Source organism: Medicago sativa, chromosome 4, assembly GCF_051527215.1.
Source record: "Medicago sativa cultivar Bolivia chromosome 4, Bolivia_mono, whole genome shotgun sequence".
Lineage (NCBI taxonomy): Eukaryota > Viridiplantae > Streptophyta > Magnoliopsida > Fabales > Fabaceae > Medicago > Medicago sativa.
The window spans coordinates 101003438-101068690 of NC_140752.1; the positions used below are offsets into that span (position 1 = coordinate 101003438).

At 33.3% G+C, this 65253-nt stretch overlaps 7 protein-coding genes and 2 long non-coding RNA genes across 14 annotated transcripts; 4 read left to right on the forward strand and 5 right to left on the reverse strand.

Moving 5' to 3' along the window:
* Positions 1-1407: 1407 nt before the first annotated feature.
* LOC146934783 (putative GPI-anchored protein At4g28100) lies at positions 1408-3806 on the reverse strand. The gene is made up of 2 exons (XM_085706706.1): positions 3082-3806; positions 1408-1874 (listed from the first exon to the last, which is right to left on the reverse strand). The coding sequence occupies exons 1-2, from the start codon at positions 3748-3750 to the stop codon at positions 1548-1550; spliced, it is 996 nt and encodes a 331-aa protein (XP_085562832.1). The 5' UTR covers positions 3751-3806; the 3' UTR covers positions 1408-1547.
* A 7765-nt stretch (positions 3807-11571) lies between these two features.
* LOC146934784 (Glutaredoxin family protein) lies at positions 11572-12650 on the reverse strand. The gene has a single exon (XM_085706707.1). It carries the CDS (start codon positions 12527-12529, stop codon positions 11705-11707), a length of 825 nt encoding a protein of 274 aa, XP_085562833.1. The 5' UTR covers positions 12530-12650; the 3' UTR covers positions 11572-11704.
* A 404-nt stretch (positions 12651-13054) lies between these two features.
* Positions 13055-15815, reverse strand: LOC146934785 (uncharacterized). Its single transcript, XR_015007875.1, has 4 exons — positions 15675-15815; positions 15371-15583; positions 14658-14789; positions 13055-13352 (listed from the first exon to the last, which is right to left on the reverse strand). It is a non-coding gene; the product is annotated as an uncharacterized LOC146934785 (long non-coding RNA).
* A 3176-nt stretch (positions 15816-18991) lies between these two features.
* On the forward strand, positions 18992-26390 carry LOC146934786 (pentatricopeptide repeat-containing protein At4g02750-like). 2 transcript variants are annotated; one of them, XM_085706731.1, is made up of 6 exons: positions 19010-20609; positions 20775-20876; positions 22948-22997; positions 24066-24174; positions 24569-25371; positions 25722-26390. In XM_085706731.1, the coding sequence occupies exons 1-6, from the start codon at positions 19251-19253 to the stop codon at positions 25882-25884; spliced, it is 2586 nt and encodes an 861-aa protein (XP_085562857.1). In that variant the 5' UTR covers positions 19010-19250; the 3' UTR covers positions 25885-26390. The 2 variants fall into 2 exon arrangements, with proteins under 2 accessions (XP_085562856.1, XP_085562857.1); XM_085706730.1 differs by lacking the exons at positions 20775-20876; positions 22948-22997; positions 24066-24174 and having other exon boundaries at positions 18992-20609; positions 24569-26390.
* A 96-nt stretch (positions 26391-26486) lies between these two features.
* On the forward strand, positions 26487-32217 carry LOC146934787 (uncharacterized). Its single transcript, XM_085707944.1, has 7 exons — positions 26487-27820; positions 30035-30106; positions 30484-30573; positions 30824-30876; positions 31124-31229; positions 31811-31906; positions 32086-32217. Exons 1-7 carry the CDS (start codon positions 27644-27646, stop codon positions 32215-32217), a joined length of 726 nt encoding a protein of 241 aa, XP_085564070.1. The 5' UTR covers positions 26487-27643.
* Positions 32218-32644: 427 nt separating this feature from the next.
* Positions 32645-33675, forward strand: LOC146934788 (uncharacterized). Its single transcript, XR_015007881.1, has 3 exons — positions 32645-32712; positions 32837-32909; positions 33416-33675. It is a non-coding gene; the product is annotated as an uncharacterized LOC146934788 (long non-coding RNA).
* Positions 33676-35428: 1753 nt separating this feature from the next.
* Positions 35429-42058, forward strand: LOC146934789 (Tetratricopeptide repeat (TPR)-like superfamily protein). The gene is made up of 3 exons (XM_085706732.1): positions 35429-37026; positions 37878-38877; positions 40677-42058. Exons 1-2 carry the CDS (start codon positions 35548-35550, stop codon positions 38682-38684), a joined length of 2286 nt encoding a protein of 761 aa, XP_085562858.1. The 5' UTR covers positions 35429-35547; the 3' UTR covers positions 38685-38877; positions 40677-42058.
* A 218-nt stretch (positions 42059-42276) lies between these two features.
* On the reverse strand, positions 42277-47078 carry ATMPK8 (Protein kinase superfamily protein). 2 transcript variants are annotated; one of them, XM_085706734.1, is made up of 11 exons: positions 46696-47078; positions 46201-46609; positions 45994-46121; positions 45800-45859; positions 45544-45693; positions 45156-45311; positions 44915-45052; positions 44754-44827; positions 43989-44093; positions 43490-43715; positions 42277-42560 (listed from the first exon to the last, which is right to left on the reverse strand). In XM_085706734.1, the coding sequence occupies exons 1-11, from the start codon at positions 46978-46980 to the stop codon at positions 42489-42491; spliced, it is 1803 nt and encodes a 600-aa protein (XP_085562860.1). In that variant the 5' UTR covers positions 46981-47078; the 3' UTR covers positions 42277-42488. The 2 variants fall into 2 exon arrangements, with proteins under 2 accessions (XP_085562860.1, XP_085562859.1); XM_085706733.1 differs by having other exon boundaries at positions 42277-42563.
* Positions 47079-58708: 11630 nt separating this feature from the next.
* Positions 58709-63383, reverse strand: LOC146934791 (mitogen-activated protein kinase 9-like). 4 transcript variants are annotated; one of them, XM_085706739.1, is made up of 11 exons: positions 63161-63370; positions 62663-63073; positions 62456-62583; positions 62245-62304; positions 61977-62126; positions 61628-61783; positions 61394-61531; positions 61231-61304; positions 60534-60635; positions 60032-60261; positions 58709-58902 (listed from the first exon to the last, which is right to left on the reverse strand). In XM_085706739.1, the coding sequence occupies exons 2-11, from the start codon at positions 63033-63035 to the stop codon at positions 58880-58882; spliced, it is 1434 nt and encodes a 477-aa protein (XP_085562865.1). In that variant the 5' UTR covers positions 63036-63073; positions 63161-63370; the 3' UTR covers positions 58709-58879. The 4 variants fall into 4 exon arrangements, with proteins under 4 accessions (XP_085562865.1, XP_085562864.1, XP_085562862.1 ...); XM_085706738.1 differs by having other exon boundaries at positions 58709-58905; XM_085706736.1 differs by lacking the exon at positions 58709-58902 and adding an exon at positions 59270-59865 and having other exon boundaries at positions 63161-63383.
* Between the last annotated feature and the right edge of the window lie 1870 nt (positions 63384-65253).

The window sequence follows — 65253 nt, forward strand, 5'->3', positions numbered from 1 at the left end:
CAATTATTGCTTGCATTACTTACTTTGTCTCTAATTATTTGTAATTTGGATCGTTTACGTGTCATTAAGTGTGTTTAAATGATTACGGGTCATTACCGGCGAATTTGTGTAATTTGGACCGTTTGGATCGTTATGTGTGATTATGTGATTGTGAAAAAAAACGATGTTTTGGTGTAATTTTGATGCACCAAGTCGTATTATCCAATAATATTGTTAAACTGACGTAATTAGGTTCAATTACGAGCATTTTAGGGTTTGGACCCAAACTGCATTCAATGCACATCAGTACAGCATTTAATGCTGTACTGATATATCAGTAGTGCGTGAGTTAACTCGCGCAAGTGTAATACTATGCGTGAGTTAACTCACGCAGTTTTTTTTTCATACATGCCTATGCGTGAGTTAACTCACGCAGAGTTTTACACTTGCGCATCTTAACTTACGCAACGTTACTTAACTAACGCATAGTATTACACTTGCGTTAGTTAACATGCGCGGGGGCAAAATTGGCATGGCTGCAGGGTGCGAGCAAAACGTGCTGGGTGGAGAGCAAAATTCGTATATCAATAGTTCATATTTCAACCAAGAGCGAAGACTCATTTTGGTCTCTTACAATTTTCTTGTAACTCAATTTAATCCCGACAAACAATAATAGATAAACTTGCCCATGACATTTTCATACTTGAGACAAATTAATCTATGTTAAATCGAGTCAAGACGATTTTGTTTATGTATAATTTAATAGATTTTTCTCAGAGATAAAATTGGACCACGAATTTTTTTAGAAATCAAAATGAATCTTTGATCTTCAACTAATTAAAGTGAATTATGAAATGCCCATAGCCTTAAACACAACATAAATGGTAAGTATAACTTGCACCGAAAAGGACAACATTTTCATTTTAATCCGATTGTTCCCCTTAGCCTTGCCATGTTTTAATTTCATGTTGAACTTGTGATACGTTCTTGTCATTGGTAAATTCAGATAGGGAAGCACACTGAGTTGACAAAAGAATATATGAGCATTCTGGTGAAGAAGTTAACTTACGCCATAAATGATAACTCACCCGTGAAGCACACAACTGTCTCAAATATAATCACAACACAACTGGTTAAAGTACATCCAATTTTTTTGTCCCACCAAAACAATGCACTAGTCGCTATAAGCACATGGCAGTGGAGGTCCACCAAAATAAAAAAAATATAAAACTTTAACATTCCAATCTAATACCGACATTAATTTGATTTGAGTAAAACTAAACTCAGATCATCTAAGTAAAGTCTTAGATTCAAGTCTCATTGATGAAAAAACATGATTAAAATGAGAGATTCTATTAAAGGTGATCAACCAGATTCTGCGATAGACTAATAATTGACAACGCTAGTAGATACTTCACATCAATAATATGCTTAAAAAACATCTCAACCCAATTTCAATTAATAACTAAAAAAATTACACTCCTAGTAGCTAGGCACCAAAGCTAATATTCAAATATACAAATGCCAAGATAGGAGATGAATCTTTTTGTTCCCATTTGAGTTTTGAGTTAAGTGGATAATAGAATGAAATGCATAGCTAGTAGAAATAACAAAGAAGTAAAGATTGGTGCTTTGAGGTTGATTGATGAAGATTGATCATACATTTCAGAAGAATCAACAGCAAGAGGCATTCCATCACTATTAAGAGTGCATGATTGTGGGTCAGATCCATCAGGGCTCAACATCAAAGCACGAAGAACCCAAGTAACCGTGTGAATGTAAGCTGTCCTATTCTTAGCAAGAAGCCATGTTAATCCCATTAGTCCACAATCTTTGTTATGGATCTTGGTTGTTCTATCTCCTAGTTTGCTTGAATTTGAAGTCTTCTTTCTAAGCTGTATGTATACAAGTAAGTACATTATTTCAATTAGATAGATAATAATCAAACAGAAACAGCACATACTTTTGGCATAATAAATAGGTTTGGTGTAACATCCATTCATTGAAAAATAGTCAAAGCTGAACATCAAGAATAAATACTTACAAAAGAAGGCATGCAGGAGAATTAAATTTCAACCTACTAATTATTTGGCTTTAAAAAATGTTGTCTTAGAAAATAGATGGGAATCGGGATTGTAAAGATTTAATAGCAGAACATTATGGTATGCTATAATTAATTTATTTTTTCTGAAGCAACGCATTAGAAAATATCTTCAAATGCAACAAACAAACAAACAACAACTGAAGTCCAACATTTTTAATAATAATTTTCAGATTCTGAAACAATGCATGAAATTTATACACAAGCGACAGCATTTTTGTAAATTGCAAACTAGTATAAATCAGAAACAGGAACGATAAATCCAAATGTGGCTACAGATTTTGTCATCTAATTCCAATTACTGAGTTAAGTAGGAAATGTGAATTAGATGCGTAATCAGATCTCACTTTTAATTTACTTATTAGCAGTCAATTTCCAAACCATCATTAGTGATTGTGGCATGTTTGGAACCACGGTGAATTTGACACGGTGATTTTGTTGAAGCTCACAAGCATAACTTTTGTCGAAATCAAGGTGGTTCACTGTAATTTCGACAAAATCACGGTCAATCCAAACATATACAGAGCCGCCTTAAAATTTATTATGATGTCTGATTGTCTTCTGCATTTAAGATACGAAACTGTTGTCTTAAGCAACAGCTTGTCTTGCACATGGGAATTGGGATACTATTTAAGCCATCTAATTTTGTGATGCAAATCTTTCTTTGAAAGTTAACAAAATAGAGAAAAAAAATTTAGGGGAGGACTACTACAAGTACAAACACAAATGGCTTCACACAACTTCTATCAATCTAGTGACATTGCATGTTTTGATCTGCTATAGGCACACATCAAATTAATTTTTTTGAAGACCTTGATTTGAAGACATTCATTTTACTATGGTCTATTTCAGTAATACAACTAATGGTTAAAACTAACTGACAGCAAATACTATCCCTCCAAAGTAAAGAAAGGTTAAAAGATAACTCCCCCAATTACCAAGCATGATGTAAGTACATAAGAATGGTAAAAAGAGCAAAACACATTTAACATAAAACTAACCGAATAGAGGCTATGCAAGCACTTAGAGCAACCTCCTAGACCAGGAAATCCATTGACATGATTGCTGCTACTCAAACAATTTCTCTCCAATCTCTTCACACTTTCATCCCCAACAAGATTTCCATTATGATTAAGTTTAAATGATTCAGAACAGCTCAAAGGATGAAGCCTAATACCACAATAGCAATAAACTACATCACAAGTCTCATTAGGTTGAAAAAGTTCAATCCCTCTAACTTTCAAAGCCTTTCCTAAATCACTCTCACATGTTTCAGAATCATCTGGTAACAGAGGCATATCATAGGATGTAGTGTGTCCATGTTCAAATCCACCAAGAGCAGTGGCAGAGTAAGCAGAATATAGCCACGCAGCTAGAGCAGGACAACATCTGCTACGGTGGAGTTCATCATCAGCAGCACCATGTTTGTTAGATTTAGAACTGCATGCGTTTTTGATTCCATTGAAGTGTTCATCTGAGAGACTTAAAGGGCATCTTGCAACATTAGCTTGTTCAGGAAAGGCAGGGATTGTTCCTTGTGAAGATGGATTTGGTGTGAGTGGTTGAACTGTTGCTGCATCAGGTATAGGGATAGGTAGAGAGTGAGACAGATAGCAAGGAATGAACAAGATCAGAATAAGGGTATTGAAACATGGTAGTGTCAGTGTCATGATGTATAATAAGAGAGAAGAGTGTGAGTGAAGTGAATGTGAATGTGAATGTGAATGAGGTTTTCTTCAATGAAAAAAAAAGAAGAGATATGGGTGTGGTAGTCCCCTGTGTTGGGACAGAACTCACAAGCAAGGGAAAGGGAAAGGGAAAATAAAGGTGGTGTGGGGTTATGCAAAGTTTGGCAGCATGCTATGATATGCTTATGCTATGCTACTTCCACTGTAAATCAAAGTTACTACAGCATTTATTAGTAGTAATTAGTTGTGTGGAAGAGAAGAATTTGATTGAGATTGATGATGCTATGTTTTCAGAATTTTTTACTGTGGAAGTTTATGTTCTTTATCCCTTTTTCTTGTCACTTTTCAGACCTCCCATATTTATTGCTATCTCACATATTTTAACCGTCACCAGGAGCAAGTCAACAATTTTTACTACAATATAGCTTATCAACTAGGGTTCATTGATAGGTTACCAAGTTGGTTAGGTTACGTGGATTACATCACTCATAAATAAGCATCTTCGATATATTATTTTCTCATTCTTTATCGATCTATATTCATTTGATATGAATCTCTATGAATAAATTTTCTTATGAATATTCATATGTGTTCTTTTTTATTGATCATTACGATCTTTATCCTTAAATGAAGGGGTGATAAAATAAGAAATTACTTAGATTGAATAGATTGTCATAAGCATCAAATTTGTTTTCCTTTTTTTTTTCCTTTGCTTACCGGAAAATGTATGTTAACAAAACCACTTGATAACCTGCCGGATCAACTAAGTTAAGCAATTCCATTGAAATTTGAGAATATGTCTATTATATACATAATCCTAATGTAACATGAAAATGATCGTGAAAATTTAGTAGCTATGTCCTTGCTAATTTAATCATGAAAATGTAACATGAAATCCGGAAAAATTTCCAATATCCATGAAATTAACTGTGATGTTTAGATTCAATGGCTCAGTTTACAAAGCAGATTATTAGTTTAGTACTCCCTCCGTCCCATATTACTTGACCTATTTAGAATATTTGCACTATTCATGTACCATGCTTTGACTCTATTTTTCTACTAATATATAAAAACAAAATATAGCATATAAGATGTTGTTAGATTCGTCTCGATTAATATTTTCAAAATATCAAATTTTCGTAATTTTTTCTACTAGATTATTAAAGAAATTTAAGTTTAAAATTGTGCATTGGCATACGTGACAGAGTCAACTAGGTCAAGTAATATGGGACGGAGGGAGTAATCTTTAATTCTAAAGTTCCAATTTAGTATAATAACATTATTAGCCTGCTCTCTAATATTTTATGCATTTGAGCGTCTCTGATGCATAATTGTGTCCCACCCACAACCCCGTAAATAAAATATATTTGAAAAGTAAAAACATATTCAAAGTAGTGCAACAAGAGCAGAATATGGCAACATATAGGTGAACATTAAAGTGTAAAAAGATAGTGTTGTAACAAGAAAGAAATAAAAAATAAAGTTATGAAGAAATAAAAAATAGAGCAAAAAAAATCACCAGCAGCAAATTTTAACGAGAAGAGTGTATTTTTGACAGTTTTAAACAACGGATTAAGATGATAAAATCCATTTCACCCTTTCATGTTGAATGAGTAGAAATGTAGCTTTTCTCCTCTATAATATAGTCACTATTTCCAATCCTAATCCCAATTGGTGCCCGGCCAAAAGGAGGCAAATGAAAAAGCCAGCTGTTTCCAATGTCATTTGATCGGTAGTACTCCCTCCAGTCCTTATTATAAAAAACAATTGACTTTTTTGGTTCATAGAATAATTAATGTATCTTGTTATAAATATAAACTAGATACATCACTTACACAATGAACCTAAAAAGTCAACTTTTTCTTATAATAAGGACCGGAGGGAGTATATGATAATATATCCAACACCCATGATGGCTAGCCTTAAGCTTTTTGTTTTTTTCTTTGGTTCATGTTTTTGTACAACAAAAAAGTGTAACGGTGAATGGTAATTGAGGTAAGAGATAGTTTATAAACAACATTCATACTTCTCTAAATTATTTAGCAGTCTTTAGAAAAATAGAAAATTGTAAAAGCTTACATAAGACACAAAGCGAACGATGGTGACTTGGAGGTCAGAACATTAGCGTGTTAAATAATGATGCAACTTACGCAAGATTAAAACAACGAGGTCTTATACAAAACTCGAGGCAGATAATACCTCACAAACACGGTGTTAGCCTTGGGCTTTGAGGTCGAAACATTGGCACATCATATAAGGATCAGGCCTATTGGCACTCGAGGCTGATAGACCCTCTAGCCCCTTAGCCTCGATTGGGGGCTAGTGTTTTGGTATATGTCCAAAAGTCTCGCATTATATGAAAAACTAAGTTCAAGGTAGTTTATAAACAACACCAACATCCTTTAAAACTGCTGATGCGCCTTTTACAAAGGACAAAGCCGATAGGGACTAATATGTGTATTGAACTAATATTATTAATTTTGACTAATTCATAAAATTCAAAAACCATTTTAATTGAACTCGTCAATTTCATGAAACTTATGTTAATTGATTCAATATCAAAATGACATAAGAGATGGGATAAAATATAACAAACCGCTGATGATATTTAGACATTATTTTTTTTTTTAGACACCCAAGACTTCTATTTATCACATTCAAAAATATGGTTAATTCTAAGTGGTTAATGCAATTCATAGTTAAAATTGTGTTAGTTCAACACAACTTCACTATTTTTCAACTTGGTCTAAATAAGTCATGTATGCAACCGAATTAACTATAAATTTATATTTGATTAATTAGATGTATGCATTGTAGGGAAAATTAATATTCATGAAACATTTTTTAGGAGTAAATCTTCAAATTAGTTCCTGTCTTTGTATCAAATTCTCAAATTGGTCTTTGACTTTATTAATAACTCAAAATGGTCTCTGTCTTTGTCAAACGTTTCTCAGATTGATCCCTGACTCTATTAGTTGTCTTGTATTTTGAGCGTTATTGACTCAATGTCTTTTGGATATTATTTAGTGGTTAATGACATAATGTTTTTTGGATCTTATTTGGTATGTTAATGACTTAAAATACAAAACAATTAACAGAGTCAGGGACCAATCTGAGAAATGTTTGACAAAGACAGAGACTATTTTGAGTTATTAATAGAGTCACGGACCAATTTGAGAATTTGGTACAAACACAAGGACCATTTGGTGATTTACTCCATTTTTTATACAAAAATATATTCATTTGTTTGTTGGAGAATGCTAACCATTGCCCTTGAGGCATTGGTTAAAGTATTAAAATAAGTAAGTTTGTATCGAAAAATGGTGTAATTATTGCTTAGAAAAAGTAAAGACTTGTATTTTCAAGAAAAAGTTTCTATTAATGGAATCATTAACCATTGTCCTTAAGACACTGGTTAACAAGACCCTTGTTTTTTTTACATTCGCGTTGGTTTTGAGCTCCGAGCTGTTTGTTGGAGGAGTGGCACGCCTTGCAGTCTAATAAAGCTGCTTAGAAGACTTATGGTAGCAAAAGGCTGACTCTATTTCGATTATTATGAAACTTTAATTTCAATGAATAACCTGTTAGTGTATGAGCACGATACTTTTTCTTTTATATTAAAGTTACTTTTCTTTTCGGGTCCAAATTTGGGGAGGGGGTATCGTGTAATAGTTTCAGCATCTTCTCATAAAAAATAAAATCTTTTAATTTTCAGAGCTTTGAAGTTACTACTTCTGAAAGGAAGATGTTGTTGTTACAAAATAATACACGAATCTTGCACATTGAGTATGGCGTTTCACCTCATATGAAATCCGGTAAATATCGTATTTTGACGGGTTATTTTATCATCTTTTTTTCATAATGCTTAAATAGCACGGTTCTTTTTATAAAGGTAAGTAAATGCTAACATGTACCTTTAAAACATAGGTTAAGGAAACTTGTAAAAATATTGTTTTAAAAGTTGCACATTTAATTTATTAAAAGTTTTTTTTTCTTCAGAAACAATACAAAATTTCTACTTTCAATAGACTCTTCAACATTTGTCCTTAGCATGTTATTGTTTTAAATTATATTTGTAGATTTCTGGAGAATTAAAAGATAGAAATATAAATTCATATGTTTGTTATAAGTTTATTATTTTTATTAATAATGTTTATGAACAATTTTTGAGAAAGGTTTATTCACAAAAGAGTGGGGGGAAAATTCTCATAAGTTAAGAGCAAATTTTATCTTTTTCTTGGTATCTAAGAATAAACTGTCATTCATACATATATTCGAAGGAAATTTATTCTCATCAACAATCTAATAAATTTTAAGAAAACATCGTATTACGCCACAAGTTATCACTTGTTATTTTTCAGAAACCAAAGAACCGAGGCTGTTCAAAGGTTTCTCTGGACACATCAAACAAAATGATGCCAATTTTGAAATCTATTGCAGCTGCCAGCTCCTCCACCACGATGATAAGAAACATCAAGTATGATAAAAGTCTTTTCGATGTAATGTAATGTATAGCTCTTTCATGGATATACTTGTTTGGATCATCAGAAGTGGTTATGTCCCTCTCAGACAACTCATACCATTCTTTGGAGCAATTTTGTTTGTTGTCTTGCAAACCAAAAATAATAATAATAATAATATTGATGATTAACTTTTATGACGCTATTGAAGCCAGCAGCAGCTGAAGAAGAAATGGTCCAATTTCTAATTAGTGCTAAATTTAGATATACTCGATCGATACTCCTGTAACATCATCTAACTAAACTAGTGCACATAATTCAAGAGAGTTCAGTGTACCAGAAACATGATACCAATTTTACTCAAAGACTTCCCTTTACCTTTTTCTTACTTTTCAATCATATACTAATTGAAAAATGGTACTAGCTGAATAATTTTCTTGAGACTAAAACACATACCATATATACCTACTTTGGTTGTTAGCATAATTAATTATTTGATCCAATAAAGAGTTCTTAAGAGCACCTTAGAAGGGGGCGAGGGAAACATTACATTCTACTCTTTTGACAACTCATTTTTCTCAATTCGTCCTTAAAGTGACTGTTCTGATAGGCATCAATTCATTTTCCATTACTGTCATTCCACCATTCTTTGGAACAACTTGTACTGGACTTACCCAAGCACCGTCAAAGATACAATGGATCATATACCAGCTTCTAATATTTTTAAAGGTTTTAAATACAGGAACGTTACCGCGATATCGGCCGTTACAAAACAGTATAGGCCATCACCGTTACCGTTATTTGCCGTTTTAACGCTGAGAAGAAAAATCACACTGAAACGCCGTTACGTAACGCCGTTACAGCCTCGAAACACCGTTACGACCGCAAAACTCGCCGTTACAGCCGCGAAACCCACCGTTACAACCGCGAAACATAGTTACGGATGCAAAAACTTCATCTGTTTCTTTTCTTTAGCTTCATTATTCAATTTTCATTGCCTCCTCTTCAATCTTCATGGTCTCCTCTAACTAATTTCACTCTCACTCTTAATTTGGGTGTTGTTCTGTAAATTTGTATCAGAGATGAGATGAGATTTTAGAGGGGAAAAAATGGGACTTTAAGTTGAGTTGATTGTGTCTTTGTGTGGAATCTGTGTATGAGAGTTTGGACCTTACAGATAAAATATTCATTTTGTGTCAATATGTGACTGTTTTCTTCTGTTTTGTGAGAAAGAAGTGAGAAAGAAGAAGGTGAGGTGAGAGGAATTGGGCGTAGTTGGGTTAGGTGAGGGAATCCCAAACTAATGAATGTCACTAACTTATTGACTTTTAACAAGATTTGTGGTTTTGTGCAACATTGTGATTAATTCACACCGCGACGACCGCAATATGTACGCAACGTCCGTGACGGTCCGAAACCGTGAAAACCTTAACGCGACCGTGACCGCAACCGTTACCGTTATTTAAAACCCATTTTTTACTACTTTTCTAACCAATTCTTTCATTGTGATTTTTATGCATGCATGATGAATACAGTAAGATAAGATGGACTTATAACCTTCAGATCAAAAAGAGACAAACATATTCCTTCCTTTCTTGTTCCTCTTCAAAACTTCAATTATCCTTTGTTCTTCATGGTATGACAAAGAACTTGTAATGATGACTGATTTATTTTTCACTTCTTCTAGATTGACATATTTTAAATGCGGAGATAACACTTTCGTGCTGCATCCTCTTGTTTAGGCTATTTTTTCAATTCTTCAACATTTTCTTCCTTTGTTGTCAATCCTTTTTTCAAGCATCAAGCTATGAAGCATCAGTCATTTTCTTCTTTTCTAGTTGAACTCCATGATGATTGCATAAGAGCCTTTTCTAAAGGAGTTGTTTGTTGCAATTGATCCTTTCATTGAAACATACTCCATTATCTTCATAATGCTTCAAATAAATTGAAACCAATTTCTTCATCCTCTAATCTCGTCTTCGTTTTGCAATCATCCATGTCAATCATCATTCGAGCAGTCTTCATAAATGGTCTTCTCAATATGAGAGGGGCACCATCATCTTCCTTTATGTCCATTACAACAAAACCAACTGGGAAGAGGAATTTGTCGACATTCACCAAAATGTCTTTTGCTGTTCTAGCTGGGAGTTTGATAGATTTATCAGCCATTGGTAATGACATTTTGGTATCTGTCATATCTACGTTTGAGTAAACAGATAAAGGAATAAGACTTAACTTTTTTATAAACTTACTTCAATGTCTTTTGTCACTAGGTGAAATGCAATTGACTCCTCTTTTTCTTTTTAAGTTTATAAAAAAGGGGGAGAATATCTTCCGACTTTTATATTCTGAAACTAACTATGTCATACATCATGACATCTTTTGGAAAATCATAAGCATGATTTCTTTTTAGAAACATTGACATAATAAAAAAATTACTGATGTAAATTATGAACGCAAGTAATCATTCATCAATGAAATTATGATGTATAAACAAAATTCAAGTATTATAAAAAGACACACAATTCAAGTTTTTCTGTTCTGTTTTGTGATTTTTGTTATAAGTGTTATTATATCTTTCAACGCATACGATTGTTATTTTAAATAGAAAGCATTCTTAGAGTTCAACTCTTGGCTCAAAGTGTACTCGGAAGGAAGGAAGGAAGTACTTATCCAAAAACTTGGAACCAAGAGCTAAACACTAAGGAGGGTAGAGAGAAGGATGCAGAAGCATATTATGCATAGCCTGCACATTCCTGCTTGTGTTTTAATTAGATGTTGAAGAAGCCCCGTAAAATGTTGTTTTTTTCAAGTTGTAGGTACCAAAAGCATTGTATGAATAAGCAATCTGATCCAAAAAGTGAATAAAATGATATTACAATGATGATTACATAAACAACTCTAGACTACTTAGCAAGAATACTAATCATTATTAACTCATGAGTGATATTGATGTATGTTTCACTTCATATGACCAAACAGAAGTTTCCTTCAAGATCACCACCAGTCTTCATTTATCAACATTCAAATAGCACTTTACCATGTGGCAGAAGGAGAGTCATCAGGAATGGCAGTGTATATATATAAACCACACTCCTGGTCCTGGATTGTCTCTGTGGAGGATCAACAAGATTATAGTTAACCAACCCCCATTCAAGTTCAACAATGAAGAAGCTGTGATGATGAACATAAATTGGATTTTTCTCCACAAAGGAAACCATAATAATCCTGACACACAAATCTCCAAATTTGTCCCATTAGGCAATAGTAAACGTCATCTGCTAAATTATGTGTTCATTCATGGTTATTCAAAGTTTGATTAGTTGCAAGTTACAAAAGGACAAGGAGGAAATGTGACATTCAACATTCAAATTAAAGACTACTAACAGTAAGATGTAGTGAACGTACATAAAGAGCTGGTGAATTGAGATTGATTACTACAAGTGCTGCAAGTGAGTGACATAAAAGCTAACTATCTAACTACAAAGTGGGCACAGAACTAACCCATTTTCATTACAATCACTACACTTAACAACAACAGTGTTCCCCTGTTTCTGTTTACTCACCATCTTACAGCTTCCGTTACATCGAAAACAAGGCAAGAATCTCATATCACCGCAACCCTCACAAACACCTCCACCAACAGCTTTTCTTGGCAAACCCTGAAGAACCTCTCCCAACAAACCCTCTTCCACAACCTTCAACATCTCTTCAGCACCGCCAATATAGTATCCCTTCACAAACACTCTCGGCGGAACCACCGTCTTCTCTTTCAGAAGCTCCCTCAGTTCCTCTTTAAACCCACTATCCATCGAAACGTCACGCTCGCAGATTTGTACACCAAATGCATCAAAAGCAGCTCTCACCGCATTGCATGCCTCAAATGTCCTCCGAACACCTCTCAACGTTGTTGTATAGATCACCACTTTCTTCTCTCCGTTCGGGGGACATATCCTCTCAAACCGATCCGAAAGAGACGAACCGGGTTTTTTCAAAGCAGGGTTTAGGTTTAGGTCTGGGTCGGTGTTTTCTTTGTTGGATGGTTTTGGAAGAAGGGGAGAGAAGCGGAAGCTTTCGGTGTCGAGGCCTTCCATGAGTTCCCAAGAGTTAATGATTTCAGGTGGTTCGGAGCGGAGGGGTTTGAGAGTGAAACGAGAAGGTGGTGGAGGAGTGGGTGGATCGAGGGTGTTGAGAAGGCCGTAAGTGGTGGAAGTTAAAGAGACGATATGGTGGCCGACACCGAGTGCTGAGGTGCCGAACTCGTCTTCATGGTTCAACAGATGTGAAGACACGCAACCCATGTTTCTGAAGTTTTGAAATTTGAATTTAGGATGAAACTGTGAAAGAGAAAGAGAAGAAGACAAAAGACAAAAACAAAAGAGTGAGTTTAACTTGATTTGGTTTGGTTTGGTGGGTGGGTGGGGTTTAATTATGACTTACTACTACTCTATTTTAAATGAAAAAACTACAAGGTTCTTGCTGACTCACCACGTGAACCTTTCTCTTCAATTTTTTTCCCGCTCCCAACCTCATACTTCACTTATTATTACTCCGACCCGTGCGACGCACGGGTCTTTTAAAATTACAAACTGTAGTATATTTTGAACAATCGCTATTTAATTTTTTTTAATGAGAATAGATTTCTTTTAATGATGAAGGAATATAGTTTGTTATTAACATATGAAACTATATCATATTTTTTGTATTAACCATCTGGTTCGAAGAAAAAAGGAGATATGTTAATCTGGAGTTCAGTCGAAAAGTAAGAAAAGTTTGACCAAAAATTGTCCTCCTAAAATCAAATTCAAGTTCTATTGAACAATTCATTATTTATGGAATTCATTAACCATTCAAACCCAATTGTTTGATTTATGAAACATTATCATATGACATTTATGATTGCTATGAGAATAGAAAATATAGAGGTGGAAGACAATACATTAGAAGAATCGTCTTTAAAAAAAAGATTGATGGAGAGCATCAAGATCCATTCACTATGCTCGTTTACAACACAATCTCAAACATATGTGTTCCACCATCATCGATTGGTGTGACCTATATTCCCTTTTCTCTTCTCTTTTCACTTGACTTGGTTGATGGAGTAATCACAGCTTTCAAACAATCCTGTACAAAACGATAAAATTAAAATTAAAACAAACTTTGAATTTCCTTTGTGTGTGAGATGGACACAAACTTACATCATAGCCTAAAAGCAAAGTTGGATTATTGTAGAACCATTAAATATTCGGTAAAGCACCCAATATACCAACATAACATTGATTTCAAATAAGAAAAGAATACACCAAGTCGATCAATATCATAGTTGATTCTTAGAACCTCCTAACAATATGAATATTAATTGATACCACAACATATAGGAACAGATAAACAAAATATTAAGCACTAAACAGAACAAACAAAACTATCATGCAAATGTATGGAAGGAGGACAATAAACATTGGCACATTGCAGCAACGTTTAAGAGTATGGATTTGTACAAAAAATGTATGACATAACACAACCAAGATCCTTAAAGCACAACTTACATCAGGTATTGAGGAGAGGATGAGGATATAGGACGCCGAAGTTTGGCTCACAAAAGACTCATGTCCACATTGTACACACCAGACAAAAAACATACTGAGCTATCAATTTCTTTCGAAAGGATAATCACAACTAACTATTATAACACCTTTAGATCCTATTTGAGAATCAATGTCAACTGATCAACGCAACTACTATTAGTTACTATGCACATCTTTTTACAAATTTTTCTTCGCATGCTTCTAGTTTTTGATAACCCAATTCTTTTGAATTTCTTTTTAAGTTATGAAGATACTTTTTTTATGGAAGAACACTATAGTTAAAACTATTAACTCCTCAATGATAGCTGTATAAACAAAAGTAGAACCAACAGAGTCCTCGAAATAATTTCTAAAGAGCAATACATATTACAATATTTGACCAAAAAAATAAAATATTTGTGTGACAATATTATGGTCTTGGTCACACGGCTAAAGCATAGGATCATAATAAATTACTTTTAAGTTAAATAAATATGCATAGATATAACATGGCTTATAAAAACATACACGTACATAAGTTAAATGGTTAACATATGATAACTTTTGTAAATGTATTTTGCATCACATCGACTTCAAGCATATGACAGTCATAGCTATAAAGGCTAAAATTGTTTCCATAAAAATAGGGGAAAAAGACTAAATAAATTCAAAAGCAGCAGAAATGTTTCTTAATTAAGCTAGAAATGAAGCAAAAACAAAAATCAAAGATTATACATGGAAAAGGGTAAGAAAGGCATATCATTAAACTTTCGATCAGAGGACCTAATGAAAATGACAGGCTGATACATAACTATTGTAAAGGAGTTAACATATACTCAAGTAGAGGAAAGTAATATAGACATACCATAGTCCATAAAAGACTTGATGGAAATGAGTCATTACAACAGTCATGTTTACCAGGAACTTCATTGGAGTATCAAATATCCAATAAGTTATGTTCTTGCCAACCATGTCCTTGATAATAATGCCAAATTGACTGATGCTAAAAAAAACATAGGGATCCCATTAAAATCATGTAGTGTTTGCCAACCATTAGTTAAAAAAATATGACAGCATGGTTAGCCAAACATTTAGCCAACATGACAGCACCCTTAAAAAAAATCAAAAATATCAACAAATATGAAAAACATCGTATATCATACTATTAAGAATTTAAATGATGTAAGTCACCAAAACAATTTACCAATGACATATAATAATAGCAAAAAGATTCAAGTCACCAAACATTTAATTAGCACACTTTATTTCATATGGTACAAAAATTTAAAAAAAGTAACCTAGAATTGCATACTTTGTTATATACTTGGTTCTATATATGTACAACAGCAGAAGCTAATAATAACAATGACATTCGAAACTTAATAGAACCAATGTTAAATAAAAAGGATTCAAGAACAAACACTTCAAGATGATCATCTCATCACTTAAACAATATAAATTCATGTTTATATATGATGCAAACAACCACACTCTGATAAAACTTATACACAACACAAAAATTACAACATTTGAAGAATTATTGTATAAGGCAACTGGACATGATGAGTTTATACTTACTTCTTCAGTATTGTACTCAGCGTAATACAATACTTGATCCACAACTTGTTAACCAACTTTTCTAACTCAATGACTGGAAGAATCCTTATGTGATTACACGAAAGAACCTCAACCACCATCAAAATCCTCCCTACCTGCTCCAGCAAATCTGCAATCCCTTGCGGTCGTATCAGATTCAATTATATAACTGATATAGCAAAACCGCACAAAAATCTGAAACCAATTTAAGATTATTTAAGAAAATAATGTGAAAATAATGACTAAAACTGAAACCAATTTAAGATTATTTGTGAGGAATTGTCACCTTCCGCCACCGACTTCGCTCCATCAGATCACACATTCAAGAATTCTGGTAAACTATCACTCCTCATTCGATTCCGCTCCATCTGGTTACATATTCTGGTAAACTATCACTCCCCATTCGCTTCCGCTCCATCTAATTACATATTCTGGTAAACTATCTTTATTTATTTTCTAAATATCACAGAAACAAATTTATAAACTCACAGTTCTTAACCAATAATCAATTGCACCATTCTTGATGGCACCAAACATTCATCATCAATTCCCAAACCATTCCGAAAATCAAAACTCAAAAACACAACAATAAACAAATGTCGTGAAATTTACTAAGAGAGGAGAAGAACTCCCCAAGATCGATACCAGAAACGCAACCGTTCGTTCACGACAAAAATACTGATAGTGAAACAGAACCGAACAGAACACCAAAGGTGAGACAGAAGGCGAAATCGAAACTCTACTGGAGGTGTGGAAGGGAGCAACCGCAGGTGCCGGCGGCGGTCAAATCCTTGTGGGGTACTGTTCATCGAAATCACCTAATCAGAGATGTCATAATCAAAACGTGAGATTAATTCAAATGAAACGTAACCAAACCAATATTTTTTTTTTAAAATAAAAAGAAAACAATTACAATGATTACTAAAAAAAGACTTTGATAGATCGATAACCAGGAGAAAGGGAATTAGGTCATCAAATCCAACAAATGAGTATTCTGAAGAATAACAATCTAGATCATGATAATCACCGTCCGATGAATTTTCTGAAATCCCTCTGATTTCTCTTCTCGGTTGAACAATCACCTTACACAAATCTCTTCGCTTCATCAGATTCAACATTTAAAAAAATCCGACCAACCATCACTCGATCTCCTTCGCTTCAGCTTCGTCACGTTGTGTTGCCGTATCAAATTTGCGATGCATACCGATGAGAGGGAGAGAGAGAGAGAGGGAGGGGCGTTAACAATTGATAAGAGAAGAGATTGTGGGAGCTGTTAAGAATGAGAGAAAATATGGTCATGGGAAAGAGAAAAAATTTGAATATGCATGGAGAACACAAATGCCACGTTGGGAATAATTAGGGGGAAAAATTAGGGTTAATGATAGCTTTAGGGGATAAGCTTTAGTAAGTAAGATAACCAAGTTTACATGGAAATTAGGGTAGAAAATATTTGCTTCATAAAAAAAAAGGCAAGAGGATAGGAATAAAATTGGTGCGATGCATTTTTTTAGATGAAATCTGTTATGTTAAATAATTGCAAACCTAAAAGTGTAGAAAATATTTGCTTAAAAAAAAAGGAGGATAGGAATAAAAAAAAAGGAGGATAGGAATTCAAAAAAAAAATAATAATAAGGATTCGGCTGGCCAAAAGGAGGATAGGAATAAAAAAAAAAGAGGATAGGAATTTAAAAAAAATAAATAAGGATTCGAAAAAAAAAAAGGAGGATAGGAATTAAAAAAAAGGAGGATAGGAATTCAAAATAATAATAATAATAATAAGGATTCGGCTGGCCAAAATTATAGCAAACTTGATAACAAAATTCGGCTGACATTAATTAAGTAAGATGATCAATGGCTAAAATTGAATGACGCCTAAATGTGCAAGATCCAATGGCTCAGAAAAGTGAAGGGAGAAATGTGGGGAAAATATTAGGGTTAGAAATAGCTTTAGGGGTTAAGCTTTATTATATAAGATTACTCATTCTTATCTTCCTAAGATTAAAAAAACAGTTACCAATAATTACCGTAAAGAAACATTAATAATATTAATTAGGGTCATGTTAACGTGTGCCCTCAGGGCACATGTTAAGCATTGTTTTCATTACAATAATGGTAAGAATTTAATGAAAAAAATTAATATTAAACATTATGAACAATAAATTAACACAATTTCCAATACATAATTTCTATTAGAGGAATTCTTAACATGTGCCCTAAGGGCACAAGTTAACATTTCCCTATTAATTAATGTAATATATAGTGGTCAAAGAGGATCTAATTGCGGTAGGTGATTAGTCAAGTATTTGCGTTTGAAAAGAGTCTTGACTACACAATCAGAACGGTGCACAGATATTAAATGAGACGTTTATTGGTGTTTTAGAATGCTAAAACGCTCGCAGTCCAAGGTCTAACAAATAGGCCCAATTTAGTATTAGACCAACTACGTTAGTCACACCCTCCATCACGAGGGGATGTGCTCATGGCAATATGGGAGCAACAATTCAAGCCATCTGTTATGTTCATCATCACCTCGTATTTGATATACGGTTATGAGTACTGTTGTATTTGTGGACAACAACCCTTTGCCTTCAACACACTGATAACATGCACCTCCTCTATATTGATCTCCAGATGAAGGAAATTGGAAGAAATTATGAAGTTTAAAAGTCCTACAAAGAGTTAAAGTGTTTTTATGGAAAGAGGCAAGAGGTTATCTACCTACTAGAGATAGATTACAAAGAGTTAAAGATGCCTCGACTTCATATTTAAATCAGATCATTGTTGATAGCAAAAGTCTAAAGTAGGAGCGCTGAAGTGTATCGTTGATGCGACAATCTTTCATAAGCAAAGACGTTATGGTATAGGATGTGTGTGAAGAACAATAAAAGTGAGTTCTTGGTATAAAAAAAAAGGTCACCACAATCTAAATCTAAAGAAGCTGAAATGTGACTTAAAGGAGGCAATCAATTGACTTGGTAGCTAAAATGAGTTTTCAAAGGTGTCTATCGAACTTAGTGGTAAGCAAGAGGTTGACGCCATCCATAATAAATTCAATATCAATTTCAATTTTGTTAGTATTTTAAATTTTTGTAAGGCTTCACGTAGTTCGACTTAAAGCTTTAAGATAAATTTTATTCGCAAACAAATAAATAAATCAATGTTGTTCATTTATTAGCCACAACAACATTGTCCCACATTCACCATCATACATCATCTTGTAGAGGAGTGCGAACAACACTCTATTTTCAACACATCTTTAACATTCATTCTCTTAATGAGATGAAATAAAATTACGAGAAAATCTTGTGTGGACCAGGACCAAGAATTTTGGTTTGGTCACACACACAAAAATTTGTCTTCTCTCTCTTCTCTTCTCTCTTCTCTCTTTGTGTGTGACCAAACCAAAATTCTTGGTCCTGGTCCACACAAGTGTTTCTCTAAAATTACCCTTTTAATTGTCTAGATCATCATACACCTATTGATTGGTTTGACAAATTCATTTTAAAACTAAAATAATATACATTTATGAGTTTTTTTTTAATTTTGTTAGAAAATAATAAGCATCAATGGATAAGTTTGTATATAAAAAATGACAAATTTATTAAAAAAAAAAACCGTAAAGGAAGGTAACAACGGAAGCAATTAGGCCAACTAGGTGAGCGACTCACCGGCAAACAAGATTTCTCGCCGGTAACCTTCCATCCCTTTTATCTTCTTCGGTGAGTTGAAAAACAACGCTTTTTATTTTCAGCCAAGGGTAATAAGGGAAGATAGCTTTTGAAAAACAAAATTGAAACTCAAAAGCGATTCAATCAAACGTAGAAGTTAAAGTAGTTAGTGTTTTTGTAAAAAAGCGAAAGACATGATCGCGGTCACCAGAAAATTCCAGAGTTGTAGCGCCCAGAACAGCCGACTCCTTCAAACAATGCGCGCGAACTATAATCAGAAAGCAAGAGACACATACATTGTGAAATGTACCAATTTCATTTCTACTCACATGCGCAATGGCCACTGCCATTTAGCTCTTCGTGTCTTCGACTCCATGCCTTACAAGAACTTGTTCTCCTGGAACTTAATGCTCACTGGCTATGTCAAAAATCACAGACTCTTTGATGCCCGCAACTTGTTTGATTTAATGCCTCAAAAGGATGCTGTTTCATGGAATGTCATGTTGTCTGGTTATGTTCGGAGTGGTTGCGTTGATGAGGCTAAACTAGTTTTTGATAACATGCCTTATAAGGATTCCATCTCTTGGAATGGATTGCTTGCAGTGTATGTTCAGAATGGGAGACTTGAAGAGGCTCGTCGATTGTTTGAGTCGAAGGTGGATTGGGAATTGATTTCGTGGAATTGTTTGATGGGTGGGTATGTGAAGAGGAAGATGTTGGGTGATGCTAGGAGACTTTTTGATCATATGCCTGTTAGGGATGTAATCTCTTGGAATACCATGATTTCCGGTTATGCCCGGGATGGAGATTTGTTACAAGCTAGGAGATTGTTTGAGGAGTCTCCGGCGCGGGATGTTTTCACGTGGACAGCAATGGTGTTTGCATATGTGCAGAGTGGAATGTTGGATGAAGCGAGAAGAGTTTTCGATGAAATGCCGGGAAAAAGAGAGATGACATACAATGTGATGATTGCGGGATATGTGCAATACAAGAAAATGGATATTGCAAGGGAATTGTTTGAGGCAATGCCTTGTCGGAATGTAGGTTCATGGAATACCATGATCAGCGGCTATGGTCAGAACGGAGATATTGCTCAAGCTAGGAAATTGTTTGACATGATGGCTCAGCGCGATTGTGTATCTTGGGCGGCAATTATTGCTGGTTATGCTCAGACTGGTCACTATGAAGAAGCTATGGACATGCTGGTGAAGATGAAAAGGGACGGCAAAAGTTTAAATAGATCTACCTTTTGTTGTGCTTTGAGCACATGTGCTGGTATGGCTGCTTTGGTGTTAGGGAAACAAGTTCATGGACAGGCGGTGAAGACAGGGTATGACAATGGGTGCTTGGTGGGAAATGCACTCCTTGAAATGTATTGTAAATGTGGAAGCATAGGTGAAGCCTATGATGTGTTTGAAAGAATACAATTGAAAGATATCATCTCTTGGAACACAATGTTAGCTGGTTATGCTAGGCATGGATTTGGCAGACAGGCTTTATTGGTGTTTGATTCAATGAAGACAGCAGGTTTTAAACCTGACGAAATTACCATGGTATGTATTTGGTTTTTGTTTATAAATTACCTATGCATGAATGAGTGCTCCTTATCTGTTGTGTTGGAGGAACTACTTCCCTCAAAGCTTCATATTTCACTTCATATTATTTTCATTTAGATACTCCTGGTTTATAACTTAGTTTTCTGATTAAAACTTTCCCAGTTAATATGGTCAAATAATCTCCTAAGGAAAGTAGGAAATACCTGGGTTCCTACCAGTCTTATGAATCCTCTAGGAAATACCTGGGTTACTTCAACATCTATTGTGTCACATCTTATTCCCATTTCAGATACTATGTCTCAAAATCAAACCCTTACATCAAATTTCTTATAGATCCTTCATTTAAGTCCTTTCCTCCCTTCACCCATTTCTTTTCATATCAGGAGCAACATGTGTATGCATAAACATCAAGTTACTTAAGTAAGGCCTATAAACACTAAACCTTTATATTTAAATTATGTATAATGTATTTGATTCAACCAAGATAGTCCAAATGCATTTTAAGGAAAATACCTCATTCAAATTCAGTGTCCCATTACAGCACAAAATTCAGTGTCCTATTACAGCACCAACTCTCTATAATAAATTTTCTATAAAAACTCTGTTATTTTCCAAAGAAGTCCCACACCTGACACGCAACCCTGTCATTTCACATGCATAACTAAGTTTTTTCTTTTTCTAATCAGTTCTTCAGCGGAAGAAACTCGATAAACTTTTGGGTGCATTCATTGCTGAAGCTGATATATTTGTCTCTTTTGTTGGTTGATATAATAATGTTTTTTCCATGATTTCCATTCTCTATTGGGAAAAGTTGAAGGGTTTGGTCAGATTCCAAACAATGATCATCCTGCCGAGTACTATTATTGGTACTGATTAAGTGGGATAATAAAACCGTTTTCTGTGTGTGCGCGCGCGCGCGCGTGTGTGGTGAAATGAAGAAGCTGAGATCCTGGGTCCTCTTGATGAGTTCTGGGTCCATTAGTGTAGTTGTTTACTGTGGTTGTGATGCCCATGCTATTTTTTTTTTTTTTTTGATAGACGGTGGCCTTGCTAGCTGTTGTTGTAGAGGTGTAATTAGAATTATTTGGATGTCGGTGTGTGTTGTTTATGAGGGTAGGACAAGTTAACAGCATCATATGCCACATGACATTCCTTTCCATAAAGTTTCTTCCTTGCTGTAATTCAGCTTCATCAAATTGGAGCCATCCATCTGTTCTAGAGTACCTATCTGCTGCCCTTTGAATTGAAAAGCTTATTCTTTTCTGGTTAACTGTATTTTTGTCCTGGCAATATACATTTTGTCATTGCATCTTCATTTATCCAAAAGGAAGTTGACAGGGCTGTAATCCATTCTGTTATGGTAGTTATTAACCTAAACAATCAGGATAGGTTATTTCATAATAGTTGTTACTGACTTGAATAACCTAGGTTACGTTGAGGATATATATGTGAAAGATAATTGAAGAATTGAAGAAGGGTAAAGAAAGAATAGATCGAGAAAAAAGAGAGGAAGTGAAGATAAATTGAAAATGTATCAAATAATTCTTTCTTGTTAAAGATAATACATTATCACATTGGTATTTATACTACTAGGCCATATAACTGATTTTGTTAAACATCTAACAGGGCTTAACTAGCTCTTAACTGTTAACAGATAACTAAGAACTAATTCCTATTCCTTGTACATAATTTTGACTGATTAGTTTTTTTTCCTGTAAATAACGTATATTATATGATGTTGAGTGCTATTAATTTGAAGTCAATGAGAATAATTCAGATTTCTTCTCATACTGTATTTCATCACAATATTTAGTACTAAGGTTTAAATATGCATTTAGTGCTTGCAAATATATCATTTTTTGTTTTAAGTTCCTGTGATATTTCTTTTTTTTTTGTTTCTGGTGCTTGCAAATATACCATTTTTTGCTTTTGGTCCCTGGTGTTTTATTTTAGTCCTTGAAAAGTTGGTTCATGTTGAAATTGGTCGCAATATTCATTTTAGTTCTTATTTTGAGGAATTAAAACCAAATATTCTGCATATTACAGCATCCGGTTCCAATATGAATAAATTTTGTAGGGACTAAAACAAAACAAGGACCAAAAGCAAAAAATTATACATTTGCAAGGACTAAAAACAAAAAATGATATATTTGCAGGGGCTAAACATACATTCAAACTTATTACTGATTTGTTGGTTTTGAAAGAGCAAGATACCACACCACCACTTGTCTCAGTTGTCTGACATTATGTAAATAAATTTTAATTCCCTTGTTTAGCATGAATCATATATGATGGTGTATGCTTTTAAATTTGTTGAACACAGGATATTTTAAAGGTTACAGAAAAGCAAGAGGAAAGGAGAGTAAACCGTATAGGGTCTGTTTGGTAAGACCAAAAAGCTAGCTTATAGCTTATGGCTGATAAGCTTGTATGACTAAAAAAGACATGTTTGGTAACTACCATTTTATCACGAGCTTATCCCTTATTTCACGAGCTTATAACTTATTTATCAGACGCTATTTAATAGCGTTTGAGCTTATAACTTATCACTTTTTCTTCCATTTTTTCCCTTACTATTTTATCTAAAATCCATTTTTTTCCCTTTATGATTTATTATATTTAAAATAAAATAGACATGTCTTAAATGCAGGCATATCAAAATATATATGTTTTTACCTGATATGTTTTTTTATTATTACGGATGAATAGATGGAAATAATTGGTCTACTAATTTTTTATTTTGGGACAAAAAGTGCCTGTTACACTCACAGTTTCATTTTCCTAAATAATATAGGCAGTGATGATATTTTTGGTGTATCTCTTTTTTGTTTTGTTTCAGTGTAATTGCATTGTTAAAAGCAATTTTATTAGAAATAATTTCTCAAGGGACAAGGTATAATCAATAGGCATTGGACTTGCTCTTGTTGGTACTCGGTGCTCTAAAAATTAGTCTTTTCATCACAATTCTAATAAACGATGAAATAAAAGTCTTGTTTGAAATAAAAAAATTAATAATTTAATAATATATAAAAGATAAGGTAAATGAATAAATTTTAAATATGAATTGACATAAATTTTATTATGAATTAAGAATGCTCTTTTATGTCATTTTACATTTATCAGCTAGTTGAACCGTTAATTTTACCAAACACTTCATTTAGCTTATCTGCTATCTATTATCAGTCATCAACTATAAGCTATCTGCCATTTTTACCAAACAGAGTCATATTTTTGTATGCTTTCTGTTAACAGACCCTATCTTCTATTTAGTTTGAGACAGAAATAAATAACAGAGGGGTCTTTGGTTTAAAAGGGGAATGTGGTGGATCTGTACGTATTCAGATTTCCTCATCTTCGTCTTGTATCTTTCTAATACTGAGCTAGCGACTGGGGTTTCTTAAATGAAATATCTTTTATTTCAGTCAATTCTGATTGAGTTCTATTCTATCATAGTATCACTTCCCTCCTCGTCATAATTTCAGCTTATAAGTATAGACTGCATGCCTGCCATTTATTTCCATGCATTTGGCTTTTGTCTTTATATTTGGCATGTATACATAATGCAGGCAAGAAGTTCAATTGCTAAGAATAATTTCATGTGTTTTTCAATCATTTAGCTTTATTTCTCTCAAGGGTTTCAAATAGGTGGCCCCTCCATCGACAAAGAGTCCTGCGTTTTCCACTTTGTTTGTCTGTCTGTCTGCAAAGTTTTCTGTACATAGGTGCCAATGAGCTAATAACTGCTTAAGTGGTTTTATAATGAGCAAATGTAATCATAACAAGTTGTTTTATCATAAACAAATATGACCATGATAACAAAACATTGACAAATAAACTAGGAAGGGTTGAGGTGTCCATAATACAATTGTTTGATCTATACAATATAATAGTGTGCCTTTTGACTCTTTTCTACATGTAATGTCATTCCGCTTAGTCTTCCTCTAATCATATTTCAGGTTGGCGTTCTTTTGGCTTGCAGTCATACTGGCTTGACAGACAGGGGAACTGAATATTTTTATTCAATGAGCAAAGATTATGGTATAACACCAAATTCAAAACATTATAACTGCATGATTGATCTTCTTGGTAGAGCTGGCCTCCTGGAAGAAGCACATAACTTAATGAGAAACATGCCTTTTGAGCCAGATGCTGCAACATGGGGAGCTCTATTAGGTGCAAGCCGGATTCATGGCAATGCTGAACTAGGTGAGAAGGCTGCTGAGATGGTTTTTAATATGGAACCCAATAATGCAGGAATGTATGTACTTCTTTCAAATTTATATGCAGCTTTAGGTAAATGGTTTGATGTGGGTAAGCTTAGATTAAAAATGAGACAACTTGGTATTCAGAAAATACCCGGGTATAGTTGGGTTGAGGTACAAAACAAGATTCATAAATTCACAGTTGGTGATTGTTTTCACCCAGAAAAAGATAGAATATATGCTTACTTAGAAGAGATAGATATAAAAATGAAGCATGAGGGGCATGTTTCTTTGGTAAAACTGGTTCTGCATGATGTGGAAGAGGAAGAGAAGAAGCGAATGCTAAAGTATCACAGTGAGAAATTAGCTGTGGCATTTGGAATTCTGACCATACCGGCTGGCAGACCAATACGTGTCATGAAAAACTTGCGCGTGTGTGAAGACTGTCATAATGTCATCAAATACATATCCAAAATTGTTGGAAGGTTGATAATCTTAAGGGATTCTCATCGCTTTCATTACTTCAGTGAGGGTATTTGTTCTTGTGGGGATTATTGGTGAGTGGAGAATTATGGTAGAAAATTAGCCTAAAATAGTATATTAAGTATAAATCGTGAAATTTGGAGAGCTATATCTTCTACCTGGGATACCAATATGAGTGGGGGGCGGTGGACTATTGGTAATGGTAAATCAATATTATTCTGGCCTGAGAGATTGGTACCATATGGGAATATTGTTTTGAAATCGTCTCCTGCGGCCTATTCTGGAAGAGTTGTGCTCACTTTTGTGCATGATTTTGTGAACGCTGAGGGTCAATCAGATGTTAACCATCTCATGGATTTTATCCCTATTTGGTTACTAGACGAAGGATATTATAATGCTTGTGCCTCCTTTGGATAGGTTGGAGGACAACCGTTTTGAGTGGAACCTTACTCCAGATGGCACATTTAGCACGAAAGGCGAAAGCTGCCTACCAACTGGTTCAAGGTCGTGTGAATCAGGTGCATGGTGATCGAGTTTGGAAGAAGCTTTGCCCTGGAATGGCCATCCGAGAAAGCGATTGTTTGTAGAAAAATCTGCATGCTGCATCATGACCTTCCAACAAATTCATTCCAAGCTCCTGGAGGCATGAAAGATATTAACCTCTGTCTGTTATGTGCTGGTGGCGAGGAATTGGAGAGTCGTATCCCTTCGAGATTGCAGGTGGCGAGGAGTTGGAGAGTCATATCCCTTCGAGATTGCGGGGTGGTGAGCCGGTTTGGTATTCCTTTAGAACTTGTCTCTCCCAGAATTTCTTTGATCAGGGTGTTAATGAGTGGGTGGAGTGTAACATTGCTCGTGGGGTTCGAGTGGATTATCACATTCAGTGGACTTCTCTGTTTGGTTTCCTTACAGCTTTGCTGTGGCATGAGAGGAATCAAGTGGTGTTTAATGGTAAAAGGTTTGATGTTTCAAATGTTAGGAGTAAATTTGTACAGTAAAAGTTCCAATTAAAATAAGTAGTTAATGGTAGTCAACTTTATAATTCCCTTTTTAAATTATGGTATAGTTAATGTTAAATAATATTTGTTAAAAAGATGGGTCAACGTCCTCGTGAGCTTGACTCAATTGGTAGAAACAATGCATAATATATGCAAGGTCTGGGGTTCGAACCCCGACCACCACAAAAAAAAAAAAGATGGGCCAACACATTCTAAAACTTAAGATCTTCTGCACATACGTGTGTGTGGGTTTTGAACCATAGACAGCACTTTTTAAATTTTCTGATGGAGTTATAAGGAGTTTTTTTTTTTTGGTGAATTAAAATAAATCTAAAGAAAAAAAGAACAAAATAGACACACTAAGTGCCTAGGGTATAGCAGAGAGGACACCATGTAGTGCATAGCAGAGCAATTTTCGTACTTTGCCAACCAATCAGGACTGAGATTAGCTTATCGAAATATATGTTGCAAGACCAAATCTGGGGTATGGTCGATCAAACTGCTAATCCTTAGCAGTAACGAACTGTATTCATGAAACTCTAACTCATTTCTTCGAGTCAACAACTGAATAGCCTCGAGTTATAAGGAGTTTGATAAAGACGTCTCCCCCTACTTTTTTTAATTAGTTTTTAAAATAAATACAATTTCAATTATTTTTTTGAAAATAATTTGTTTAAGTATTATTTAATATTATATTTTTATTAAAAAAGTGCATTATGATTGTGGTGTCCATAAAAAAACTAAAACTTAAATTGAATTTATAGGGTCAAATAAGTTTTTAGTCTCTATAAGCATATCGAAGTTTGTTTTTCTTCCCTCTACAATTTCAAACAATGATCATTTAAATATTTTATATCATCATTTTTTTCTCTCTTTTTTGAAGTTAACTCATGTGCGACATTCATATTTCTCAATTAGTTTTTAGAGACATATTTAGAATATTATAAAAATGTGTGTCCCACAAAATTTCAGAATTTTTTAACAAAAGATCAATTAAGTATGAATTTTTTTAAGGATTCATATTTAGTTCATTTTTTGTTAAAAAATTTAAAATTCTGCAAAGGATATTTCTATAATGGGGGTTGTCTAATATGGATGGTGGACCCTCTAATTTTTAGTAAATTTCAATAAAATATTATTTTCATTTTTTATTGTTATAAAACTTTTTTTCCTAAAAAAGTAAAGGTCTACCTGTTGACTATTTTGTAGATATCCATATTAGATTAAGTGATTCTTCTATAATGTATATTATACAATATTATATTATATTATCATCACACACATAGATAAAAGCAAAAGTAAAGTGATAAAAGTGAATGCTTGTTGTATTGTATTCCCACCCCGATCGATGGACAAAATTTCTCCTCATTCGCTCACAATGAAGAATGAATCTTCGTCTGTAGCTCCTCTTGGTGCTTCTACTCAATCAAGAACCACTGCCCAAACAATGGCTTGCATGGAACGCCTTGTTATTGAACTCAGCAATCCTGATCTTCGAGAAAACGCTCTTCGTGTGCTCTCCAAGGTCCTTACGAATCTATCTTCGATTATTACTTTTTTGTCTATTTTTAATGTCTTTCATTAAACTCGCAATTAATCTGAATCTTGAAAGAGTTGTGTCTAGCACTAAATTTAATGTGCTCTTGTCGAGTTGAGTTTACTGTTGTTAGCCATTCTTTTTTTTTTTTTTTTGGGTTCAACTGTTGTTAGCCATTCTAAATAGTGGGATAGAAATTATGTGATCCATGTTGTGACGTTGGCAAATCAGGAACTCAATATTTTAATTGTGTAATCATCTTCAACAATCAAGATCATTGACTACAATGATGTTGACGACATCAAACCAATTTCTAATAAAATTAGGATTATTATCTGACACATGGATCACAGGATTTTATTCACTAGAATATCAACATTTGAGAAAACCCTATTTGTGTCCTCTTGAAAGTTTCTACCGATGTATCTTTAAATTTTTTTATTCTTCTAATTTTAATGCCTTTCACTAAATCCATAGGTAATCTAACTCTTAAATGAGTTGTCTAGCCCTAAACTAAATGTGCTCCTCTCTCGCCCTATACTTGAATTGATACACGTCATTGTGAGACCATCCACTTATACCTTTTTTTTTTTTTTTAAAACTCGGTATCCGATCCAAGGACCGACTGACCAATCCCACTGCTCACTTGCGGGGGGGCCTGTTCTAAGCCATAGCAAAGCTCTGTATGGACTTGCCCACCGAAATTGGCACCAGAGGAAATCGAACCTGACACCTTGAGAGGAGCACACTCCAAGATCCCAAACCAACCACTAGGTCAACCCCAAATGGGTGTTCTTATACTTTACTTAATTATACTTGGTTGTAATTCTAACATTTATATCTTGTGTTTTTTCCTTAGATATTTTTATAAAAAGAGAAATATTTCTACACAATTCAAAGCTTTGTTCCAGTTTTAACGTATGTTTGTCATTGTTGATTAGAAGAGAATAATATCTTGTTATTCAAAGCTTTGTTCCAGTTTTAACGTATGTTTGTCATTGTTGATTAGATGAGAATAATATCTTGTTATGTGTTATGGTGTTAAAAGAGTGATCAGATGTATTTTAGAAAGTTTGATATCATATCATTTTGTATTTCGCGAGCAATGTTTATATCACACTTCATGACTCTGAGAGGTATAAAAATGAGGTTAGAAAGAGAGATTACATGAAATGGAAGATAATGAAAATGAGAGTTTGATACTTAAGTTGATGGAAAGTAAAGAGAGAAACAATAGTGATAAAAGGTGATGCACTATGAGAGAATAGACTGACAAAATTGGACTTGCATTCTCTGTAGTCAACCAATCTAAGTTGTTGGATGGAATGAAGTGATTCATAATGTGACTTCAAAAAATTAGGAACCTGATATGTTAATTACTTGTTTTTTCTTTAACATTCAAAGTAATCTCTGAAGCCCCGATACTTCAAAATGGATGTCGTATCGTATCCTCCGCGTATCCTGCACCGATACCTGTCTGATACTTCCCGATACGTATCAAGAGAGTATCCGAAGATTAAATTTTATTTTTTTTAAAAAATAATTATCCGATACTTCCTGATACGTATCAGGAGAGTATCCGATAATTATCTTACACCGCTACCTTGCCCCGATAGTTCCCAATTATTGTTAACTAAAATAACTTAACTCTTGAGTACTGATGTGTTCTTTTTTGGATATAGTGTTTTTTTTTTGGATCGATATAGTATAGTACTAACAATGTTCCTTTTGGATATAGTATAACACTGATGGTGCTCTTTTTATGATATATTGTGTATGTAATTGACTAATCATCACTCTCTTAATCGTCAATATTATTTATATTTATGTTAATGTGCTACGAGCTTATGACTAGTTTCTTTTGTTTGTTAATATATTTGCATATTAAAAAAAGGTTATAATTATATTATATTGTACATTTAATTATATAATTTTTATTAACGTATCTCAGCCGTATCGTATCTTGATTTTTGAAATTTTTCCGTATCAACGTATCGGTGCAGTATCGTATCCGTATCGTATCTCGTATCCGGGTTATACTAAAATCTATTTATATTAAATGTCTATTACTATCTCACATGTGCATCACATAGTTTTATTATTTTTTGACATTTTATATTATAATTTGGTTGGTGTTTGGTAATGTTTCTCGAACTTTTACAATTAAGAGATAATTTTGTATTTCTATCTTTTATATTTCAGAGGTATGAGTTATCTCCAGAACTTGCATCTTTATTATGGAATTCTTTTGGTATTATTGCAGTACTTTTACAGGTATGATATATATGAATGAAATTATATATTATTGGCTAGTTGGCTTTCTTTGCTTTAGTATTTCAAGTACACATTCTTTTCTGCCATATAATTTTTTCCCAAATTATGTTTATATGTTTTCAACTTTTGTTTTTCAATGCTAAAACAAAATTTATTTTTACAATTTAAAAAAACGAAGCATGATTATGAGGGAGAGTTAGAAGTAAATGATGATTTAATTTTGATTTTGTTTAAAATATTATACTCTAAATGTTTTTAAATTAACTTATTAATACTATTTGTTCCTTGATAGTTTTAACTTTTAAGCATTTAGGTGTTTTAAAAATGATTTATTGGTTGCCCTGAACGCGCTAAGTAATGTTTTTTTTCTTCTTCAGGAAATAACTTCAATATATTGTAGTCTTTCACCACCGACTCTTACTCTAGCACAATCAACTCGAGTGTGTAACGTTCTTGCACTACTTCAGGTGAGATAATTTTGTTCTAACAAGTTTTGAATCTTGTGTTTAGTATAGGAGCACTTTTATTTATTTATTTTTTTTTTTTTGGTACAGAGGAACACTTTTATTATACCCCCAAATATACCTAAAAATCAATCATGTTAATTAGAAATGAGTCTATCCACAAATGATAAACTTTTCTTTTTTTTCTTTTCTTCATATAAGAAAAATATGAAAGTAATTCCTCTAACACTTTTCTCTTATGTTTTCACTATAGTGTGTGGCATCTCACTCTGAAACAAGGAGGTTGTTCTTGAATGGTAACGTCAAGTCTTTTATTCATCATAATTACTCATAATCTATATTTACTCACTAATCATTATATTTAGAATAATAGTTTTTAAATTTGAGTATATTATGGAGGTGTATTATTGCTTCTTTTTTAAATACAAAATATAATCATGGGAGTTGCTTTGACATTATCTCATCCTAGATTTTTCTCATTAAAAGACAACATTTGAAAAAAAAAAATACATTCGTCTTTCCATTATTTACACTTACATTTTCTTGTTTGCAGCTACATACCTTTGTATTTGTATCCCTTCCTTAAAACAAAAGACAAGTCACCACAGTTTGAGTATTTAAGGTTTGCAAGTCTTGGAGTCATTGGCGCCTTAGTGAAGGTATTACATGAAAATAAAATCATTTTTAATTACAAAAAATATTGTCACAAAAAACTTACAATGTTTGATAGTGCCTTGAATGTGTCATTTACATAAAATTTGTACCAATAAATTATGGAAAATGTTGTATTCCACGAAAACTAAGAATAACACAAGCCCTACCATGATTGCTGCCAAAGCCCAAATTATATTATTTTAAAATTAAAAAAAAAAAACTTTCTCATCGTGGTTTTTGTGGAATTAGGCTTCGTGGCATCTAGGATTGTTGATAAATTATTGATCATATTCATCCAAAAAACACTAATCACTTTTAAAACTATAGAAAGTAGCTAGTTAAGAGCCAGATAATTGGTTGACTTGTAGTTTTATCATGCTCTTGGTATGTTTTCTATTATATCTATTTAAGTTTCAAATCCAGTCTTATTACAATATAACTTGTTAGGATGAATTCATATACATCATTAATGAATTAAGAATTTCTGCTATTTAAGCGTTTGCCATGATTTTAGATTTTTTTTTCTTTTCTATTACATATTTACCATTTGTAATAATTTCCTTTTGTTGATACTTGGTATTCACATGTTAACACCAAAGAAGTCATGGGTTACCTTATTTTAAGCGAGATAATTCCATTGTGCTTAAGCAACATGGAGATTGGAAATGAAATATCTAAAACTGTTAGTTTCTATTCTTATTTTTTAAAGAGCATTTTGGTAAATGAAGTATTTTTTTTTTGCTATTTCATTCTTTACTTTTATGTGATCCATTTTTGTTGAGTATGTGATTAACACAATTTCATATGAAAGTTATCTTGTTCTAAATTTAAGTATATATATTTTCTTGTTTATCTCTGCAGACTGCAACATTTATAATGCATAAAATTTTATTGGATGATGGTGGTTTGGCTTACGTTTGTGCTACAACAGAGTGCTTTTTTGCAGTACGTCGTGTTTTGGACATGATGTTTGAAAGTCTTGACAAGTGTTAAGAGTCCCACATCGGTTAGGAGTTGGCCTGACAATTTGTTTATAAGTGGGGGCAATCCTCACCTCACAAGCCGGTTTTGTGGGGTTGTGTTAGGTCCAACCACCATTTCTAATATGGTATCAGAGCCTCTTCACGATTCTTTGGGCCACCTGTTATCAGGTTTCCGTTATCGGGCCACCCGTCATTTATGTTCACGCTTCAGATGTGTAATCCTGAGCGTGAGGGGGTGTGTTAAGAGTCCCATTCCGTTATCGGGCCACCCGTCATTTATGTTCACGCTTCAGATGTGTAATCCTGAGCGTGAGGGGGTGTGTTAAGAGTCCCACATCGGTTAGGTGTTCACGCTTCAGATGTGTAATCCTGAGCGTGAGGGGGTGTGTTAAGCCGGTTTTGTGGGGTTGTGTTAGGCCCAACCACCATTTCTAATAACAAGCAACCTACACCTCGTCTTATAGTTTATAATTCCTTGCTATGCTCGTTTGTCTGATGATCGCTGGTTGGTTGAGCAATTCCATCATCTTGATCATCTTGAATATGCATTTTCCCTTAACAATGTGTGCAACTTATATGAATGCATGTGTATTTTTCTAATTTCCAATAAAACTTCTTTCATATTAAAGCAGGGCCGGCATTACATTAGCAAACTCTCTTCCTAGTGTGTTTAGAGACGCCATTTTTCTTAATCAATTTCGTGTAAGTATTTCCTTTCACATTACCATATACAAATTTGATTCATAACTTGTGTGATATAGATAGGATATGATTTAATGTTGCAAGACATGTTTTTATCAGCAACAACAATATCTTTTGGAAACAAATCAACAAAATAAATATATATTACAAGACCTGCGAATTTTAGTACTGCATGGTGGTTGGTGCCATATTGTTTTATATATCAAAATTTTATGAGTTTATATACCAAAAAGTGTTTTTGCCTAATTTTATACGTCTCCCAATGTTATTATTAACTATATATATATATATATGAGATAACTTTATATTAAAATACAATGTTAATACTTGTATGGTGATTCAACAATTTTCATGTTTATACTAAATTAATGCTAAGGTTATAATGCATCTTATAACTTTAGGATAATAACTAGACGAATTTAGTCTCTTGAAATACTCAATTTTGCCTTTAGAAATAGTCGATTCTCATTTTTTAATTTGTTGACATTATTTGATATTATTTTCAGGAAGACCCAACAACATGGAAGTGGGTAAAGCACTTGCAGGAGAATGTGAGAAAGAACCAGGAACCGTAGCAGGTGGAGGAGAAAACAATGATATTATGGAGTCGTCAACATCAGGACAATGATATGTCGTATTGCATTTAATGGGCTTGCTACACTCGTATTTTATGGACCACTTATCTTTCTATTTGAAAACTTAAGACAAATCAATAATTGCCTATATTATTATATATTAAGCTATAATGATTACTTTTAATTTAAACGTATTACTTGGTTATGCTAATAAATGTGTATGAATAATCAATTAGGGGTGGGCATCGGTTCGGGTAGCGCCGAATTCAGGTTCAAACCCCCAAGCTGGCCCAACCCACAGGTTGAAAACTAAGACCCTATTACAACAAATTTCTCAATTAGTTTGTTCGGGTTTGGTTATTCGGTTTTCGGGTTGAGTCTGTTCGGTGAATTGGTTTGAGAATAAATCCAAAAAAATCAGAGAAGAAAAACAACACCAAATTCCATGTACAAGAAATAAGAAAGAAGACCAGTATAATTGAAAGCAGAAGAGAGTTGGGGAAAATGAGTTGTCAAGAATCAAGATGATAAGAGGGAAAAAAAGGGTTTGCCATAACAAAGTGAAATAAGGAAGGAAAGAAGGAAGACCACCGAAATTGAAATAACATATGACAATAAAATTGAAAATAGAAGCAGTAGCTATTAGGTGTAGAGTTGTAGGCTTAGGCTGAATTTATTTAACTCATTGTTTGGCTCTCACATGTGAATGTGACTAGTCAACAAAAGGTTTGTACCGATGTGACTAAGGTTAAATAAAAAAGAGAGCGATACAGTCAAATACAGAGTAAAATAATAATAATATCGGTTCAATTGGGTTCGCTTGGGCACCGATGCGTTTAAAACAGCCACCCGAACCGACCCTAACAAACCCATTTTAACCCGAACCGAATGTTACAAATTGTACCGGGTTGGTCGGGTACGTTCGGTTTCAACCGAATTTGCCCACCCCTATAATTAATTATGTAGTTCTTTTCATCCTTTTAATGAATGTTCAAGTTGATGGATATATAAAAGACATGACTTATATATTTAATATCTTAAGGTTTTAGATGGTGATGTGGTGTTTCCGTCTCTTTTGGTCGCCGCTCTCCCGGATCTCCAACAAAAATAAATGATAGTTTTTTGCTATTTGATATAATTTATGTGTCATCTCTTTTCAAACGCTATTGGATAGACTTTCCACTAGAATTAATCTTTTTCTTATGAGAGGATTAGGCGTGGTTTGACTTTGATTTAGAGCTTAGTTGAGTGGTTCATATGGAAGACTCGTAGTGATCTTATCTTTTCATGTAAGAATATAGATGTTGAGTGCTTAGTGGACACGATTCAACTCTCCTCATGGCAGTGGTTCTTTGGGAGGCATCCAGGGCATTCTTGTTCCTACTATGAGTAGGTGGTGGATCCGATCATCAGTTGGTCCCGATAGAGTTCTGTGTGGACGACAGGTTTTGATGGTCCCTGTGTGAGGCATGACAAGGTTATGGCTTATGCGGTGGAGTTCCCTGCTTCTTTCACTTGGTTGATTTTGGACTAGGGCGGCTATTTGTGTTGTTTCCCGGAGGTGCCCACATGGCTTCTTTAGAAAGTGGGTGCTTTTGTTTCCTTGTGTTTGGTTAGTTATTTGTCTTTTCAAAACAAGTGTGATGACTTTGCTCTCTCTCTCTCTCTCTCTCTCTCTCTCTCTCTCTCTCTGTGGAGTCCTTCGGTTCGGCATCTTAAGTTTTCTTTTATTTTTGGTCCCTCATCCTATTTTGATGTCAATTTTGATTACTTAACTTTGCGACTAATGATATGACATGGCTTAAGTGGAGAATTTTATTATACATATCATTTCTAATTCTTTTAATTCAATAAAGAATAATTTCTTTAATCTTGTCAAATATAATAAAGGCTAAAATTTTTATTATTATTATTTTTAAATAGGGGATCAAAATTATATTTAAATAAAAAAATTCTAATTTGTTTTGTTATTAATTAAAAAAAGAAAATAGAAGTAGAATTGCAAATATGCACGTATATGAATTGAGAGGAATTGAGCCTATGAATTGATGAGGTAGCTAGCTATGTTTCGTCTATACAACCTGCGGCGTGTGTGCACGATCAGTTTTGGAAGACAGCGACACACAAGTACAAGTACGAGGAGAAGTGAAAGTGTAACCAACAACAACAAGCCAAAAGTGAAAGACCCCGACATCCTTAAATGGAACAAAGCCATTTCTACTCACATGCGCAATGGTCACTGCGACTCTGCTCTCCATGTCTTCAACACCATGCCTCGTCGAAGCTCCGTTTCCTACAATGCCATGATATCTGGTTACTTGAGAAACTCCAAGTTCAATCTTGCAAGGAACCTGTTTGATCAAATGCCTGAAAGAGACTTGTTTTCCTGGAATGTAATGCTTACTGGCTATGTCAGGAACCGCAGATTAGGCGATGCTCGTAGATTGTTTGATTTAATGCCTGAGAAAGATGTTGTTTCTTGGAATTCTTTGTTGTCTGGGTATGCCCAGAATGGCTATGTTGATGAGGCAAGGGAGGTTTTTGATAATATGCCTGAAAAGAATTCCATCTCTTGGAATGGCCTTCTTGCCGCCTATGTTCACAATGGGAGGATCGAAGAGGCTTGTAGGTTGTTTGAGTCTAAATCGGATTGGGACTTAGTTTCATGGAACTGTTTGATGGGTGGGTTTGTAAGGAAAAAGAAGTTAGGTGATGCTAGGTGGCTTTTTGATAAAATGCCTGTTAGGGATGCAATCTCGTGGAACACTATGATTTCAGGTTATGCCCAGGGTGGAGATTTGTTGCAGGCTAGGAAATTGTTTGATGATTCTCCAACACGGGACGTGTTTACGTGGACAGCTATGGTGTCTGGATATGTGCAGAATGGAATGCTGGATGAAGCTAAAACTTTTTTTGATGAAATGCCTGAGAAAAATGAAGTTTCATACAATGCAATGATTGCGGGTTATGTGCAAAATAAGAAACTGGACAACGCAAGGGAGTTGTTTGAGTCTATGCCTTGTCGGAATATAAGTTCATGGAATACCATGATTACAGGCTATGGTCAGATTGGACACATTGCTCAGGCTAGAAAATTGTTTGATATAATGCCACAGCGTGACTGTGTATCTTGGGCGGCTATTATTGCTGGTTATGCTCAGAGCAGTCACTATGAAGAAGCTCTGAACATGTTTGTAGAGATAAAACGAGACGGAGAAAGTTTAAATAGGGCTACTTTTGGTTGTGCTTTGAGCACATGTGCTGATATTGCTGCTTTGGAGTTGGGGAAACAAATTCATGGGCAGGCGGTGAAGATGGGATATGGGACTGGGTGTTTCGTGGGGAATGCACTTCTTGCAATGTATTTTAAATGTGGCAGCATAGACGACGCTAATGACACGTTTGAAGGAATAGAGGAGAAAGATGTCGTCTCTTGGAACACAATGTTAGCTGGTTATGCCAGGCATGGATTTGGCAGACAGGCTTTAACGATATTTGAGTCTATGAAGACAGCAGGTGTTAAGCCTGACGAGATTACCATGGTATATATTTTATACATTTCATATGCAGTTAGGTTTTTATTTAGAGCTTATATTTAGCATGACTTTCTACTCCTTTATCCAGATGTGTGGAAGTGTGAATCACTGATACTTCATATTTTACAAAGTATATTTAATTTATACATATCCCCGGTCTACAAATTAATCTTTTGATCAAATTGTTCATGATCAATATGATCAAATCATCTCATACGGAGATACCTGGTTGCTATTACAGTGCATTTTCACAATTTGGAGCCTCTGAACTCAGTCTGAATATAATTTATATGAACGTAATAAACCTAACAGAACCTATGAGCCATACCCAACACACTGCCTTACTGCCTCTGTTTTGGTAGATTTATGTTTGTTTATGTAGATCACCTGTTTCTCTGACTGTCTTTTTTTGTCAATATCATCAAAATGGATAAGCAACTCCTATTTGAAACACTACTCGTGAAAAATGTAGACAAAAAATCCATTTTGTTGGTATCAATTATCTAACTTGTGTTTATAAACCGCTTTGTTTTAGTTGAATTATATGTCGTCAAATAGTTGGTCCCTGCAATGATAAATGTTTTATTTTGTTTCCCTCTTCTCTTTGTTTTCTTCATTTTCACAGTAATTTGTATGCTTTAGTAAAGTTCTTTCAATGATTAAATTCAGCCAATAGTTGTTTAGAAGCTTTCCTCCTTGTCTTGTTTCGAAATCTGATAATAATCATCAAGCACTGATAAATGAACTAGAGGCACAGTTAAGATTGTTTTACATGCAATCGAGTAGCATGCATTTTGACCCTTTCCTACATGTAATATTACACTATGCTTATTAATATTTTTTTTATAATGTTTCAGGTCGGTGTTCTTTCTGCTTGTAGTCATACTGGCTTGTTAGACAGGGGAACTGAATACTTCTATTCAATGACTAAAGATTATGGTGTAATACCAACTTCAAAACATTATACTTGCATGATTGATCTTCTTGGCAGAGCTGGCCGATTGAAAGAAGCACAGGACTTAATGAGAAACATGCCTTTTCAGCCTGGCGCTGCTTCATGGGGAGCTCTACTTGGTGCAAGCCGGATTCATGGCAATACTGAACTGGGCGAGAAGGCTGCTGAGATGGTTTTTAAGATGGAACCTCAGAACTCGGGAATGTACGTCCTTCTTTCAAATCTATATGCAGCTTCGGGGAGATGGGTTGATGCTGATAAGATGAGATCAAAGATGAGGGATGTTGGTGTACAGAAAGTACCTGGCTATAGTTGGGTTGAGGTACAAAACAAGATTCATACGTTCTCAGTTGGGGATTGTTCCCATCCAGAGAAAGAGAGAATATATGCCTACTTAGAAGAACTAGATCTCAAAATGAGGGAGGAGGGATATGTTTCTTCAACAAAATTAGTTCTGCATGACGTGGAAGAGGAAGAGAAGGAACATATGCTCAAGTATCACAGTGAAAAATTAGCTGTAGCTTTCGGTATTCTGACTATACCAGGTGGCAGACCAATCCGTGTCATGAAAAATTTGCGCGCGTGTGAAGACTGTCATAGTGCCTTCAAGCACATATCCAAGATTGTTGGAAGGTTGATAATATTAAGGGATTCTCACCGTTTTCACCACTTCAACGAGGGCATTTGTTCTTGTGGGGATTATTGGTAAAACGGGGAGATCAAGGATATGGTAAAAATTAAAACTTTATGGCCCTATTGTATTGCCATCAAAGAAGTGCTGACAGCAGTGAGAAGCCCAGTTATATCCCGCCCGGTTGGTAATGGAATTATTGTTTATGCGAATGAGCTGAATGGAATATCTGAGCTACCAACTCAGACTACATCATACTGACCAAGAGGAGGTATCATTTGATGAATGTTTGAATTCGATATATCTATGAATAATTATATCAGAGAACGCAAATCACTGTAATTTAAAAGATAGCTAGAAATGCATAGAGAGATGCTCTTCATAAATTATTGGCAACTTATGAAAGTACTTGGTACAGAAGATAGGAAATAGGAAACTGGGTGCAACAGCAACTTCTGACAAATTTAGGATGCTGCTCACTGATTTCACGCATCCCTTAAATATTACGAAATGTTTCATTTTTTTACTTTTTATGTATCAGGGTTCATTGTGATAATCCTGTTTTGTATATTACCCAAACAAAAATACTCAGTCTGAAACAATACTTGCCGATTGCACCCCTTACAATATTATGAAATTCTTCATTTTTTTTACTTTTTACCTTGTCATAAGATGCCCTATTCTAAGTAGCTCAATCCATGTCTCCCACCACAGTAATATTAGTATGGTGTGATGAATAAACAATTAAGTGTAGAGTGTATCATCAGGAAGACGTTCTGTTCTGACCAACGAGTAACTATAGGGATCTTGTTGTAGTGTTACACATGGTTCTTATTAGTGATTTTGCCAATACGAAAAATGTACATGGTAGAAGGTGAATAACATCTGTTTTGTTTATTTATCAATTATCAATGAGAAGGAAATGTTGTCACAGTCTGTCATTGTTTCATAATATATCAGTAGTATACATTGCGTTTCGGTACACAAAAACACCTCCTAATTACAAAACCTACAGCAGTATTGCAAATTGACAATCCGTGACAAGGAGTCCTCAAGTTAGCTTCTAGCACAAAAAACTGGAAGGATTTTTATCCAATGCTTGCAAATTATAATAAAGCTAGAATTAAGCAGCAGCAATGCTATCTGTCAAGTCATCTACTATGTTGTCATTGACCTCCATAATTGGTTCATGCTAATACAAGAAGTAATACATTCAAGACAAACTAGACAGCAAGCATTTCATCGAGTAGAAATTTGAATGTACACGCCAGAGATTATTTTAAGATAAATGTCTATTGTGCAGTTACACAAATAAAAGAACGTGACAAGTTCAAAACAATATTAAAGCATCTTTCATATTTTAATAAAGTTATTATTAATTTTGTATAAGATATAAACTGCTAATTTTAAAGGTTCCATTGTCTGTATACACAAATTCTAGATAGCAAATGTGTAAGAGGGGTCTTATTGGACAGAACCTATGAAGCACTAATATTTGCATTGTCTTCACCTATTGTATTGTCTGAAACAAATATTCTTATTTGCTACCTGAGATGTTTAATTCTGGTATGGCTAGGACATTTAGTGATGCAATTTTAGATATTTCAATACAACTTGGACCCTTTGATTTGAACAAGCAGCTCTTTAACTCCTCTGGCTCTGGCTCACGGCCAATATCAACAAAAAAAATTATATTTTCGATCCTAAGTCCATTTCAACACACAGTTCTCTTCTCTGCCTGAGGCTATTTCTACGCTACGCATTACTTATTTCATCTTCAGGTTGTTGCATATTAGCTTTAAAAATTTGCTGCATATTTTTCATCTTTCACAAATATGATTGCTGCACAATTGTAATTATATTTAGTTTAGTTAGATTTTTACTCCAAAGTTCAAACACATAGCACCCAACCAAAAGTATTGGTTTCGAATAGCAATTTCTAAGAAGTACATTCTTTATTTTAAATTTATCGTATAGAATTGCAATTGTATATATGTTTTATAAATTTATAAATATATCTTATATTTTGAAAAAATGATCATCATTATATCATATTCATATCCTATGTAGGTTTCAGGTTGCTGTTCTTTCTGCTTGTAGTCATATATACTGGTTTGCTAGACACAGGAGCCGAATACTTCTATCCAATGAATGAAGAATACAGTGTAACACCAACTTCAAAACATTATACTTGCATGATTGATCTTCTTGGCAGAGCTGGCCGCTTGTAAGAAGCACAGGACTTGAGGAGAAACATGCCTTTTGCCAGGCGCTGCTTCATATGGAGCTCTGCATGGTGCAAGCCGGATTCATGGCAATACTGAACTGGGTGAGAAGGCTGCTGAGATGTTTTTTAAGATGGGACCTCAGAACTCAGGAATGAATGTCCTCTTTTAAATCTATATGCGGCTTCGGGCAGATGGGTCTATGCTGATGAGATGAGATGAGATCAAAGATGAGGGATGTTGGTGTACAGAAAGTACCTGGCTATAGTTGGTTTGAAGTACAAAACAAGATTCATACGTTCTCAGTTGGATTGTTCCCATCCAGAGAAAGAGAGAATATAGGCTTCTTAGAAGAACTAGATCTAAAAATGAGGGAGAGGGGTATGTTTCTTCAATAAAATTGGTTCTGCATGGCATGGAAGAGGAAGAGAAGGAACGAACGCTCAAGTATCACAGTGAAAAATTAGCTGCAGCTTTAGGAATTCTGACCATACCAGCTGGCAGACCAATCCGCATCATGAAAAAACGTGTGTGTGTGTGTGTGAAGACTGTCATAGTGCCATCAAGCACATGTCCGAAGGCTGATAATTTTAAGGGATTCTCACCGCTTTCACGACTTCAACGAGAGCATTTGTTCTTGTGGGGATTATTGGTAAAATGGAGAGATCAAAGAATGGTAAAAAGTTAATACTCTCTAGGTATATTATATTGTCATTGAAGAAGTGCTGATAGCAGTAGCGTCCATGTGAATGAGGTGATTGGAAAATCTGAGTTACTAATTCAGACTACTTTATACTAACCAAGATGAGGTATCATCTGATGAAGGTTTGAATTCGATTTATTTCTTTGAATTATATCAGAGAATGCAAATCACCAAAAAGATAGCATGAATCGGGTGGAATGTATCAAGAGTAAGCTGAAATATCAGACAGCTAGAGAGATGATCTTCACAAAGTATCGGCAACTTGTCAAAGTAGTTGGTACACAAGATAGATAATACAGAAACTGGGTGCAATAGCAACTTCTGACAATTCTAGGCTGCTACTCACTGGTTGCACCCCCTTCATAAAGTTTTTTTTTTTTTTTTTATACTTTTTATGTATTAATGCTCATTGCGATAATCCTGTTTTGTATTTTACCCAAACAAAAAAAAAGTCTGAAAAATCTTCTACCTCTCTACCATTCGTATGGTATGATGGATGAACAATATAAAAAATCTTGAGTGAATCATCAGGAAGAAGTTCATGTTCTGCCCTTCTAATTCTCTCACAACTCACGTGGCATAAAAAAATTGATAGCCAAGATTTCACTTTAGAAAATTTACACTGGAGAGGAACATAAGGGAGTTTACACATGGTTCTTATTAGTGATTTTGCCAATACAAAAATTTACTTGCTAGCAGGTGAATGACTTCTGTTTTGTTTATTTATCATGAAAAGGAAATGTCGTAACCAAGATTGTTCATCCTTGTTTCATAATAATATCAGTAGTATACATTGTGTTTCGGTACACACAAAAATACCTCCTAATTACAAAACCGACAGCAGTATTACAAAATGATATTTTGAGACAAGGAGTCCTCAAGTAACAAGTTAGCTTCTAGCACAACAACTGGAAGGATTTCAATGTAATGCTTCAAAAACAAATAAAACTAGAACTAAGCATGCATGGCAGCAATGTTATCTGTCAATTCATCTGCTGCGTCGTCATTGACCTCTATAATAGGCTCCTGCTAATACAAAACGAATACCGTCAAAACAAACTAGACAGAAATGCATTTCATTTAGTTAAATATTTGAATGTACCGGAGACGATTTGAAGATAAATGTCGATTTTACAGAGATTCACAATTAAAATCAGACTTAACAAAACAATAATAAACTGTATCTTTCCTATTCAAAATAATAATGTACACAAATTCTTGATAGCTTATATTGTAAGACTATTGTAGAAAATCTCAATAAAATGAAAACCACCTTATATGACAGAACCTATGAAGCACTGATATTACATTGTCTTCACCTATTGTATTGCATCGAACATTTTTTATACCGATGCTTTTGGATACTTCACCGATACTTATTTCTGAAGTACACAAGTCAACTTTTTAAAAAAGTATTTAATTCTGGAATGGCTAGGTAACTTAGATATGCAATTTAAGATCACTTGGACCCTTGCATTTGAGTGGTTCTTCAACTTCTCTGGCTCAAGGCCGATATCAACAAAAAAATATTTTTTATCCAAAGTCCATTTCAACATACGATTCTGTTCTCTGCCTAAGACTATTTATATGCATGACTTTTCCATCTTCAGGTCGTTAAATATTAGCTTTAAAAAAATTGCTGCATATTTTTCTTCTTTTGCAATTATGGCATAATAGTAAATATCTTCAGTTTAGTTAGATTTTTATTCTAAAGTTCAAACACGCAGCATCCAACCGAAAGTATTGGTTTCATAGAGCAAATGTCTAAAAAGTAGGTTCTTATTTTAAATTTATAGAACTGCAATTGTATATATTATGTTATATGAAATAATAATCATCGCTATATTGTATTATATCCAGATACTCGACACAAAATTGCAACCAATTTTTGGATATTATTATTATTTCACCACCTCAACTAAGATCTCCCCCCTTGATAAGATAGAGTTAACTACCTCTGGATTTTTACTTCCTTTCACGTCTATACACTTTGAAGCACTAATGCTGGCACTCTTCAACAAGCTACGTGGACTGTAGTTTGGCTTTGCGAGTCCATTTTGAGCGCCTGAGTTTTCAGCATCTGTCACATTAGAACCTGGAGGGCTCTGAAGATTTGATCCAGTTGGCATTTCAATATCGTTGTTTTCATTGTTTTCATTCTTGGAAGTATGAACTCGCTCTCTGCAAAAAGTGAAATTGCAGTATTCAACGCATATGACTTCCACAATACCAGAGAAAATGTTTCGCAGGCATGTTGCCAATCTTATCTGGAACCGGTGGGAGTAATAATAATAACACATATTAAACACATAAATCCCCAAAAGAAGACAAGAAGCTTGTTCTTCAAAATGCAGGTGAGCCAACGCAGTATTTAAACGCCTAATTTGGACCACAGAAATTTCTAGTGCTAAGGCTAGAAACTGCTCAGAGAATAAAATATTGACAAATACTTACCGAGGTAAGGATGCATGCTGTCTCTGCAGTGGTGAGATTCGTTCGCCTTTTTTGCCATAATGTTCCTCAAGATGTGCAAACTGTCGCTTGAATCGATCAACCCCACTATACAACAACATAGAATTACTAACCAATAACCAAAACATGTAAATTTTGAAATTCAAAAGAGCCCACTTTCCATATTACATTTCTTAGAAGACATGCAAAACGCAGAAAATTAACCATCAATAATTTGATGGGTCAAAGTTTTACCTATTACAAGGATGAGCATCAAAAAAAGTTTTAGTCCTTTTAAAATCACAAACTTTCAAATTTAGTTCCTACATACATTTTATTTAATTTAAAATTTTACAACAAATGGGTGCCATCGGTCCCTATGGGGGCTAAAAAAATAGCCACTATAGAATATAGATAGGAACTGAAATTGAATAAAATTCATGTGAAGACTAAAGACAGAAGGTTGTGATGTTATAGGGACTAAAGACTTATTTAAGCATTTATAATTGTGTAGAAATTTGCAAATAAATTAATACAATAAACATAATCTCAATGCAACATTAAACTCATACAAGAGCTCCTGACAATTTATAAAAAACAGATATTGTGAAAACCGTACAGTATAAGTTGGCTTAATATCTTTTATCTTATTTCAGAAATGAAAGGCTATGCCCTGTGACGTATCAGACAGATATTGGACGCACATCTTCATTAATATATGTGAGTATCAAGCATTCAACAAACTACCAAGCATACTAGCACATTTACCTAGGATACATGAAGCTGGTTTGATCTCCACCACGAATATATTCCTCAAGCATCTGGGGATGATACTCCAAAATCTGTTTATATAAACGTATAATTAACTATTACAATGTAAAGGAGAAGAAATAATTTGAAGCAGGAGTGAGTGAAATGCATGGCCGTACCTCTCGATAAATCAACTCTCTGACATCATCTTTAGTCACTTTCCTTCTCTCGAATTCAAACTCAAGTTTTGAAATGGGGTGAGTGGATGGTTCACGATCAATGTTCGACAAACCATGGAAATAAGGATCAGACAATGCCTGATATCACAAGCATAACAAAACAAATTAAATTTCTTCTTTGTAATTTATCAATGAACTTTCTCCTTTGGTAGGTAATCCTATACGGGTTATGGAGACCAACCTCTTCGGCTGATGGACGATTTTTAGGATCAAATGCAAGTAAGCGCTCCAGTATACGAAGAGCCAAAGGATCTATATTTGGAAATTTCTGGGAGAATGGAACGGGTTGCTTTTTTCGCATGCTGTTAAGATACCTTCTAGCTTTCTCATTTCGAATCTGTAACAAAATTAAGAATTTATATATATACAAGAGGACAGACAGAGGAGAGGTAGTAAAATGAAGCTTCAATGGCATTTATTTAAATAAACCGTAATTTGTTCCTTGAAAACATAATATAGGAAGAATTTGTTAGAAACACTAGAAATTCAGCATTAATCTCACTACACCATGACAAACAAGCATGACTGTTGATTTCAGAAAATTGCTGAGTAAATTTTAATAAACTAACCCTTGCAATGGACTCAGGAGGAGGAGTGCCAAGCAAATCAGTCATGATATCCAATTGATGCACCACATTTTTCCCAGGAAACAATGGTCTCCCAGTAAGCATTTCTGCAAATATGCATCCAATGCTCCAAATATCAATTCCAGGTGTATACTGCATAAGAAAGGGAATATAAATTACATACATACATATTTCAATACATCAAGTTCTTGTATCACACAAACACAAACCAGGAAAATATGGCGAAAAAATTACTTACTTTTGAGAAAAAAGAACCACATAGTTCAGGTGCACGGTACCACCTAGTTGCAACATAGTCCTTGGTAAAAGTAGGTAAATTAAGTCAGCATGCAGTTTAGAGAGGTAGGTAGATTGCAATTTGTAGGTTCCAATCCAACTGAAAAACATAATTGACTTAAAGGGTAAAACATAGTTGCATATTAGAGTACTTACAGTCCAGAAAATAGTGGATGGAGCGTCATTAAATGAAACTCGAGCAAGTCCAAAATCACAAATCTTGAGTTTGCAATCAGCATTAGCAAGAATATTTTTTGGTTTCAAATCACGGTGAAACACATTGGCTGCAATGAAAAAATATATGAGTTGAATTATTGAAAAGGTTAGGGAGGTGGTTATTAAATAAGATGGATATATATATACCAGTATGTATAAATTTAAGGCCTCGAAGAAGTTGATACAAGAAAAATTGGTGGTGCTGAGGAGTAAGATCATCATTTGCCTTAATGACTTGATGTAGATCAGATTCCATGAGCTCAAAGACAACATAGATATCCCTAAACTCTCGGCGTGAAGGAGGAAGCATAATATGTCTAATTTCAACAATATCAGGATGTCGGAGCAAGCGTAAGAGCTTGATTTCTCTTAGGATCCGCGTGGCATCAGATACATGCTCAAAAACATCATTAATTTTCTTGATAGCAACTTTTTCACCGGTATGAGTATCAATTGCAGAACAGACAACACCATAACTTCCTTTTCCAATGATTTCTTGGACTTGGTATTGACTTGCCTCACCATACTCGGTGAAAAACTCAGTTTCTGGAACACCCTGAGTTAAAAGAAAAAGAAATGGATCGAATGAAAGAAAGAAAGGTGAAAAAGGAAGGAAGGAAGGAAGGAGGTGAGGTAGCTTACCTTTTTGTTGGGATCCATTGAAGAAGGGAAGAAGACAGTGTTGGTTGGGACTTTGATATGATTCAAGTTGAAGAAAGATTGTTGTTGAGGATGATCTTGATGATCGTGATCGTTAGTGGTTGGAATAACAGCCAACTGTGAACGCAAATCTCTCACCAAGTCAATATTATTATTATTATCATTGCTATGCTGCTGCTGCTGCTGCTTACTAGAAGTACAAGTATTCGAAGAGCGTCGTTGAAATAAGCGTCGAATCCCTTCCGAGATCGTTCCTCCACCACCCATCTATCTTTTCTATTCTATTCTTTTCTTTTCTTATTACATTTACCCTCCTCCTCCTCCTCCTCCTCCTCCTCCCTTTTCAGTTATTTCTTCTTCCCCTTCGACTCTCCTCTCTATTACATTACATATAATGCAATTCAATCATTTCTTTCTTTCCTTCACCATCTTCCTTTTTTTATTTGTATTTCTCTATTCTATTCATAAGCTAGAGCCAGCTTGCTATGCTAAAATAAGAGTTGTTGTCCCGGTTGCTATACATAATGTATAAAATATATAAGGTTTGTGGTTCGAATTCCGGCCACCGCCTAAAAATATTAAGAATGGTTATTTGAATAACTATTTCATTAACAATTTTTAGGATAATCATAATTTTACAAAAAAATATATATCAACACAAAAACCAAAATGATAAAAAGAGAAAATAAAAAAAAATATTGTCACAAATGTTATCTAAAAGTAGTCGAAAAAATATCATTTTTCTAAAATAATAATATTAATCACTTTATTTATTTATTGTATTTTCTTTCTTTAGAGGAGTGAGTGGAGTGGTGAGAAAAGGAGAAACACGCGGACAGACAGATCTTATCCTGTCTTTCTTTTCACTTTCAACTGCAAGCTTCAACATTGCTGTAGCACGCTCAAACTCACGTGTTAAAGTATCCACGTTGGTAGGATCTTTACTATTTAAAATCCGGTATTTAATAGGTACCTCCAATGTGGGGAAAAATTTGGAGGTCTCCAATGGAGGGGTCCTTACTTAACAAGGACCGCTCCCTGTTAAGGACCCTCCATTGGAGGAAGAAAAAATGAGTCCCCGTTAAGGAACGGACAACTATATAAGGACCCTCTCTCTCCTGGGTAACTAACGGGTCCCACGTTTAAAAAAGTAATAAAATGTGTACTATTTGGTCCCACTTGCATAAAGGAGTAATAAAATGTGTTCTACTTTGTCCCACTTATAAAAAGGAGTAATAGATAAATTATTTTCGTTTAATGATGTAAAGATAGTGGGACATATTAAAGTACTTTTCATTGGAGTCCTTATTAGTGTATTGTCATTGGAGTCATTGAGTCCTTAATAGGTACTTTTATTAAAAAATTATAAATAAGTGATGTGTCACGTGGGGTCCATTTAAGGAGTCCTTGTTAAGGAACTACCATTGTGGATGCTCTTAAGACCTTCAATCTTAAGTGGACCCCACACCACTTTTCAATAAAATAATTATTATTTGAGTTGTTTTTGTTGCCTTTAATTAATAAATAATTATTGGTGGGACCCATTTAGACCTTTTGACGGTGGATCTCCATTTGAGTGGTTGAGTACCTATTACGTATTATTATTAAAAAATAATAAAAAAGTGATGTGTCCATATAGGACTCGTTTAAGACCTCAAATGTGAGGATCTTCATTGTGGATGCTCTTAGACAAACTATTTTTTTCGTTTTTATAAATACAATGCATTGAATTTCGTTTTTAATTTTTAAAAAATTATATTTTTATTTTTTTCGAGTGTTTTTAGGGATCAAGAATACTAATAGAAATTTTTACAGAGATTAAGAATATTGATGAAATTTTTTTATTGAGACTTAAACTGTTCATAGAAAATTTTACAAGAACTAAAAATTACAAAAAAAAAATTATAGATTAAAAACGAAATTCTAAATATTTATTGAACAATTTACATAATTAACCCTTTTTAAATAGGAAAAAGTTTAGGTATGTTGGATTTCATCTAATCATCCTAAAATAAACTTTGAAGTTATCATTGACATTTAGATAATCTATCAATGAAATTCTCGCGCTGATCATCGAAAATGAACACGCTCTTTTGAAGAATGAGTCAACTCTCATAAGTTGTTAGATCATGTAAAAAAAAATGGGTTGTGTTACCCTAAGGGCACAAGTTAAGAAGCTAAAAATGGAAGTAAAACATAATTTATGTCTTGAAAACATAAGATTTTAAATTTCTAAAACATAGAATGCACAATTTCCAATAAAATGTTTCTATATTTAATCTCTTAACTCGTGCCTTAAGGGCATCTTTATTATAAACATTTACCTTACATCAAATAAAAAGTACACATGGCATTTTTACATTGTCCATTGCATTTAATGTTTTTTATCAACCAATTAGAATGGATCATGACTCATAATTTTTTTATTAGCCAATCAAAATAGATCATGACTCATTTATTTTTTATGAGCCAATCAAAATTGATCATGACATGATTTTTTTTTTCTCCTATATATAGACAATTTGTTTTTCATCATCTTCATCTACCATCTTCCTCTCATAAAATAAAAGACATTTTGTGTCCATAATTTAGGTTTTGAGTATACTTTTTATGATTGTTTTTCATTGTGGTTGTATTTATGTGCTTTTTGTTATAGCATGTAGGTGTGAAAATTATGTATTTAGTTTTCCTTCATTTTTTTTTTATCTAGAGTTCCTTTTTTTTTCCTTCTAATTAACTATTTGCATTTTCAGGGTAACAAAATTCATGTTGTTGTATGAAGAAATATGATCTGCAAATTTGAGAAGGATTTGAAGGAATGAAAGGTCTACTTTGGTGTTGCGCTACAAATCTTGGATCTTATCGAACAACGAAACATGACTACAAACAAAATTTTTAGTTTATCACAAAAGTGAAATTATGCGGAGTGAATAGTGTACCTTCAGATATTTCAGTTTAGATAATTCGGTGTTTCTTATTATGTCATTTATATGTATAATACTTTTATTTTGTTCGGATTAGTTTTTTCATCACAACATTATTTTCGATCTTAAAGAGGTAGTACAATCTATTTGGAGGCTTTGATAAACTTTTTTTTTTGAAAGAATGAGGCTTTGATAAACTTGATCATTTGTTATTTATACAAGTACGAAAAAGCAACCATTTTTAGAAAACGCCAATATTGTTTTAAACAATTGTAAATTTGAAACAATTAATTGGACTCAAGTGGTTAATAAGCTCTACTAAAAGATGAATTATTTAAGAAAACTTGAGTTTGATTATTTTATGAAATAATTTTGTTAAGACTTTAATTTCCTCTTTGCTCGAATTACTCGGGTCCTTTTCCTCTACGACCAGAGGGTTAACCCCAACGACAAAAAACATATTAGATTTTTTTCCACTATATTTTTAAACAAATTTATGAATAACAAGACTATGGCTAATTAATCCCCTTAAAAGAAATATAAATTAATTTAGGCATAAATGTGACCGTCCTTTTGTTTCTAAATGATACACATAAATGTATCAATCATGCAAGATAAATGTCTTTTGTTACTAAATGATTAATGATACACATAAATGCATCAATCATGCAAGATAAATATGGAAGCTATTTGTTTGACCAAATAAATGAAGGATATTATTATGAAGGTGTTATGAATAATTGAAAAAGACATTTGTACTTTATATGTGTCATCACTTACTCCCTTCGTCCCTATATAACCACCCTTTTATTAGAGGTTATTAGAGGCAAAGGGTGCTTACATATAGGGATGGTGGGAGTATATTATAAGTCATTCAAACGTTAACATATGTCAATGATAATTTCCAAGCCAAACAGATTCAAACACTTTAAAAAGGAACAAGATGTAAAAAAAAAATTAGCATTTATCTACAATATTCATTTCTTTCTTTTTTCCGAATATTACAAGTTTTTTTATGGTATATCAATGTATGCAACAAAATAATAGTAAATGCAAAAAAAAAAAATATCAAAACTGTGTATATTAATGTATATGCTCTTTGCTAAAACCATTTATTATTATTGAATGAATATGCATGTTTTTTTTTGCTAACGAATTTTTTTTTTTTTGTTACTTCTAACGAATGAATATGCATGTTTGAACCCAAAAAAGTAGTATAGAATAAGAAAGGCCTACACATTTAAGAAAAAAATCGTATACTATCTATAAAAATGAATGAAATGAGCTTTCAAAACCTCTAAAAAGTTAGTATTATAAAAAGAGAAATGATAGCAACACACATTTTAACACACACTTTTCAACATACTTTTCTTATTGGTTGCATTTCGTACGGGTTCCACCAAATCATGTGAGACCCATATAAATTTGGTGGAACTCAAGTGAGTTTTAATCAATCAAAAGAGTGTGTTAAAAAATGTGTATTAAAATGTGTGTTGCTAGCATTCCTCATTATGCAAAAGGAATGAAATTATTTTCCATGAAAACCGGTAAAGGTTATTGTCCCCTTTTTCTTATTTGATTTCTTCAATTTAATTGCAATCAACATTTGGTCTTCACAGTTTTTTTGACAATAATAGACATTGATAAAATCAATTGTGCATATTTTTCAAATGGAAAGCAATTATTTAGGAAAAACCTTGCATTGAATTATATCATCAGAATAAAAGTTGGAAATTAATATATTTTAATGTTTTCATAACAATAAAAAATAGGACAAGAAAAAAGCGCACCATAAGAGTATGTTCATTTTTTTACTCATTTAAACATACTATCTTTTCCCCTAAAAAAACATATTCGTTGTTTTTAATAGTTTTATTTAGGTGAAAAAAATTTTTGGTCAATATCTCTCTTTATTTAGGTGAGTTGAGTCCAAAGAGAAAACCTCAAGGATCAAAAAGATATTACAAAAGTATATATGTATTATCCATCGAGGATGTCCTAACGCTGGTATTGAGAATTGTACTCACGCTTTAATGGGGGTTAGGAGTCAATTTATTATCAACTAAATCAACATATATCAACAATATAAGCACATTCTCAATCACACTACATATCTTTCTCTTTATAATAAACATTTGTCTTACATTACATATAAAGTACACGTGACGGTCTCTCATTTTCTACCTCATTTAATGCTATGATATTTCATTTTTATAAAACAAAATATTCAAATAAATATTTAAAATTGTCCATGATGATTATGGTACAATTCTAAATTAAATGTTTTTATATCAGCATTTACACAAAAAAAATCAATTATGTCTATATTTGTTTTTTTGGGTCAAGTTATGCCCATATATGTTAATTGTGGGCGTTTACTAATTTGTTTAATAAATGTCTTTCAAGTGGTACTAACATGTTTTCCTAATTCAACTTTCAATTTATGGATTTCTCCCATTTAGTATCAAAAACATATATTCTTGCTCAATGAAGATTTGGTTCAATTGTCGTGAGTTTAGCTTTTACCGTTAACATGAAAACTTCTTGATGGGTGGTACGTAAGTATCTCGATTAGAGCTCAATAAATCTCAAAATCTATCCTAATTCAGATGAGTCCTTGGAGTCTGACTTACTAAACTTTCACTTATAAAAAATAAATAAATTAAAAATAACAAGTTTATTTTGTGAGAAAAACGTCCGCAATGCAAAATATATTCTTTTATTTTTTTCAAATGTATTTGGTAGTTTTGAATATGTCCACCAACAAGCATATTTTTCTTTTGGTGAATTTTAACGGAATGCTTACTAACAAGTATATATTCATCATCGTTCATAAAAAAATAAAAAAAATACACATCATCGTAAATATAGATATTTTCTTCAATTTGATGTAAATATGATTTATTTTCAATTTAAATTACTGAATAAGTATATCACTTCTTTTTACGATCACACCCCATAATTAAGGGAATGTTTAATATGACGTTTCTTTTTACCATTTCTTTTTTACTTAATTAAAAAAATATCACATCATTTAAAATGTTAAATAAATATGTAATTTATCAGTTCAAGTAACACATCAATATTTTTCCATGGTTAATTTTCAGCAAATACCAAAAGTCTTCTGGATAATCACATTAGACTAAGAGTAACCATAAAGATGAAATTGACACCACATCACCGTCCTAATCTTTAACGCCCTAGGTATATAAGTCATCTCATTTATATGTTTCTCACCACATACTCTTGCATCCAATATGAAGTTTTAACTCATATATGACATATTAACATATCTCATTTACGTGTGAGACTTTGTACATTTGTAATCTGGTAACATAACCAAATAAGATTAGAGAAAACATGACATGCTATAAAAGTGGGTTGGTGGTGATTTAATGGATGAATGTTTTTATTCTTTTCATTCATGAGAAGAGAGAAAGTAAATTAGAAAAAGAAAGAAGACAAAAAAGCAATTCAAACATGAGAGAGATGATAAGGGAAAAAAAGAAATGTTTGTGCTTTGTCTGTGGGAGTATATAGAATAGAGTGAATTTATGGTGATTTACGGGTTTGTTGAAGGAGTTCGAAATTTTTTACTATATATTTTACCAAAAAATTAAACTAAATAAAAAAATGTCACATTATTTTAATAATAAATATAACAACCCTTTATTTTGTCAAATTAGCAAAACACATGCAATTTTCCATTGTCAAATCCAACCAAAGATCAAAAGTGAATGAATTTGAAATAATAGAGGTTGAATAAAAGATATAGCATGAAAGTGAATAACAACCAATAACTAAAATTTAAGATAAAAAATTAACAAATGTCATCCAATACCTAACAAAGCAGTTTATCATAATCTTGGGATAATGTTCGGACTTTCAGATGAGCCTACATTGAGTTAGATCATCATATTAGGTCAAAAGCAACCATATAAGTGAGATTGGCACACCACATCTTCACAAAAAATCTTAAGTCATTAAGTATATGTGTCATCTCACTTATATGTTGTTCAAAATCTACTATTTTATCCAATGTAGACTGTCAACTCACACTTGATACATTAACATATGTTAATCAAGTGTGTGACTATCCACATCCTTAAATATGTGACATAGTCAAATAAGGTCAATTGGAGGCACATCATGTTCAAAAAGGTAGTTTGATAGTGATTTCATGGAGGCAAGTTTATGTATATTTATTTCATGATAGTAGAGAAAGGAAATTAAAAAGAAAAAATAGAATACAAAAAAGAATTTGAACATGATAAAAATGATTAGGAAAAAAATATATGTAGCATGCTTTATCCGAAAAATTATTGGGAAAAAACTGAGTTGCCCGTAATTATATGGGTTTGTGGAAGGGGTTGAAGATTTTTGGGTAATTATTTTACCAAAAAATTAGACTTAATTAACAAAGCGTCACGTCATTTTCAAATGTCTAATAAGCATGTGTTTTATCAACTAACATAACACATCTGCATTTTTCCATTGTAACATCCCACTAAAGACCAAATGTAAAGTAATTTTAAATGATAAAGGTTGAATAAAAAAACGGCATGAGAGCGAATGACATCCAAAAACTATATTTAAGTTAAAAAAAAATAAATAAACAAATGACATCTAAACACCAGCAAAATAGTTCATCTTAATGTTGGGACGACACATGGAGCCTATATTGTGTTTGATCCTCATATTATGCAAAGAACAATCACACAATGGAGATTGACACCACATATCGACTTAAAATATCTAATGAGCATGTATTTTTTTCAACTCAGCATAACACTTCTACATTTTTCAATTCTTAGATCCCACCAAAGACTAAAAGTAAAATGATTTGAAATAATAGATATTGAATAAAAAAACAACATCAAAGCAAATGACATCCCTAAACTATAAATTTTAAGATGAAAAAATTTAATAAATGATATCCAAAACTAAATAAATAGTTCATCATAATATTGTGTCTTCTAAGGGAGCCTATATATATATATATATATATATACATATATATATATATATATATATATATATATATATATATATATATATATATAGAGTCAGGATCCGTTGACACCAGGTGTCAACGGATTCGTTGACACCAAATCTTAACCGTTTATTTTATTTAATCAAAGGTCAATTATAATGCCATATTTTTATTTATTGTGTATCCTTTTTCTCAATCACACTCTAACAAAGATTATCTCTATTATAGAAACAAAATCACCTCTATTAATATCCAACAAAAACAATTCTGGATTTTTCTCTACAGAGAAGCAATTCATTTTAGGTTAAAGGGTTCAATTTTAACAAAACTCATAAATTTTACCTCTATTGATTCGATCGTTTCCAATTTTCTAGAAATCATGATGTTGTGCAAGCATAAATTCTTAAATCAATCAAAGATATGCCGATTTTGCTTCACTAATTTCTAATCATTTACTCTTGTCTTTTGCGATTTATTCTAGCCCACATGTGCCTGCCTCTGTTTCATCTTTATAATCCATTTGTATCAACACATATATTTGTGATTAAAATTCCCCAACGTGTATTCAACCACTGAGACAATTATTCCATTGAAATTCAATATTTAGAAATTGAGAAAAAAAAACTCAATTCTCATGATGATTTGTTTTTGTTTGAAATCAATATTTTTCAGCACTGAATATTATAATTAAAGAGCTTGATTGACTTACCATAAAAGAAATAAAGAGCCATATTCACATGTACATCAAGAATTAGATATTTCATGAGGTCTTAAATGAGGAATTATGAGCCTTTGATTAAAAATAGGTGGATGGTTAAGATTTGGTGTCAACGAATTCGTTGACACCTGGTGTCAACGGATCCTATCTCATATATATATATATATATATATATATATATATATATATATAATCAGTTTTTGCTAAGATCAACCACAAAAGTAAGATTCACACCACATCTTCATCTAAAATCTTAAGACATTATGTACATAAGTTATCTCACTTATATTTTCCTCACCATCTACCATTGAATTCAATGTGAAACTTTAACTCACATATGACACATTAACATCTCTTAAATGTGAGACTTTTTGCATGTGTAATATGGTGACATATCCAAATTATAAGGACAAACTGAGACCTAACATGAAAAAGGAATTTTTTACATGAGATAGATGGTAAGGAAAACAAGTGAGGGGTGTGTGCTTTGGGGTAATTACTTTACAAAAAAATAGAATCAATTAAAAAAAGTCACATCATTTTAAAATTTCTAATAAGTATATATTTTTGTAAACTCAAAATAATACATTTATCATTTTTCATTATCAGAATTCACAAAAGATCAAAGTCAAAGAATTTGAAATAAGGAACGTTGAATAAAAAAACATGAATGTGAATGAAATTCAATAACTAAAATTTAAGATAAAAAAGTTAAACAAATGACACATAAAAACTAACAAAACAGTTCATCATGATTTTGGGACTTCTAGGGGATTCTACATAGAGTTTTATCACCGTCTTAGATTAAGAGAAACCTCACGAGTGAGATTGATATCATATCTTCGTCCAAAACCTTTAGGCATTTTGAGTCATCTCACTTATATTATGTTCAAAATCTATTATTCCATCCAATACAGAACTTTAATACACACTTGATAAATTATCATTCAACTATCCACCTCCGTAATTACATCACGTATTTAAATATGGTCAATTGAAATCACAAAATGTTCAAAAATTTTGGTTGGCGGTGGTTTCATGGAGAGGGGTTTATGTTTCTTTCTTCCATGAGAAGAAATATAGAAAATTAAAAGCAAAAAAAAAAAAAATCAAAAAAGGAATTGAAACACAAGGGAAGATAGGCTAAAGAAAATAAGTATTGTGCATTTTTTTCGTGAGGGTATAGAGAATAGTGTGAGTTGCTGGTTATTTTATGGGTTGGTCGAAGGAGTCCGAGATTTTTGGGTAATAATTTTACCAAAAAATTATATTCAATTAAACAAACGTCACATGATTTTTTTTAAGGAAAACGTTACATGATTTTAAATTGTCTAATAAGCATATATTTTTGTCAACTCAGCATATCACATCGACAATTTACCATTTTTCACCTGCCACAAAAGTCCAAAAGTGAATAAATTGAAATAATAGACGTTGAATGAAAAAAAAAACATATAGAAGAGAATGTCATATAAAAACTAAACTTTAAGATAAAAATAAACAAATGACATCCAAAAACTAAGAAAACGGTTGATAACAATATTGTGATTTTCGCATAATCCTACATTGAGTTTGATCATCTCAACATACAAAGAGAATCCACACAAGTGAGTTTGACACCACATCTTAACCTAAACCTTAAGAAATTATATATATGGATCATATCACTTATATGTTACTCAACATCTACTCTCACATCTAATGTGAAACTTTAGCTCACACTCGACACATCAGCATATCTCACTTAAGTATAAGACTCTCCGCAGCTGACATCTGTCACTGGGATTCACCCATGCTTCATTCGCAAAATCGAACCGAGTTATAAAATCATCGTTGGACCTTATGGAAAAAGCTAACACTGGTGCTGATCTACTCATTAGACATAGAGCAACCACATAAATGAGAATAATACATCTTCATCCAATGTTTTAATTACGACGAAATTCTAACCCGTGCTTGGCACGGGTGTGCATACTAGTAAGTTAACATTTGCCAAAAAAAATTATGCCATTCTTTTTCAATGATTCCTTACTTGCTCATAGACAATGATTACACTAAAGCTTCAAAATTGTCATGTGTTTTAAGTACACTAGTAAAAAAATTATAAAAAAAAAAAAACTTTGTATTAGAAATAACAAATTTTACCGAAAATGGATTGATCCAAACAAGTGGCCATGAGTTTTGATCTCAGAAAACTTTGCAAACAAAAAAAATTATACTACCAATGAATTAATTACATTACTAGACTTTTGACCCGTGCGTCGCACGGGTTTTCTCGACTATAATAGAGACCAATAAATAATAAGGCAAGCGGATAGGAATGAAATTGGTGTGCAATGCATTTTTTTAGATGGAATTTGTTAGGTTAAATAATTGCAAACCTAATAAAGCAAATGAGCGGAAAAAAATTAGGTTAAGTTGCTTCAGACGTAACAAAATTAATAAATAAGAATATTTCAATACAATATTTTTTTAGGAGATTAATTTTTTTTACACATTCAATCAAATCATGGTAATTTTCTATTTATTTCTTGAATCAAATAACAGATTTCCATAATAAAATTATGCAGATATTTGCAAAAACTACTATCTTATTATTTTTAAATATAAAAAAGTTAAAAAGTAATTGACATTTAAAATATTTATTATTTTCAATGATTTTGATCTTAAAAAAACATTTATTTTTAAAATTTCAAAGTAACATGGTCAACAGATGTGTCTAGTTTAGAATATTTTTTGTTTGGCCGGAAAGAATACAGTTAAGATACTACTTATATCACCGTCATCTACGGAACACAATTATTGAGCAAACTTGTTGAACAACCAATCCAATTCGGAAACGTAACGCAATCAAGAAAAATATGTCCAATATTATTATTTATCCAGAAATTGTTGAAAGATCCATCGCCAATAGTGCTGTTAAAAACAGGGGATCAAAATCCAAATTTATTAATCTCTTTTCTTCTATTTCTTTTACAAAAAAGAATACTCAATCATGTCTCGTGAGCATAGCTCAGTTGATAGAACAATGCATTATTATATACAGGGGCCGGGGTTCGAATCACTTATAAGGTGAATTCTAGTCACTAGGCTCCTTGACAAAAAAAAAAAAATACCCAATCCCAATGTAGCATATATAGGGCTGGAGTTTTATGTTTTACCTCGTTAGAATTGGAGAGAGGTACATAGATACCTAAACTCGTCCCAGCTTGGCTCAGTAGCCATGCTTTGTTGTAGTGCTTTTGCCAATACCAAAATGTACATTCTTAGCAAGTAACTAAATAAAATATATTTTGTGTATTTAGATTGACAAGGAAATGCCGTGACTGTTTCATAATAATATATCAGTAGTATACATTGCGTTTCGGTACGCTCAAAAATACCTCCTAATACAAAATGACAGTTCGTGACAAGGAATTTTAAGTTAGCTTCTAACACAAACAAGTGGAAAAATTTCTATGCAATGCTTCAATCAAGATTACAATAAAATGCAGAGCAGCAATGTTATCTGTCAATCTAGCTGAGGTGTCGTCATTGACCTCTATAATTGGCTCCTGCTATTATAACAAGAATACAGTCAACACAAACTAGACAAAATGCATTTCATTGAGTAGGAATTTAATTTTTATTTATTGTGTTACACAAATAAATAAAAACAGACATATCAAAACAATTATAAAATGCATCTTTCTTATTTTAAACCAATGCAAAGAAAGAAAAAAATAGGACAAGATATAAAGTTCTAATTTGTAAGGTTACGTTGTTGCAAGTGAGTATCCTCTCCACTTCTCAAAATAAATGGAGGATGCCGTTTAAAGAGAGAACACAAAAAATAGATAATAAATCTCACCAACATTTATTATTTTATATAGTTTTTCAAACTTCTTTGTGTCTTTATCTCTTCAAATTGGAAGAAATAGAGAGATCATAACTCGGTTGTTGTTATATAAACAAATTTTAGATAGTAGCTATTACATGATAAGAATAACGAAGTCAACAATACAGTTGACTGAGTTAGCTTAGAGTACAAGTTATTTCCAATAAGTTTAACTTAGTTTAGTTTAGCTTTGATCTGCTGTTTGCTATCCTACACTCACTCTTTGTACAGCAGCAGTCTATATAAACTCTTGTATTCATTGACTCTATATGAAATAAGATACATTTGTCACTCTTCATAATAGTAGCAAATGTGAAAAAAATAAAAATAAGATCTTATTTGAGAGAACCTATGAAGCACTAATACTTGCATATGTTTGATACTGATACTTATTTGTTAAGTACCTGCCTCAATTTCTTTTTTCTTGAAAAAAAAAGTTCAATTCTGGTATGCCTAAGATATTTCAATGCTACTTGGACCCTTATATTTGAACAGGCGGCTCTGTAACTTCACAGGTTCGCGGCCAATGTCAACAACAAAATTATCTTTTCTATCCAAAGTCCATTTCAACATGATGTTTTTCATCTTCAGGTCGTTGCATATTAGCTTTAAAAGTTTGCTGCATATTTTCTTCTATTTGCTGCATAATTGTAATTATCTTAGTTTAGTTAGATTTTTATTCCAAAGGTTAAACATGCAACAATAAATTGTAAGTGTGTATGTGTGCGTGTCTGTGTGTGTGTGTACATGCATACTAACTTTCGGATATACTTAATATTCCATAACTTCAGATAAGAACTACTCACTTGACACTGGATCTTTACTTCTTTTCACTTCTATACACTTTGAAGCACTAATGCTGGCACTCTTCAATAAGCTGCGTGGAATGTAGTTTGGCTTCGAGAGTCCATTTTGAGCGCCTGACTTTTTAGCATCTGTCACATTATACCCTGGAGGGCACTGAAGATTTGATCCAGTCGGCATTTCAATATCGTTATTTTCACTACTTTCATTCTTGGAAATATGAACTCGCTCTCTGCATAAAGTGAAATTACAATACTCAATGCATATGACTCTCACAATAGCAGAGAAAATGTTTCACAGACATGTTGCCAACCTCATATGTGAACCCATGAGAGTAATTATAACATATTAAACACATAAATCCTAAAAAAGAAGACGAGAAGTCTGTTCTTCAAAATGTAAGACAGCAATCCAGTATTTAAACAGGCTCGCCTAGTTTGGAACAAGAAAATTCTACTGCTAAGGGTAGAAACTGCTCAGAATCAAATATTGCCAAACATTTACCTAGGTAAGGAGGCATGTTGTCTCTGCAATGGTGACCTTCGTCCGCCTTTGCCATAATGTTCCTCAAGGTGTGCAAACTGTCGGTTGAATCGATCAACCCCGCTGTGCAACAGCATAGAATTACCAGCTAATAATCAATACATGTAAATTTTGAATTTCAAAAGAACCCACTTTCCATATTATAATTAATTCCTAAATGACATGCAAAACACAGAAAATTAACCATCAGTAATTTGATATGAGGCAAAGTTATACCTATTACAAGGTTAAGCATGAACAAAAGAATTGTCGTGATAAAATCACAAGCTTACAAATTTAGTCCCTACATAAATTTTATAAAATAAAATAGTGCTTGTAAGTCTCTATAAAAGCAAAATAGGGACTAAACTTGAAAGGTCGTGATTTTACAGGGACTAAAAAATCATTTAAGCCATTGTTAATTCTGTGTATTTGCAAATCAACCAATATATAAGATCAACAGAATGTCAAGGCAACAATATTAAACTCATACTGCCTCAAAAAAAATATATTAAACTCATACAGTAAAAGTTGATTTAATATCTTAGATCGCATTTCAATAATGAACAATGAAAGGTAATGCCCTATGACAATACAGACCGATTGTTGATGCACGTCTGCTTTAATATATGTATGTATCAGGCCTTCAAAAGATCGCCAAGTATACTAGCACATTTACCTTGGATACATGAACCTGGTTTGATCTCCACCACAAAGATATTCATCAAGCATCTGGGGATGATACTCCAAAATCTGAATTTTAAACGTAATATTAACTATTACAACGCAAAGGAGAAGATATGATTTGAAGTAGGAGGAATGAGCGAAATGCATGGCCATACCTCTCGATAAATCAACTCCCTCACGTCATCTTTAGACAATTTCCTACTCTCGAATTCAAACTCAAATTTTGAAATGGGCTGAGTGGATGGTTCAAGGTCAATGTTTGATAAATCATGGAAATAAGGATCAGACAATGCCTGATATCACAAGCATAACAAAAAAAATCATCTTTGTTATTTATCAATGAAAATTCTCCTTTTCTAGTTAATCATATACAGGTTATAGAGACCAACCTCTTCGGCTGACGGACGTTTTTTAGGATCAAATGCAAGCAAGCGCTCCAGTATACGAAGAGCCAAAGGATCTATATTTGGAAATTTCTTGGAGAATGGAACGGGTTGCTTTTTTCGCATTTTACTAAGAAAATTTCTAGCTTTCTCGTTTGGAATCTGTAAAATCAAGGGAGGGGGTAGTAAAATCAAGCTTCATTTGGTTTATTACAATAAACCGTAAGTTGTATCTTGAAAACATAATATTGGAATATTTTTTTAGAAGTAGTAGAAATTTAGCATTATTCTAACTATAGCATTAGGCATGCCTATTGATTTCATAAAACTGCGGAATAGATTTTGATAAACTTACATTGACCATGGACTCAGGAGGAGGAGTACCAAGCAAATCAGTCATGATATCCAATTGGTTCTTCGTATTTGTCCCAGGAAACAATGGCCTCCCAGTAAGCATTTCTGCAAATATGCATCCAATGCTCCAAATATCAATTCCAGGGGTATACTGCATAAGACAAGGATTATAAATTACATGCATATTTCAATACAACAAGTGTAGTCACTTTCTTGTATCACACACATACATAACCCAAGAAAATATGATGTAAAAAAAAAAACCTTACTTTTGTGAAAAAAGAACCACATAGTTCAGGTGCACGGTACCACCTAGTTGCAATATAGTCCTTTGTAAAAGTAGGTAAATTAAGTCAGCATACGTTGATAGAGGTAATTAGATTATAATTTGTACATTCCATCTGAAAATCTTAAAAGGCAAAACATAATTGATTAATGAAACAGATCAACATGGTTGTGTATTACTATTAGAGTAATTACAGTCCAGTATATAGTAGATGCAGTGTCGCTAAATGATGGTCGAGCCAGTCCAAAATCGCATATCTTCAATTTGCAATCAGCATTTGCAAGAATGTTTCTTGGTTTCAAATCGCGATGAAACACGTTAGCTGCAAAATGAAATAGATACATGAGTTTACTATCTAAAATAATAAAGGAAGTGAAGTGATTATAATTAATGATGGATACCTGAATTTATATATTTTAGGCCCCGAAGAAGTTGGTATAAGAAAAACTTGTGATGATCAGGAGTAAGGTCACTATTTGCCTTGATGACTTGATGTAAATCAGAATCCATCAACTCAAAGACAACATAAATATCTTTGAACTCACGAGGAGAAGGAGGAAGCATAATATGCCTGATTTGTATGATATCAGGATGATGTTGGAGCAAGCGCAGGAGTTTGATTTCTCTTAGGATCCATAATTGTATGCTCAAAAACATTGTTAATTTTCTTGATAGCAACTTTTTGATTAGTAAGAGTGTCGATTGCAGAGCAGACAACACCATAACTTCCTTTTCCAATGATTTTTTTGAACTTGTATCAAGTTGCCTGTCCATACTCAGTAAAAAAACTCTGTTTCCGGTGTAGCCTGTTTCTGTTTCAAACAAACATAGTACATTCTTGAAATATTATATTCTCTCTATAGATTCAATTTAATAAACATAAGATAAACAATAAAAACCTTTTTGTTGGGATTCATGGAAGAAGGAAATAAGATATTAGTGTTGGAATGGAGGGGTTCAAGACAGAGGTATCAGAAGCAGAAGCAGAGACAGAAACAGCAAGGTGATCGTCGGTAGAAGAAGTACGTCGTTGTAAGAAGCGACGAATACCTTTTGTCATCGTTCATCCAACTCAACTCTCTCTCTCTCTCTCTCTCTCTCTCTCTCTCTCGCGGGAATATCACTCTATTCTTTCCTTCCTTTATTTTTAGTCTGCTGTTTGGGCCTTGGACTCCGGTTAACTACCACCTCGAGCGAATAGTCAAATTCATCCTTAAATTTGCACGAATTGGACAAAACCGTCCTCCAATTTATCTAAATGGCCATTTTGTCCCTGAATTTAACAAACATCCATCAAAATGGTCCCTCCGTCCAAATGCTCTGTTACTGTGTTGTGTTGTGTTGTACACGTGGTATCAAGTCAGCCATGTGTTCAAGGACCATTTTGATGGGAAACGCACAAATTTAATTTTTAACTTTTTCACTTTCAATTTTTTTCTGTTTTTTCAATTTTACCCCTCTTTTACCCATTCATTTACATCCTTACATTTCATTCAGACACATCAAAGAAGTCCGTCTCTCAAACCCATTCCTTCATCTTCTTAAATCATTCATCTTCTTCAAACCCATTAAAAACATTTCAATCTAGAAAAGTTCACCTACACAAAAATTTGAACATAAAAGAATCAAGAGAATCAGAATATTGAAAATCTCCACAAACAACAGTTCAAATGAAATGAAAGAGACCAAATTCAAATCAAACCCAGAAATTGGAGTTTATTCACACAACAAACCCAACAATTGGAAGAAGATGCATTTTTCAATTCAAATGTATGACTTATGACTTGTTAATGCCTCAAACTTGACTTTTTAATGCCCCTCAGGAAATGTAGAAAATGTTCAAAATGCTAACAATGTTGTTGAAAATGAAGTAGTGCCTGGACATATATGACTCTTAAATTTTAAGGATTGATTTGCTAGTAAGTGTAATAATTTAGGGACTGATTTGATTGAATATGTTATAATTTAGGGACTGATTTGATTGAAAATGTTGCTGCAGGGTGTTACTACAAGGAGGTACGACATTAGAGGACCAATTATTTCAAATGAGAGGCCTAAGTAAACACCAGTGAGGGGTCCTGCACCAGCAGATTCAAATGCTCCTGGCGTTATTAGCGTACCATATCCAAGTTATGGTCCATCCGATTCGTATCAACCAAAATTCATGGAATTTATGCCCCATAATTTGGCTTCTTTTTGCCTATGTAATATTTAAGACTTATGACTTGTTAATGCCCCATAGTTGTGTTGACTTAAGACTTATGACTTATTTGATGGTATTTTCAAGGATGAAGTTGTGTCTTTCGACTTTTTTACTTTGTTCTGCACATGTATGCTTCAAGGACTTATTTGATGGTTTTTTAATATAATGTAGGGATCAATTTGATAGTTAACAAGGACTAAATTGCATAGCATTTTTTGCAAATCAATCAATTTCGTCCTTGGAAATTTTGGTCATTATCGGTCAAATCAGTCCTTCCTTATGTGGCATCTGACATGGCAATCCATGTGAGAGGTTAACGGCCACGTCAGTACCGTTAACACCCCAATTGGACAGAGAGACTAAATTGATCGACATATGACAAATTCAAGGACAAAATAGCCATTTCAATAAATTGGGGGACTATTTTGTCTGATTCGTGCAAATTCAAGGACGAATTCACTCAGTATTTTTTTGTCTAGACACGTCACACCATATTTTTATTTACTATAATTACAATCAATTATTAAAAGCGATTTTGCCATAAAATAATTTAGAAATTATTTCTTAGAGATTTTCTGAAAAATGAGAATCTATTTTGCGTTTGTTTACTCTAATAAAAATCACTTTTTTTTAAAATAATTTAGTTTATTTGGATACAGTTATATAAAAGCAATTTTTTGCTACAAAATTAGTTCAATCTCTTGATCCATATTTTCTCTCTCCTCTAAAAAAAATATATTTTTTGAGAGATTGCTCTTAACAACTTCTCATTTGAAGCTATTTTTAGAT

What these genes read in the sequence shown, in the direction of transcription:
- LOC146934784 (XM_085706707.1), bottom strand. Translation starts at nt 12,529, where the DNA reads ATGGGTTGCGTGTCTTCACATCTGTTGAACCATGAAGACGAGTTCGGC.
- LOC146934791 (XM_085706736.1), bottom strand. Translation starts at nt 63,035, where the DNA reads ATGGACAGGCAACTTGATACAAGTTCAAAAAAATCATTGGAAAAGGAA. An exon ending in CCTAAAATATATAAATTCAG is followed by an intron (nt 62,584 to 62,662) that starts GTATCCATCATT and finishes TTCATTTTGCAG; the next exon opens with CTAACGTGTTTCATCGCGAT. An exon ending in ACCAGGTTCATGTATCCAAG is followed by an intron (nt 60,636 to 61,230) that starts GTAAATGTGCTA and finishes GCTGTTGCACAG; the next exon opens with CGGGGTTGATCGATTCAACC.
- LOC146934789 (XM_085706732.1), top strand. Translation starts at nt 35,548, where the DNA reads ATGTTTCGTCTATACAACCTGCGGCGTGTGTGCACGATCAGTTTTGGA. An exon ending in AGCCTGACGAGATTACCATG is followed by an intron (nt 37,027 to 37,877) that starts GTATATATTTTA and finishes ATAATGTTTCAG; the next exon opens with GTCGGTGTTCTTTCTGCTTG.
- LOC146934786 (XM_085706731.1), top strand. Translation starts at nt 19,251, where the DNA reads ATGATCGCGGTCACCAGAAAATTCCAGAGTTGTAGCGCCCAGAACAGC. An exon ending in AACCTGACGAAATTACCATG is followed by an intron (nt 20,610 to 20,774) that starts GTATGTATTTGG and finishes AAACTTTCCCAG; the next exon opens with TTAATATGGTCAAATAATCT. An exon ending in GGGTTACTTCAACATCTATT is followed by an intron (nt 20,877 to 22,947) that starts GTGTCACATCTT and finishes GATATTTTAAAG; the next exon opens with GTTACAGAAAAGCAAGAGGA.
- ATMPK8 (XM_085706733.1), bottom strand. Translation starts at nt 46,980, where the DNA reads ATGGGTGGTGGAGGAACGATCTCGGAAGGGATTCGACGCTTATTTCAA. An exon ending in GTGGTTCTTTTTTCTCAAAA is followed by an intron (nt 45,694 to 45,799) that starts GTAAGTAATTTT and finishes TTTCTTATGCAG; the next exon opens with TATACACCTGGAATTGATAT. An exon ending in GAGAGTTGATTTATCGAGAG is followed by an intron (nt 44,828 to 44,914) that starts GTACGGCCATGC and finishes TTATATAAACAG; the next exon opens with ATTTTGGAGTATCATCCCCA.
- LOC146934787 (XM_085707944.1), top strand. Translation starts at nt 27,644, where the DNA reads ATGGACAAAATTTCTCCTCATTCGCTCACAATGAAGAATGAATCTTCG. An exon ending in TCATTGGCGCCTTAGTGAAG is followed by an intron (nt 31,230 to 31,810) that starts GTATTACATGAA and finishes TGGTATTCACAT; the next exon opens with GTTAACACCAAAGAAGTCAT. An exon ending in GAAATGAAATATCTAAAACT is followed by an intron (nt 31,907 to 32,085) that starts GTTAGTTTCTAT and finishes TTATCTCTGCAG; the next exon opens with ACTGCAACATTTATAATGCA.
- LOC146934783 (XM_085706706.1), bottom strand. Translation starts at nt 3,750, where the DNA reads ATGACACTGACACTACCATGTTTCAATACCCTTATTCTGATCTTGTTC. An exon ending in GCTTGCATAGCCTCTATTCG is followed by an intron (nt 1,875 to 3,081) that starts GTTAGTTTTATG and finishes GTATACATACAG; the next exon opens with CTTAGAAAGAAGACTTCAAA.